At 37.6% G+C, this 72,089-nt stretch overlaps 4 protein-coding genes across 4 annotated transcripts in view; 1 reads left to right on the top strand and 3 right to left on the bottom strand.

The window, feature by feature from the left end:
• Positions 1–827, top strand: part of LOC306864599 (uncharacterized protein) — a 2,922-nt gene extending 2,095 nt beyond the window's left edge. The window contains exon 4 of the mRNA XM_079408711.1: positions 91–827. Coding sequence (XP_079264837.1) covers positions 91–192 — 102 coding nt within the window. The 3' untranslated portion in view covers positions 193–827. The remainder of the gene's footprint in view (positions 1–90) is intronic.
• Positions 828–30,691: 29,864 nt separating this feature from the next.
• Positions 30,692–41,633, bottom strand: LOC306865249 (pyrroline-5-carboxylate reductase 1, mitochondrial-like). The gene is made up of 8 exons (XM_079409750.1): positions 41,522–41,633; positions 41,254–41,326; positions 37,791–37,861; positions 37,502–37,681; positions 32,994–33,215; positions 32,786–32,878; positions 32,528–32,691; positions 30,692–31,122 (listed from the first exon to the last, which is right to left on the bottom strand). Exons 2-8 carry the CDS (start codon positions 41,318–41,320, stop codon positions 30,957–30,959), a joined length of 963 nt encoding a protein of 320 aa, XP_079265876.1. The 5' UTR covers positions 41,321–41,326; positions 41,522–41,633; the 3' UTR covers positions 30,692–30,956.
• Positions 41,634–43,208: 1,575 nt separating this feature from the next.
• LOC306868697 (myeloid-associated differentiation marker-like protein 2) lies at positions 43,209–44,120 on the bottom strand (the record flags this gene model as incomplete). The annotated part of the gene is made up of 1 exon (XM_079414988.1): positions 43,209–44,120. One exon carries the CDS (start codon positions 44,118–44,120, stop codon positions 43,209–43,211), a length of 912 nt encoding a protein of 303 aa, XP_079271114.1.
• A 2,117-nt stretch (positions 44,121–46,237) lies between these two features.
• LOC306862329 (palmitoleoyl-protein carboxylesterase notum1a-like) lies at positions 46,238–57,274 on the bottom strand. The gene is made up of 11 exons (XM_079405081.1): positions 56,687–57,274; positions 53,447–53,499; positions 53,244–53,339; positions 52,998–53,058; positions 52,822–52,880; positions 50,860–50,962; positions 50,587–50,778; positions 50,113–50,210; positions 49,851–49,998; positions 49,695–49,742; positions 46,238–49,346 (listed from the first exon to the last, which is right to left on the bottom strand). Exons 1-11 carry the CDS (start codon positions 57,037–57,039, stop codon positions 49,040–49,042), a joined length of 1,518 nt encoding a protein of 505 aa, XP_079261207.1. The 5' UTR covers positions 57,040–57,274; the 3' UTR covers positions 46,238–49,039.
• Between the last annotated feature and the right edge of the window lie 14,815 nt (positions 57,275–72,089).

Genomic DNA, 72,089 nt, shown 5'->3' with positions numbered 1-72,089 from the left:
TTTCTGTTCAGAGGGAGAGCAAAGAGCTAAATGCATTATTCACATTAGCAAACAAAAAGTAGGTTAAATTCTCTCTGGTATATTTCACAGGTTTGTGATGACGACGATGCTGCACCCATCCAAGAGGCCATCACTTCATTTGTACTCAACATCTTTGTGGTCAGCAAAGCCAGGGATGGAGGTCTCGAGTAGCAAGCTGGAATAGCCATCGAGGGAGCAGAGGTCCTTTTTTGCATTCCCAGTGTAGCACATGCTTGCAGCTTGGGCCTTATTTATGCCTTGGAACTAAGCTACCCAAAGAAACTGAAATGTAGGCTTTCCATAAGATCTTCCTGGAGCTGGAGGACAGGAACCCAAAAATGTTCCCCAAAGTTCATGATCTCAAAATCAGTTTACTGGCCTTACATTGTTGAATGTAGAGGGTTTGAGTTAGGTCCCTCTGGTAAAGTTTTACAGTTCAATTTCTCAGGTTTTTTCAATGCACTTTCTCAAGTTACACTAATCCTATTTCATATAGGGACCATGTTTGTGAGTCTGTTAATGTTTAAGGTGCAGTTGAAGGAAAGATGACAGTTAAGAAGTCAGAAACGTTACTCATGGAAAATATATTGCACAATGTGAGTTTATTTCAATAGAAACCCAAAGAAACTGAAATGTAGGTTTCTTAGAAGATCTCCATTTTCACACGATGATCATACGTGATGTGTAAGTGTGTTGTTTTAAAGTCTTAGAGTATGTTACTGTACAGGACTGAAAAATGCAATTTTATAGAAAATATTCTGTAATGGTCTTTTTTTTTCTGAAGACAATAAAGCCTGTCAACATTCACTTAATGAGCTTTCTTCTAGCACCACCATGAAGCACAATTTTCTATTGTAAACAATGTCTCATCCTGTGAGGTGGATATATTTGATTATACTTTGTTTTATACTGACCTTGTCAGTTTTTACTATCAAATGGCCAAAATGTCAGCTTTATGTAATGTAATAACTAGATTTCCATATTTGATGAGTACATTCTACTAGCATTCAGTACCAGTGTTGAACTTTTACTATAGTAGTAAAACATTACTATTTGCATTTATAATACTCAGTTGCTAATTAGAAAATTTGAGTACATGTAACTTTAAAATACACTAAGAAATTTTGAAAACAGTAGATCCCACTTGAAATTTGTAATATTGAAATGTAAAAATTAAGTTGGATTCAATCAAAAATACACATTTAGAACTCTTAAAGTTACGTAGATCACACGCACACAAAAATGACTAGAGCAATGCTAAAATTAAGTTAACTTTATGTACAAATTTTATTTCAACAAACAGAAAAATTAAGTAGTTTGTACAAAGACTAGTCTTGTTGGATCTACATAATAAAATTATGCAAAAGAATTCATCATATTTTTTAAGTAAATCAAGCAGAGAATTTTTATCAGTGTACTCAAATATAACTATTGGCATGTTTTTTTTTTTGGAATAAAATGAAAACTACAAGAATTTCAAATCACATGAGCCAATATTTTATTCACATTTATTCACAATGGAACACAGATAACATGTTATCTGTGTTCCATTGTGAATAAAATATTGGCTGATGTGATTTGAAATTCTTGTAGTTTTCATTTTATTCAAATTTAAAAAACGTCCCAACATTTCCAGAATTCAGGTTGTACTGAGGTGTCCATAAACACCTGTAAGTGTTGTTGGTCACAACACAGAGATGGCTGCTTTGGTTAAAATAAATAAATAATAACAATAATAGTGATTTTGCAATGAGTTCTTAAAGAAAGAAAGATGGTACAGTAACCAACTTGAGAAGGACTGACTTTCGTAATCACTGTGAAACTTATATTCATAACTTTTCAGGCTTGGTCCAATAACATGGGGTGGCAATCTGATCAGTATTGTGAAATTTACGAAGTTCCAGCAAAAAAAGATATGTTTTGGACTCCAGACATTATTATCAAAGAAAGGTATATATTTTATTTTTCTTAATTTTCTTTTTGCCTCTTTTTTTGTCACTTTCATTTATAAGGATAATACCGCAAGAATGAGAAATTTGTGTAGAAGGGAAAATGAAATCAGTAAATGGAATTTAAACAAATTAAAATAGACTTCAGATGTGATAAGTTAATCAGACACTTAAATCAACAATCAATATCACATTGATGCTATTCTGTCTTGACACACTAATACAAGCAGATATCACACACACGTTTGTTTTACTATACTTGTGAGGAATTTCATAGACTTCTATTGTTTTTATACTGAGCTTACAATATTTTCTAATGCCCTACTACACCAACCCTACCCCTAAACCTTGCCCTCACAGGAGACTTTTTGCATTTTAGGATAAAGTTCATTTAGTATTTTTAATAATTTATTTCCCTTGTGAGGACTGGCCAAATGTCCTCACAAAGTAAAAAAAAAAAAAAAAAATCGGAGGCTTTACTAAGTGTGCGCGCACGCACGCACGTCTAGAGCTCAAATGCAGCAAGCACTGATCACCACAGTGGTGACTTCAAATGTTTGTTCCTCTTTCCTTCAGTGTGTCTCTATTGTTCAGTCATTCCTTTATCTCATTAACTCATCCCCATTGCTTCAGCATTATTTTAAAGAAGTGGTTGACAAGCTATTTTTGAAGGCTTGATTGTGGTTATGAGGTGCAATGTTACGTTAATCCCCCCCCCCTTTAGTCAGTTCAATTGCACAAAAGCACAAGGCAGACAGGGCAACATTGCACATCTCAAAGCATGCAAACCAGAATAGAAAAAAAAAAAAAAAAAAAAAAGAATAGACACAGACACAAATTAAAAATAAAATAAAGAATAACAGGATAAAAAATAAAATAGTTACATTAGGGCAGTTACATAAATTTGAAAAGCTTTAGAATTTTTCTCTGATTTTGTGATCTCATATTAGAAAGGGTTTCAAAGCATGTTCATTTTTAAGATCAGTGTTCCAAAATGTAATATATGATGGTTTCTTTTGAATTACTGTTAACTTGCGAATATAAAACTTTCCTAAGATAATTACAGATTAATGTAAATTTGTTTCAGAAAAAGATGTTTGTTTTTTTAAAACAAATTAAAATAACAAAGTTCTAAATTAAGGGCTTCGTTAAATTTTTTTGTTATGTCTATTTTAAAGTCAATGAAAAATGAAATAGAAAAAGGGCAATAGAAAAAATAAATGTTCAATATCTTCAACAGATATATTGCAAAAGGTACATTTGTCACAAACACATATCTGCTAACAGTTGCATTTGCAGGATAACATCTGTGAATAATTTTGTAAAGTACTTTTACTTTATTAGAAATTAAATTACATATTTATATGGTAACATCCAAATGTTCCAAGATGGCGCCGCTGTGTTCGGACGCCGTTTGGGTCGCTCCACTGAGATTTTGCTTAAACTTACTTTTTTACCTACTTTTACTTTCTCTTTTTACACATTTCACGTCGGCACTGATCACCTACAACATAGAAACACTTTTGGACATTGGAAACCCAAAGTCTCGTTCAGGAACCTCCGGTGCAGAGAGTAGTGACGCGCTGGTCCTCCCACTCAGAGACTATGCTGCAGGCAGCGCTTGATGACGTCGACTGGGACATGTTCCGGGCGAGTTCTTCTGACGTCAGCGAGTTCACGGATGTAGCATTAAGTTTTGTAAACACGCTAACCGAGCAAGCTACAGAAACAATAACGATAAGGACATTCTCCAATCAGAAACCGTGGGTGGACAGAACAATCCGTGCCGCGGTTAACACACGCACTGCCGCTTACAATGAGGCTCTTCTGTCTGGGAATACGAGCGAGTACAAAGCATCGTGCTATGCTCTCCGACGCGCAGTAAGAGCCGCTAAACACAGATACAGAGAGAGAATTGAGTCTCATTTCCAGCTCAACGACTCTCGACGGATGTGGCAGGGACTGAGGACCATCTGTGACTTCGGAAACAAATCCTCCGCGGAGGTGAGAGCAGATCCGTTGCTGGCCGACGAGTTAAACATCTTCTACAGCCGCTTCGATGGCAACGGCGGCGCGTCAGGAAGCAGCAGGCAGAGCAGCGATGATCCTGTAATCACCGTATCGGAGGATGAGGTTCGGAGGGCGTTAAAGAGAGTGAACGTCAGGAAAGCAGCCGGTCCTGATGGGATAACCGGCCGTGTTCTGAGGTCCTGCGCCGATCAGCTCGCTGGTTTGTTCACTTCCATTTTTAATGAGTCCCTTGCTACCTCCGTGGTTCCCACTTCATTCAAAAAATCCATCATTATCCCTGTGCCAAATAACAATAAACCCTCTTGTCTGAATGACTATCGCCCAGTTGCCCTCACATCTATAGCCATGAAGGTTTTTGAGAGACTTGTAAAGAGCCACATCTGCTCCTCCATCCCTGATACTTTGGACCCACTTCAGTTTGCCTATCGCCCAAATAGATCCACGGACGATGCCATTTCTCACGTTCTCCACTCTTCCCTCACACACTTGGACAGCAACAATGGGAATTATGTAAGGCTGCTATTCATTGACTATAGCTCAGCTTTCAACACTATAGTCCCCATCAAGCTGGCATCTAAACTCACAGACCTCGGCCTAAACTCCTCACTCTGTGACTGGATTCAAGACTTCCTCACCGGCAGACCTCAAGTGGTGAAAGTTGGCCAGTTCACCTCAAACTCCATCACTCTGAACATAGGTGCCCCACAGGGCTGTGTCCTGAGTCCCCTGCTCTACTCTCTCTACACGCATGACTGCGTGTCCTCTCACAGCTCCACATCTATTGTCAAATTCGCTGATGACACTGTGGTTCTGGGCCTCATCTCCAACAACGATGAGACCGCATACTTGGATGAGGTAGAGAGACTCACATCATGGTGCCAGGACAACTGTCTCTCTCTGAATGTGGGGAAAACTAAAGAGCTGATCATGGACTTTAGGAAGAGACAGCAGCAGCCCTACTCTCCTCTCAGGATCAGTGGGACCCCTGTGGAGAGGGTGAGTAGCTTCAAGTACCTCTGTGTAAACATCTCCGAGAACCTGACTTGGACTACACACATCCAAACACAGGTTAAGAAAGCCAGGCAAAGACTGTACCATCTGCGACAGCTGAGGAAATTCAGGGTCTCACCAGCAATCCTGAAAACTTTCTATTCAGGGACCATAGAAAGTGTATTGACTCAGTGCATCTCAGTGTGGTATGGAAACAGCTCCAATCAGGACTGCAAAGCACTACAGAGAGTTGTGCGCTTAGCTGAGCGCATCTCAGGGTCTGCTCTCCCCTCTCTGCAGGACATCTACCTCAAACGCTGCAAAAATAGAGCTGTTAAAATCTTCAAGGACTCTAATCACCCTGGTAACCGTCTATTCACTTTGCTTCCATCTGGTAAGCGCTTCCGTAGCCTGATGGCAAAAACTGAGAGACTTAGGAGGAGCTTCTTCCCCCAGGCCATCAGGCTCCTAAACTCTAACTCTGTGTCATAATATCACTTGACTCCATGTAATATCACCATATCAATAAGTTATTCATAATTTTTCTCCATGTAAATATCATATATCAATAAGCTTCATAATTTTTCTCTACCTCATATTGCTGCTATTCAAATACCCTGTACAACTTTTTGCACATTATTTTTTGCACATTCCTCTCATTACTATTTGTCAACAACATACTGACCTGCACATTTATATTTATTTATCTTATCTTATCTTTTATTTTATTTTATGTTTGTACTTCTTCTTAATATTTGTATTCTTTATAATTGCATTGTCCTTGGAGCGGACCTGACCTACATTTCACTGCTGGTTATACTCTGTATAATTGTGTATGTGACAAATAAAACTCTTGAATCTTGAATCTTGAATCTGTGCCAAGATATACAGTGAGGTTTAAGCCATTTTGATTTACATGGAGGATTGGATCCAACATTAAAGGAGTTTCTTATAAAACTGTTATTAAAGCGTTTGTCAAAAAAGGAGAGACAGTTTACAAAAAGTTGGGGATTTTGTAGGCTTGCATTATAAATATTTACATCAGAGAATTTGGTTAAAATTATTATGCCACTGGTGTCACACTTCACCAGAATCACAGAGATTCATGTAACAGTCTTTAAATGGCACTGGAGACATGGCACACACGCAGGGGAGACATTCAAGGACCGACAAACACTAACTGAAAGGACTGAGGCTTTTATAAACAGAATAACTAGGGAACTAAGGAGATACACCTGGGATCAGATTAACAATTAACATGAGGGAGAATGGCAGGGATGAGACAAGAGGGATCCGGAGCAGGAGGAGCCTGGCAGGACCCAGGTCGCAGCCATGACGGTGGCCCACAGTGGAGCCGACTGAGGGAGGAGCCATGGAGGAGGGATGGCTGCCGACTCCAGGGGGCTGACCAGTGGCAGAGGAGCAGGTGGTGGAGGAGCCCGAGGTGGAGACGGAGAGCTAACAAGCCAGGGGGATGCGGAAGATCCGGGGGACAAGGGTGGAGCCGAGGGCTCTGGCGACCGAGGTGGAGACAGAGATCCGGAGTGACTGAGGACCCAGGTGGAGCTGATGGGAGGAAGGAGCCCAAGGGAGCGACGAGGTGCAGCCAGAGGAGAGGAGTCCAGAGGCGATGGCGGGTCAACGCCCGACCAAGATGGAGCCGGAGGGACGAGGGAGCCCGTTGGATCGATGGGTGATGGTGGAGGCGAGGGAGATAGGAGCCGAGGTGGAGCCACTGGGTCAACGGGCCGAGGCGGAGTTTGGGCCTCGGAGGCTGGAGGTGAGGGATACTCCAGCCCTGGCGACGCTGGAGGATGGCAGACCCACGGGGCTCGCACTGTACAGATAGGGGGCAGAGGGCGAGCAGGGGGGGCTGCCAGACGACAGCGGTGGAGGAGGCAGGAGCGGGTGGGAGGGCATTTGAGGAGTGGGCACTGGAGGGCAGTTTCGAGGAGCGGACACTGGAGGATCTGATGCCTTTTTTTATATTTGGTTGAAAATCGTAAAATTAAGAATATTTAACCCACCATGAGATAATTTATTAACAAGGACACTTTTTGTTTTATGAGGTTTGTTTTGAGTTTCTGGTTCTATGAAGCCCCTCCCTCAGACATACGCTCAGATTGGTTAGCTGGCCCATGTGTGTTGTGATTCGCAAACCGCCTAGTGCACGTTGTCCAGAAACATCACACCCCTTACCTTAATGGGTAGTTGCATGTCAGAACAAAGCTTTACAAATCTCTAAAAGTTTTTTAGCTCTATTTTTTTCATATAACTGACTTTCAGTACTCTGTACAAACAGCATTAAATATGTATAGCCCTTTAATTATTCTTTGTCTCTTTAATTATGTCAGTCATAATGATCAGCATTACAGTTTGTTTTTGTTGTTTGTTCAGCATCAAAACAGAGTTTGGAACAAAGGAGTCTCCATATATACAGTTACTCTGGTGGGAACTGTCAGTCTCAGTTGATATTTTAGCTTTGACCACTGCTTGTAAGATGGACCTCTACAGATTTCCCTTCGACACCCAAATCTGCAATGTAACACTTCACTCTGCAGTGCATACAAGTAAGTATTTATATTAATTAAAAAGAAAAAGAAGAAGAAAAAAAAATTGTTTTGTTTCTGTTTTTTCATAGTTGATGAGCTTACCATCGATTCATTCTCTGATAATAAAAACATTACGCATGAATCCAAGGAGTTCTTTCAGGCCCAGGGAGAGTGGGAACTCATCAGTATAGATGCTTCTAAATCTACTGCCACTCTTCTAAATGATTTACAGGATCTGCTGATATACAAGGTACAGAACGCAGTATAGCGTGTGTGCAAGATTAATTCTTAAAAATAAAAGTATAAATAGAGTGCTAAAAGCACAGCCATCTGTCCATTCTTTACCACAGAGAGTGAGCAAAACATGTGCCAGAACTAAACAATTTGATTTTAATCCCTGCACATTATAGAAATGATATATTTTACAGTTTATACCAGAAAACATGTAAACATCCAAAGCTTGATTTAAATTATTATTATGTTACTTTTATTTAAATGTTGACAATTTTCATTTTTACAGTCAACATCAATTTGATCAGTGGTTGGTGCTCAAGAGGATATTAATATGATTCTCTGTCAGAATACATGTTTTATTTTCCCCAACCCAATTTACATGGTTCAGTGCCTAAAATATATTGAGATCGAACATTTCAAATTGCAATAATATTTCACAATACTATTGTATTTTTAATCAAATAAATCCTGCCATGGTGGTCATAAGAGACTTACAGATAAAAATCACAATGTTTCCAAACCTTTGTACTGTATCATAGTATATATCATGTAAAATGCATTGCTTATAAAATGACAAGATATTATATTTAGATATGCATTTTGGAAAGTCAATAATTATGGTATCTACATTATATCCACTGAAAACTATACACTGTGTTCCAAATTATTATGGAATTATTAAGGAACGGGTTTGATATTATGTTTCTCATATCTTTTTTTTTTTAACTGGTGTCGATCTCAAACAGCTTTGTTAAATAGTTTGCCGGGTCTTCTTATGTAAATGGAAAAAGATTGTTTCACATTATCAAGCAAGTCACAGTTCTCATGAAATGTGGGGGGAAAGAAAGATATTTCAGAAGAGGAAAAACATGAAACAGTGCAATGTCTTACAAAAGGCTAATATTTTGTGAAAACTGAATAGAAGTTATCGAACTGTGAAAAGATTTGTGAGTAATTTAGAGTACAGTAGAACTCGATCAGATCAAGGCTTATTAAGCAAGGTTTCTGTCAAACCTCTCCATGCAGGCTGGCAGTTTTGCATAAAGCTGCATTCAGCCACTGAAAGCTTTTAAATTTTTAATTTTCACACATTCTGTGGTAATAAAACGGCAAGTATATCCCTGATTATATTATATTTATTTAAGGTTTAATTAATTCCTCTCATTTTATACTGTATTTTACACAAAACTGTCAACACCCCTGCTCTCAATTTCAATACTGATTTGGTTTCACTGCTCTATCGTTTAGACATTTTCTGTTTGTATATCGCAGATCACCATCAAAAGAAGACCTCTACTGTATGTCATAAACATTATAATACCAGTATTTTTCTTCCTTGTGCTGGATGTGATGTCCTTCTTCATTGATGCAAGTGGAACAGACAAGCTGAGTTTTAAAGTGACTTTACTGCTTTCTATTTCTGTTCTGCTGCTGATTCTTAACGACACGCTGCCCTCTACAGCTAATGAAATCCCACTGATTGGTGAGTCTATAACACTGACATGCTCATTATTGCTTAACTAGTGAAAACTGCTCTGTACTCTAGGTTCATTTAACCTAGAGTACTGTCAGGGAACTGTCGTGTTTGTGTCATGTGTTCCTGCCTCTTGTGCCCATATTTGGTTTGTTTCCTGTCCTTGTTATATGTAATCATCAGTTAATTCTTGTCTAGCCGTGTTCGTCTCGTTATCTATGATTTACCTGTGTATATTAGTCCTGTCTGTTCAGTTAAACTTTGTCTGGTCTACTCGTTAACCCCGGTGTGTGATGTCCTTGTCTGCCTTGTCCTGTCCTGTCCTGTCCTGTCCTGTCCTGTCCTGTCCTGTCCTGTCCTGTCCTGTCCTGTCCTGTCCTGTCCTGTCCTGTCCTGTCCTGTCCTGCCATGTCTTGATGTTCAGTAAAGTATGTTATTTGAGTTTCTATCCTTGTCTGCGTGTTCCTGGTTCCTCCCTCGTGTGTGCACCGTGACAAGTACAGAGAAAAGTTTTTTTTTTACTATGAAATAAAAAAAATCAGTCAGTTGCATTTACAGTGAACATTTATTGACATGCTTTTTAAGTATTATTTAAAGGAGACATTTTCACTTTTTTAGCTTGTCTTGCATTTAGTTAGGTTTCTGCCATGACTGCCAGTTCTGAAAAGCGGAAAAGAAAACATGCAGCCAGTTCTTTATGGGCTGTCTGAGTCTCAAACTGTGTCATCCAGCGAACTGCTTCTCAATTTGCAGACAGTTTCTACATAGATAGCTGGCTATTTGAATAAGATCACCTCTGAGACATATACAGAGTCTATTCACTTGTCTTGTTCAGACAGAGCGGTGGGGTGAGCAGCAGCTCATTATCGTTTAAAGAGGCATGCGGAGAAATGGGTCGCTGTGAAAAGAGCTGTTTTTGACTAGCTTTTTTTCTTTTTATTCATTTAATTATTTTTTTTTACAAGATGATTGATGAATTTGAACCAAAGTAAGTTACAGACATTTCATGAAGACCCCGAATCATACCAACTGGAAATTCAATGTGCCCTTTAAGCAATATTTGGAGAGGGTCACAGAGCCAATGTACACTTTTCAAGGAAATCAACCTACTAATGACTTGCTTAGCTATAGTTTTCTCTATGTTTATGGAAAGAAAGCATTTTAACGTGAAAAAAAAGAACCGTAGAGAAACATATCACATGCCTCCACTTCATAATTTAAACACAAAAAAATGTTATTTCAAAGGTATTTTAGCTCTTGCAGTCATAGTTTGTTCTTTTCACAGGCATTTACTGCAGTGCGATTTTCAGTCTCATTGGTATCAGCATTCTGGAGACCATCCTTGTGACTTTTCTGTTGGCTAAAGGAGCAGAGAAAAGATCAGTGGAAACAACAGCTGCTATTAGTGGTGGAGATGGTAAGAGTCAAGGCAGCATCCAATTCTGACTTTTTTTTTCTTATCTTGTACTTACAGTTCTCAAATTAACCTCTTAACACCCGAGAAAAAAGTTTTAGTAATTTTTTTTTTTTTTCACGTCTTTAAATTGTTTAGAGCATTTAGAATAATGTAAATAAATAAAAAATGACAATTCATTCATACGTTATGCTATGTCCTCGGTTGAGGACATCGGGACTCAATTTCTTTGAAAAATTAAAAAGGCATGGGCAAAAACAATTGATTTTTTAAATCACTAATACATTTTTAGCTTAAGATTTAAAAAATAAATAAATAAAAATGAACCAAACTTTGTATAAAGATGATTCTCAACTATGTTATAACAGAACGATTCTATATACCTTTTTTCTTTATGCAAAATGTGTGTAAAATGGCCATAAACGGGTTTTCTCACTTTATACAATGTATCTATAAACTAAATCTAATTTGCATATTAATGTGTTTTTTGGGGCAACATGTAATGAAAAAGTGTATTAATGGGAGTAATAATTGACCAGATTTTCATAATATATATATTGAAATATAATTTATTTCCCTATTCATTTGTTATGTCTCCCAAAATGCGTAATAAACATGCTTTTAGTCCCGGTGTCCTCATATGAGGACATGTATGAAATCAACGTCCTGTTTCATATCAGAAAGTCATATTTTGATTTGAAACCCCATAACACTTTCCTAAGATGTTGATTTATGACACACAATTAAAAAATTAGATTTAAAAGATAATTACAAAATATTTCCATAAGAGTGTCACTAAATTAATTTCAGACATTTTTGAAGACCAAGGAGAGGGAGTGGTCATGGTGAAACATCCAATCATTTGGTGTCTCTGAAAAGCCCTGAATGTGCTCTGTACAAGACATCCAGACTTAAAACTGTGGCATGTATAGTCTCAGAGAAATTCACTAAAATAGAAGGTCCTCACATGAGGCCGCAGGGTCTTAAGAGGTTAAGGTTTATTAGTGGAATTAAGTTTAATATTTGCCTGTCTTGTCTTTTTGGTACATAGGAAAAGGGAAAGCAAATAAAATTAATCTTTGAGTAAACCACACCAAAGCCACATGCTATCCGTCTTTTCTTCTTTCTATGAAAGTGTCAGCATTGATTCTTCATTGAAGAATTGTATATATGAGATAATGCAGACCCAGTCTTTATTCAGAGCAGACATGTTTTGTATTTCCTCTTATAGATTTCGTAAGAGACCTGCAGGGCCCTTCAGACGCAGGCAGAGTTCAGAATGGGATGCAGAGATCTCTGTGCTGGGCCAGAGTGGCAAGAATCATAGATGTGACCTTCTTGGTTCTTTATATAATCACTGTTATTGTGTTTCTGACCATGCTTGGGAAGAGTTGGGTTTCATTCTGATGTCTTGTGTAAATTAAATGTGACACAATACTAACTGTTATATAGAGTTTGTACATAGTTTATACAGACATTAATAAAAAATAAAAAAAAATCATATAATTAAATGGAAAGATAGCATGTCATGTATATTATTATGGATATTTGATTATTCTTGTATTCCCTTACAAATCTGTTATTCATTTATTATTCTGGCTGGTTTGTGGTGTCTGGCCATAGTCAGAGGATGCAGGGTTAACTAATACCTATAAGTTCATCCGTCAACTGCTTGATCACAACAAAAAATGTATCTTGCTTAGCCACGTTAATACACATTTTAAAGTCAATGTGGGGAATAAAATGTATTATTTTATGAAATAAATCATTACACTCTATTGGGGAGAAGTTGGAATAATACAAGTCACTGTAGAATTTATAGATTTTCTTACTTATTAGATTAGGATCTGTGCATTCAACACCATTAATCATTAGTGAAAGTCGATCGCCGTCTATTTTCTATTCTGCAAACGTAAGAAGTACTTTTTTTCACCCTCTTCTATCCATTTAGCTTAAGAACGTACATACAATGGGGGAAAAAATTATTTGATCCCCTGCTGATTTTGTACGTTTGCCCACTGACAAAGAAATGATCAATCTATAATGTTAATGGTAAATTTATTTGAACAGTGAGAGACAGATTAACAACAAAAAATCAAGAAAAACGCATTTCAAAAAAGTTATAAATTGATTTGCATTTTAATGAGTCAAATAAGTATTTAACCCCTTCGCAAAACATGACTTGGTACTTGGTGGCAAAACCCTTGTTAGCAATCACAGAGGTCAGACGTTCTTGTAGTTGGCCATCAGGTTTGCACACATCTCAGGAGGGATTTTGTCCCACTCCTCTTTGCAGATCCTCTCCAAGTCATTAAGGTTTCGAGGCTGACGTTTGGCAACTCGAATCTTCAGCTTCCTTCACAGAGACTGGCTAGGCCACTCCTTGAGCCACTCCTTTATTGCCTTGGCCGTGTGTTTTGGGTCATTGTCATGCTGGAATACCCATCCACGACCCATTTTCAATGCCCTGGTTGGCTTCAATGCCCTTGCCCTGACGGTACATGGCCCCGTCCATCGTCCCTTTGATGCGGTGCAGTTGTCCTGTCCCCTTAGAAGAAAAACACCCCCAAAGCATAATGTTTCCACCTCCATGTTTGATGGTGGGGGTGGTGTTCTTGGGGTCATAGGCAGCTTTCCTCCTCCTCCAAACACAGAGAGTTGAGTTCAATTTTAGTCTCATCTGACCACAAAACTTTGACACTTATTTTGTGTTTCTTCCATTTGCGAATAATCGCACCAACTGTTGTCACCTTCTCACCAAGCTGCTTGGAGATGGTCTTGTAGCCCATTCCAGCCTTGTGTACATACAGCTCTTTGGTTTTAGCCATGGTGGAGAGTTTGGAATCTGATTGACTGAATGCTTCTGTGAACAGGTGTCTTTTATACAGGTAACAAACTGAGATTAAGAGCACTCCCTTTAAGAGAGTGCTCCTAATATCAGCTCCTTACCTGTATAAAAGACACATGGGAGCCAGAAATCTTGCTGATTGATAGGGGATCAAATACTTATTTGACTCATTAAAATGCAAATCAATTTACAGAATTTTTTAAATGTGTTTTTCTGGATTTTGTTTGTTGTTATTCTGTCTCTCACTGTTCAAATAAACCTACCATTAAAATTATAGACTGATAATTTCTTTGTCAGTGGGCAAACGTACAAAATCGGCAGGGGATCAAGTTTCAAGTTTATTTGTTTAGCGCTTTTTACGATACAAATCGTTGCAAAGCAGCTCTACGGGAAATTAAGTTTCCACAATATATTTATATATTGCAGAAACGTAATATATTTAACTTATGGCAAAATTTGGTAATTCTGTATGTTGTCTGAGCATTGGCATACTCTGAGGTCCTCTGAGGGGTTGGCATTATCTTTTCTCAGGTGTTCGGTCATCTCAGATCATTTAAGGGTTGGATCCAGACTGAAGCTTCTGTGATTCCTAGTTACCACAGGATGTTAACAGAGAAACAGAGAAACAAATAGAGACATAATTAGCATAGCTGCTGTTCCATCTAAGCAAAAATGATTTGTTCAACCCAAGCTAAAAAAATAATAATGTACATTTGATCAGATATAACTGCAGTACAAGATTATAAAATGCATCATGTGAATGCTTGGCTAAAGAGATGTGTCTTTAATCTAGATTTAAACAGAGAGAGTGTGTCTAAACCCCAAACGTTATCAGGGAGGCTATTCCAGAGTTTGGGAGCCAAATGTGAAAAATCTCTACCTCTTTTAGTGGGCTTTGCTATCCTAGGTAATACCAAAAGTTTTGCTACCTTAGGGAGCGGGTTGGATTGTAGCGTGGTAGAAGACAAGTTAGGTATACAGGAGATAAACCATTTAGGGCCTTATAGGCAAGTAATAATATTTTGTAAATGATACAGAACTTAATAGGTAGCCAGTGCAGAGACTGTAAAATTGGGGTAATATGATCATATTTTCTTGACCTGGTAAGAACTCTAGCCGCTGCATTTTGGACTATCTGTAGCTTGTTTATCAACCCGGTCTCATCCCAAGTCGTCACATATTGACGCTTTGGTTTTGGCGTCACTTTTTGACGCTCAAGGTACCTCTTTAGCGTCACTTTTCGGCGTGAAGGGGAGCGTAATTTTTCGGCGTCGATATGCTAACGCGCTATTGGGAATTTTATGGTCATAATAAGGTTGCCATTATTGCATATATGTAGAGGTGTGATTTTTGAATGTAAACAGTCAAAATAGTGACTTACCCAACCCCTGCCCCTAAACCTATCATTTGTGAAGAAAACGCAAGATATAGGAGGCAGATGCAAGTACTGGCATAATTTATTTAAAAATGATTAATATACGCTAAGTGTTTCCTATTTAAAAAAATTACCTTCCCTTCACGTCGAAAAGTGACGCGAAACGGGTACCTTGAGCGTCAAAAAGCGGCGCAAAAACCAAGCGTCAATATGTGACGAGTTGGGATGAGACTGTGTTATGTTTATTGAAGATGCAGGATAACCACCTAGCAGTGCATTACAATAGTCAGGTCTAGAGGTCATGAATGCATGAACTAGCTTTTCTGCATCAAAAACAGGTAGCATGTTTTGAAGCTTGGCAATGTTTCTAATATGCTGTTTTTGTAACATGGGAAATATGTTTTTCAAAGGACAAGTTGCTGTCTAATATAACACCCAGATTTTTTACTTTAGAGGACGTAACAGTGCATCCGTCTAGTTGCAAATTGTAATCCAAGAGATTCTGTGTACTGTTTTTTGGTCCAATAAATAATATCTCTGTTTTATCTGAATTTAATAGGAGGAAATTATTGGTCATCCAATCTTTTACATTTTTTACACAATCTATTTCATCTGCTCTTGTTGAGATATATAGTTGAGTATCATCAGCATAACAATGAAAACTAATCCCGTATTTTCTAATAATATTACCAAGGGGCAACATGTATATTGAAAATAGCAGAGGACCTAAGACAGATCCTTGTGGTACTCCATACTTTACTGGTGATAATTGAGACGACTCCCCATTTAAATGAACAAAGTGGTAGCGATCGGACAGGTAGGATCTAAACCATCTTAAAGACTGCCCTTGAATACCAGTATAGTTTTGTAATCGATCTATGAGTATGTCATGGTCTATAGTGTCAAACGCAGCACTAAGATAAAGTAATACTAGCAATGAGATGCAGCCTTGGTCTGACGCAAGAAGCAAGTAATTTGTAATTTTAACAAGTGCAGTTTCTGTGCTATGGTGAGGCTTCACCATATTCTTCATAGAGATCATATTATTTTTTCCCCACTGTATGCATCTTTACCTTTCTTAATGTAAAGATTGTCCAGTTCTAATTGTAGAGAGACATTTAGCTTTTTTCAGTATAATTCAATACACTCTCACTACAACATTTGTTAATCTCGTAAATAATATTACATTCCTGTTGTCTCCTTACTTCAGCAAGTACTTTACTGTAATTAATAGATAATTCACAAATTTTAAATTTGAGGAACTCCCATCTGGCTTTATTAGAATTAAAGTTACTACTGTTTTTAATTTCCAGAATTAAATCCTCAGCTTTATAACAGAACCTCTCATTATTAAGTAAATCAGAATTAAATTTCCAGTATCCCTTAATCCTTGAAGTGATTTGTGATTTGGTTTGAATAATAGTGAAATAGCACGGTGGTGCTGCCGAAATATCGCAGTCTTTAACAAATAACAGTAAGTTATCTGAAATAAGCCAATAATCAGTTCTTGATTTGCTGGAGGCATTGGGTCTTAACCAAGAGAACTGCCTGAGATTAGGATTGAGATATCTCCAGACATCAATTTAAGACTATTGCAAAAGTGGGAGACCAAAGGATTTGGTCGATAAGTAATGCTTTTGGGTGGATGTCTCATCCGGTACAACATTAAAATCCCCACCTACAACAATATTATCTGTAGGGTAAATTCTTTTTTTAAATCAGAGATTACAGAAGAGACTTCTTGAAGTAAATTTTGATTCAGTTCAGCATTATTGTGGCCATATACATTAATAAAAAATAAATAAAAAATAAATAAATATATATGTTCAATATCTAAAACAACCGCTAACCAATGTTCACTTAGATCAGATCTGGAAAAGATTATTTTTCCTGGACAGTTGTTAAATAAAATTGCAGTATCTCCCCGCCGACTAGACCAAAAAGCAGTATCTGTTACGTTTCTTGAAGAAAAATACAGTGAGAACCATTACTTTTACAAAATAAGAACATTGCTTTTCTTTTAACCTTAATTTGAATGCCCCTAACATTCAATGACATGGTAAAGTTGGTTTTATATTCACACATTCGTTCAATAACGAATTATTTGAGCAATAAAGTAAATTTTTGCAAATTCTATTCAGCGACATGATTGTCAACCTACTACATTTTCCCAAAATCGATCAAAATGGCCAAGTATTGTTTTAATGGCCTATATTTACTTGCAAACGCCCACTGAATGTCCAAGGCAGTGTGGCAAACAAGATAGGGACCATCTAAAAAGTTAGATTTTTTATTCATTGTGTGCAAACAGACAACTACATTTTAGCCAACTACAGATGTACCAGCAAATATCACTCACATTATGTCTTCTAATGAAATAGATGTTCCTTTAGCAACAATAAAAATTACATTGCAATGATTATGTTTAAAAAATGTTTAGGAAATTAAAAAGAATAAACATGTACATGAACATGAACATTAATGAATCAGCATTTATATTTCAGTAGATGTTTTGTTGGATTGCACAAAATAGCAATAATTAAAAGTTGAAATGTGAGTTAGAGGACATGCAATATCTCCTTGATGCTTCTACCCTCACATTGAAGTTTCAATATCTTTTCAGAGGTTTCATAAAGTAACCCCAAACCACTTGAAAGTTATTAAGCACTCTCCAAAGTATAAGCTACACATCATTGTTTAGGGATTGTCACATCTACTGAATTCCGCTGACTTAAATATATGGCAACAAATGGAGCTCAATAGGTTTTCAATGGTCGAAGAGAAAGTTTATTAACATGCTGAAAATTCTTACTTACTGTGTACTGAACATACTACATGTTTATGTTTCTCGTCAAATGAAGTGCGGCGATGAGAAAGCTGTTTACATAAAGGCATGTCCTAGCCCATGATTTGGGAGTTGTCCGCACTTGTGGTGCTGAACATGCACAGTTCCCGCTTTGCGTCATTCTGTTGAAGTAACTTCTAAGTATTTTGATTTCTTTTTAATGAATCAACATCTAGGTTTCAAAAGTGGTTGACTGGAGCTTTCAATAAAAAAAGGATACTTAGACATGATTCAGAGAAAGTGTAACATATCTTGTTTGCTGTGCCTCCACCTTGTAGTTTCGATATCTTTTCAGTTGCTGCACAGATTGTCCTAAACTGATTTTATCATTATCAAACTCCATCTAAAGATCATTGTACACCTCTTAATTTGACAATTGTTATATATGACTTTCATAATTGGTGTCATGCAATTCAATAGATTTTACAAGGGGAATGCAAAGTTTCAGCCTTGTAGCCTTCTGAAAAACATCTGGAAAAAAAAGAAATGAGAACTGATTTCCTGCCACAGCATTAGATGAAATCAAAGCGAATGAAAGAAGACATTAAATCTCTCAAGATCTGATGATTAAATAGATTTCTTTAAATAATCATTCATAACATACATTTTCCTCAGTCAACTCAGACAAAACATAAGAAAACTTTATTATTATTAACTTTATTAAATTAGTAATCCTTTTGATCTTTTATTTTTATTTTAATCACAAAATCTAACCTTTCATTGAACTAAAACAATTGAAAATGAAAATCTCATTATGAAATAAATGGTTTTCTCAAATACGCATTGGACACAATTATTGGCACCCCTAGAAATTCTTAAGAGTAAAATATCTCTGAAGTATATTCCCATTCATATTAACAATTTTGAGCACTCTAGGGTGATTATGAACATGACATTATTCAGCCATGGCTTCCTGTTTCACAGAAATATAAATAGGAGGGAAAACAAAGCCCAAATTCCCTTAATCATCCATCACAATGAGAAAAAACAAAAAATATATTTCTGATGTGCAACAAAAGACAATTGAGCTTCACAAATTAGTGAAGTGGCTTTAAGAAAAGAGCTAGAACAATGAAAATCCCCATTTCCACCATCAGGGCAATAATTAATAAGTTCCAATCAACAGAAAATGTTACGAAACTGCCTGGAAGAGGACGTGTCTATATCGTCCTAATGCACGGTGAGAAGGAGAGTTTGAGTGGCTAAAGACTCTTCAAAGACCACAGCTGGAGAATTGTAGAGAAAGGTTGAGCTTCAGGGTCAGAAAACCTTAGAAAAATTAATTGTCAAACAGCCCCTACATCACCACATGTTGTTTGGGAGGGTTTCAAGAAAAATTCTTCTCACTCATCCAAAAACAATCTCCAGCATATTCAGTTATCAGACACGACTGGAACTTCAAATGGGACTGGCTTCTGTGGTCAGATGAGTCTGAAAAATGAGCTTTTTAGCAGCAAACACTCAAGATGGGTTTGGTGAACACAGGGATAAAAAGTACCCCATGTGTACAATGAAATATACTGCTATATTTTTGATGTTGTGGACATATATTTCTGCTGGAGGTTCTGGACATCTTGTTTAGACACATGGCATCATGGTTTCTATCAAATACCAACAGATAAAAAAATCAATAAGTGACTGACTCTGTTAGAAATCTTATAATGGGGCATGTTTGGATCTTCCAACCAGACAGTAATCCAAACACAAACCTCAAAAACAACACAAAAATGGGTCACTGAGCACAAAACCAAGCTTCTGCTGGCCATTCCAGTCCTCTGACCTGAACCCTGTAGAAAATGAGTGAGGTGAACTGAAGAGAAGAAGCACCGTCATGGAGCTGGGAATCTAAAGGGTCAGGAGTGATTCTGGATGAAGGATGCAGATTAACAATGCAGATTAATTTTCACAGCCTTCTTTGATCATGCTTACCAAGGGTGCCAATAATTCTGACCACATCTGTGTGTCTTTCGGAGAACAATGGAAACAGATGTATTTTCTCAAAAATTCAATTAACCAAAAAGTGATACAACACATAATCTAAATGTGTTAAACAGCATAAAGTCATGCATGTCAAATGTGTAATATCATCTATAAAACTCAACACCAAACAGAATACCATAAACACTGATTGTTTTCCTGAAAACTTTCTCTATCGCCCATTGTTCGGACAAGCACCTCCTGTATACAAATGCAGAAATAAACCTTTGACAGTGCCATCATGAAGTTGCTGCATGACTGGAACAAGGGGAAGGTCAAATATATATTAATTATAAACTTATATTTAAAGAAATTGTCTTTGCAGTTAGTCACAATAGAAGTGAACAATATTTACAAAGCATTATAGTTAAAAATGCAAAATGTTCTTAATAATTATTTGCCTTTTTGTTTTGTTATGTAAGGGAAGAAAAAAGTATTTTCTGAAGTTAACTTTGTTTGTGCTTTGTTGCTTATTTTACACATTTTGTTGTTATTGCTCTTGCGGAGTAGCCAGTGTTTTTTAATGAGTTTTGTTACATATTTCTGAATTAATATATATATTTTGTATTTTATTTTATTTGTTACTATGATTAATTGCTCTGAATACATTTTTATAATTAACTGCTTTTTTATTCTTCATAGTGGCAAAAGTAAGCTTGGTGACAGAGTTTGACATATCAATAAATAATGGCAAATACTTAAAAAAAACATGCATATTATGCTTTTTTTATTCCAGTTTTTATTCCTACGGTTCAAATAGAGAATGGCAAATCATAGAAATGCAAAAGTGATACATTTTATGCCTTTAAACTATAAAGCTATACACTATAGCCTACAGTGTAAATATTTGAAGCACTTAGTAAATCCACTTTGCTACTGGTCAAAGAAAAAAAATCGATCTTTGCATCACAAAAAATGACTTTTTTGTCATTTTAACATGTATTTAATGAGAGAAGCTTCTCGGTAATGTAGTTTAAAACTTTTATTAATAAAAATGAAGCAGTTCACTGTTAAGCAGTAAACAAGGAGAACAATTTATACACTTTGTGATACTTCGCTATTATTACACAAGCACATATTCATCCAAAACTAAGAATCACAATAAAAAAAAAAAAAACAATAGCGAAAATCAGTGTAAAAATGTTCTCCTCACCCCCTTATCTTGCTCCTCACGTGCTGGACATCAGTAATGTGCATGCTCTTGGTTTTAATGCAGTACAAGATCCATGTTGATCATTTCTGGTATATTATAATTTACTCAAGTGTTTGTAGCAATAAAGTCCACAGCAGCATGTTATAACGCAAAAGTCTTCCCTTTATTTCACAAAAAAAATGCATATTTGTCACTAAATGTATACAATAACGTTTTCGTGCTTTGTTGTCCCATATGTCATTCATCTGGTCAACATGTTTGTCTTAGAGTTATCATGGTAACACTTGATTATTGATGGTAAAAGTAAAATAATCATGGTAATTGATTATATGTAATTATTCAGTATACAATAAACTCTTATGGGCCTATCTAAATATATATATATATATTTACCAAGCATTTTAAATAATCAATATTCCCCATACTTTTATTCATTTTACTGAAGAATACAGCATACAGTTGATAAAGTAGCATCAAGACAAATTTGATCATTTGATGAATAAATAATGATTCAAAATTTCTCTTTTTTTTAGTCACAAAAACTCTTCTTTTTTTAGGAAGGTTTGTGAGAGAGCTCTTAAGTTTGATAGAGACCTTTTTAGCTCCCAACAATCTACCTAACGCTGTTCGGGAGGCAGACACACTCTGTCAGTTTAAATCTAGATTAAAGACACATTTAATTAACCTGGCTTACACAAAACACACTAATACACTTCTATTATTCAAATCCATTAAAGGATTGTTAGGCTGCATTAATTAGATCAAACAGAAACCGGTAACACTCCCCATAACGCACAATGTACTCGTTACATCATACGAAGAATGGCATCTACGCTAATATTTGTGTGTTTATTTCTTATTCTGTTTCTCAGTCCGTGTCCTGATCAGATGGTGAATCGGTGCCGGGAGATGATGTCTCCCTGATCGTCGGCGGAGGCCGGGACACCTGGATGAGCCCCGGGGTCATATCCCCAGTGAAGACCTCGACTTAAATGCTATAAAACTAAAAATAAAAAAAAAAGAACTAAAAATATATTAAAATACCTAACTACATAATACTATTATTGTTAGAAATTGCAACAATATAAAATAGAAATAAATACATTTACACGTTTAAAATTTTAATTAAAACAATAAGTAAACAATAAATAAACAATTATCTCCTGGCCAGAGGAGAACTGGCCCCCCAACTGAGCCTGGTTTCTCCCAAGGTTTTTTTTTCCTCCATTCTGTCACAGAGGGAGTTTTACAGTTTTATCAGATACTATTTAAACTAAACTGATCTAGACAATGACATCCCTGAATTCAATAATGAAATGCCTTTAACTGAAAATTGAGTGTTTAATCTTATTTTTATACATTACTGACACTCTATCCTCCAATTTGATACTGTTAAGTGCTTTGACACAATCTGTATTCTTAAAAGCGCTATAAAGGTGACTTGACTTGACCTCTTTGAGGTTGGTGAGTATCCAGGAAGGAGCACACACACAGGTAAGAGGATCCGAAAAGAAGAGACAACAAAGGAGCACAGGCTTGAAGAATTGTGGGAGAAACACATAAGTAAGCAGTCCGAAGCTAAGTTTGAGCCCTGAGTGAGAGGTGTGTATGTGGTGTATGTGGTGAGGCGATTGCAGATCAGGTGTGGGTGATTAGTACCAAAGTCCCTTTCAAGGAAAGTCTGTTCACTCGGCAGCCATATTTACAACACCTCCGGGCAGCTCAAACAAGACCAAGCCCTATCTAAATGAATATGGGAATCCTGAAATCTCAAAAACTGCTCGCTGATCTCACGATTAAATTACATATTTTAAATCCACAACAAAATTTGAAATAAAGTGCCCCCTGAATGTTGTTTCTTATGCTCAAATACTGTTTGCGGGACTATCCCGCCACATTGCACGTTGCAGTTTCTCCCATTCATAATTATAGGACTGAACCGTCTTTGTACCGTCTTTGAACCTGTAGTAATTCTGAAGACCTTGATTAGCTTGTTCAGGTGTGTTTGATCAGGGTTGGAGTTAAACTCTACAGGACCGACATTGCCTACCCCTGCACTAGTGAATGAATACAATGATTTGTAAGCATTTTAATTTACATGATCTAATGAATTGTTAATCATTATGCAATGTTAAAGTTCATTAGTAAACATTTACAAGCACATTATCTCATACATGTGGCTATTTGAATATATATTAACTGTTAAACATTATTTAGGGGTGGTTTCCAGGACAGATATTAAGCATAGTCCTGGACTAAAATGGCCCTTTAAACCAGATTAATAGAAATCTGCTTTCTCTATCATGGTTTAAATAGTCTTAGACTTAGTCTAGACTAGTGAAGAAAAAAAATGAATTTCCGCATAGACTAATCTAGAATATAATGTGCATTTTATAATGATTGTATAACATAACACAACTGTGTAATAAACGAATTGCCTTGAAATTTATGGGGCTATCAAATGTGTGTAAATCAAGTCTTTGCTCATAACAGGCAGGAGGGGCAATATTATTAATCTAAAACTGGAAAGTGGCTGGGTTTAACAAGGCAGATGACTGTTGAATTTACAAGATTCGAACCGCTTTCTGAACCAGTCATACCAAGCGAGGCTTCGGATGACATCAATGACGTCATTTCTCTAAAGCGCCACAAGCCTCGATACGCGCTTCACTGAAAACTGCCGGGATTTCTCAGTATCCCCTCACTGCAGAACAAAGATCCAGGGGGAGGGGTTGGATTCACATTTAGGGGGTGGAGAGTGGTAGGTTTAGGGGTGGAGATGGGTGGGTTTAGGGACTAGTGGGTGGAGACAGGTAGGTTTAGGTATATGTAAGGTGGGAGGAGTCTTCTGGATCTTGTGTTCTGCAGTGAGGACCATCTCGGATTTCTTGACACGCGCTCCGAAGCCTCAGCACAGAACGTAACATCACTAGTATGCACATTGGGACTCAGGCATAGTAATTGTCAAGCGCTCCTGAAGGTATTAGTGCTAATAGCTGGTTTAGGGTTGGAGAATAACTTTGCCAGAAGGCAGATCTCCAGGAACAGGATTGGGCACCCCTGGTTTACGTCTTGTCCTCAGTGCTTCTATAGTGTAGTGTGTTCACTAGTACTGCAAATCTACTGTCCTGTAGAGTTTAGCTTCAACTCACCTACCTGTAAATCTCAGAAGAACTTGATTAGCTTGTTCAAGTGTTATTGATTAGGGTTGGAGCTAAACTCTAAAAGGAAGTGGTTCTCCAGGGCTGTGAATCCCTAATTCATGCTAAAGCTACTTACTTTATAATTCATACTGCATTTGGCTGCTATGAAGTCAACAGAGAAGGTGGGGTTTCTACAGTATAAGGAGTCATTTTCATCGATGGGCTGCAGTTCAGGCAGGGTCCTATCCACTTCATGAATGAGCTGCCCGGACTATACCTGCTGATAAACAACAACACAGGGATGATCAGAGTGTTACAGAGAGAGAGAGAGAAAATTACATTTTTATAATCATAATTGAATTCCAAAGATCATCAGCCCAACTAAAGCAAATGGGAATAAAAAATGTTGACTTCAAAACCTTTAATTAAAGCAACAACAACAACAAACAAACAAAAAAACTGGTAATGCTGTTTTTGGGGTGTTCAGTCAACATTTGCAGTGGAAGTTAATTTAAATGGGAATGAAAAAAGCTGTCAACCAAAACACATTGCAGTATATCCACAAACTGGAGTGCCCCATGATCTCCATCAGAGGGCATGCTTCCCAACATTTTAGCTTAAGGATCTACATTTCCCATAACCATTTGCACGAACTTATTATGGGGTGATTACTCCAACCTGTGGCTCATTTGCTTGTTAAGGTTAAGAATTTAGTTAATTAATTATAATAAATTTGATAGAACTAAGAAAATAAGCCAATTTAGATTAAATTAACCTAAAACTTGACATTGAAAACTAACTATAAGGTAACTATAAGTAACCTAATTTTGTCAAGCTGAAATACTTAAAGCTGCAGTCTGTAACATTTTTGTGTTCATAATTTACAAAATTATATAATTATTATATATAATTTAGGGCTGTCAACGTTAGCGCGTTAACGCATGTGATTAATCAAAATATTTTAATGCGTTAATAATCGTTTGATAAGGTTTGACCCCAACTTTTTGCCATCATCGCAGCGCGGAAGGTAATATTGCCTGCGTCTCAATATGCACACTATCCATCCTAAATTCTACACTCACCTAAAGGATTATTAGGAACACCATACTAATACTGTGTTTGACCCCCTTTCGCCTTCAGAACTGCCTTAATTCTACGTGGCATTGATTCAACAAGGTGCTGAAAGCATTCTTTAGAAATGTTGGCCCATATTGATAGGATAGCATCTTGCAGTTGATGGAGATTTGTGGGATGCACATCCAGGGCACGAAGCTCCCGTTCCACCACATCCCAAAGATGCTCTATTGGGTTGAGATCTGGTGACTGTGGGGGCCATTTTAGTACAGTGAACTCATTGTCACGTTCAAGAAACCAATTTGAAATGATTCGAGCTTTGTGACATGGTGCATTATCCTGCTGGAAGTAGCCATCAGAGGATGGGTACATGGTGGTCATAAAGGGATGGACATGGTCAGAAACAATGCTCAGGTAGGCCGTGGCATTTAAACGATGCCCAGTTGGCACTAAGGGACCTAAAGTGTGCCAAGAAAACACCCCCCACACCATTACACCACCACCAGCAGCCTGCACAGTGGTAACAAGGCATGATGGATCCATGTTCTCATTCTGTTTACGCCAAATTCTGATTCTACCATCTGAATGTCTCAACAGAAATGGAGACTCATCAGACCAGGCAACATTTTTCCAGTCTTCAACCGTCCAATTTTGGTGAGCTCGTGCAAATTGTAACCTCTTTTTCCTATTTGTAGTGGAGATGAGTGGTACCCGGTGGGGTCTTCTGCTGTTGTAGCCCATCCGCCTCAAGGTTGTGCGTGTTGTGGCTTCACAAATGCTTTGCTGCATACCTCGGTTGTAACGAGTGGTTATTTCAGTCAAAGTTGCTCTTCTATCAGCTTGAATCAGTCGGCCCATTCTCCTCTGACCTCTAGCATCAACAAGGCATTTTCGCCCACATGACTGCCGTATACTGGATGTTTTTCTCTTTTCACACCATTCTTTGTAAACCCTAGAAATGGTTGTGCGTGAAAATCCCAGTAACTGAGCAGATTGTGAAATACTCAGACCGGCCCGTCTGGCACCAACAACCATGCCACGCTCAAAATTGCTTAAATCACCTTTCTTTCCCATTCTGACATTCAGTTTGGAGTTCAGGAGATTGTCTTGACCAGGACCACACCCCTAAATGCATTGAAGCAACTGCCATGTGATTGGTTGATTAGATAATTGCATTAATGAGAAATTGAACAGGTGTTCCTAATAATCCTTTAGGTGAGTGTATGTGATATTAGTAATTTTCAATACTATTTAGGGCAGATAGGGTGTATAGTATGCACATTGGGACGCAGATATTGTGTGATTACGAGGCGCCGGTCTAGACGAAAGTGAAGCGAACGTGGAGAGAGAGAACGAGTGTGTCCGAGAGAGAGAGAGAGAGAGAGAGAGAGAGAGAGAGAGAGAGAGAGAGAGAATATTTAAAAACTTGATCTGTGATTAATGGGCTCATATTCCTTAAAAATCTCCTGTTGGAATATTCAAGGACTTAGCAGGTCCTCCATTTTTGTTGTTAAGAGCCAACATTCAGATTTCAAAAGAGAAATTCAGAATTCTGACATTATAATACTACAAGAAACATGGAATGTAAGAGATTTGTCCACTGGCTGCCCAATTGGGTTTAGAGAAATCATTTTACCATCAACCAAACTGAGAGGGGTGACACAGGGCAGAGACTCGGGGGGAATGCTGATATGGTACAGAACAAAACTCATAGACTCAATCAAATCTATAAAAATCAGAAAATCGTACATTTGGCTAAAAATCCAAAAGGATATTGTGTCCACAGACCGTCACATATTCTTGTGTGCCACATACTTACCCCCGGCTGAATCTCCCTATTACAATGAAGAAACCTTTTCTATCCTGCAAGACGAGATCTGCCATTTCCAGACAAAAGGAAATGTTTTAATATGTGGCGGCTTAAACGCCAGAACTGGAAATGAACCCGACTTTGTCAAAACACAAGGAGACAAATATATTACAAACACCTGCCACTCTCTGCCCTCATATAACCTCAGAAAGAATTATGACAACTTCACAAACAGAAGTGGGAAAAGCCTACTACAGCTCTGTCAATCACTGGGCCTGTATATAGTGAACGGTCGCATACGAGGAGACTCTTTTGGTTGTTATGCCTTTAATTCTTTTCTTGGCAACAGTACTGTAGATTATTTCATCACAGACATTGATCAAGTGCATCTCAGAGCATTCACAGTCAGTCCTCAAACACCTCTGTGAGGCCACTGTAAAATTACACTCTATCTAAAACAAACTCAAAACAATGAAATATGCAGACAGCCCTCTCATTTGGGGCAGTCGTGCCCTAATGGATAGAGCGTTGGACTTGTAACCCGAAGGTCGAGGGTTCGAGTCTCAGGTCCGGCAGGAATTGTAGGTGGGGGTGTGAATAACCAACACTCTCTCCACCCTCAATACCACGACTGAGGTGAGCAAGGCACCAAACCCCCCACTGCTCCCCGGGCGCCGCAGCATTGGCTGCCCACTGCTCCGGGTGTATGTTCACTACTGTGTGTACACTTGGATGGGTTAAAGCACAAGCACAAATTCCGAGTATGGGTCACCATACTTGGCCACACACCACTTCCCTTTCCCCTTTCATTTACTAAGACTACATAAATCCTACAAATGGACAAAAAACAGCAAAGAAAACTATCAAAGTGCAATAGAAAGTCAAACTATCAAATTATTATTGGACAAATGTATAATTAAAACATATCCACAAAATAAAGTAGGCATAAATCTGGACATTACAGATATATTGCACCAATCAGCATCCATGTGCAATTTGAAAAGATTATCGAAAGGAAAACCAAAAAACACCAATGAAATGTGGTTTGACGATGAGTGTAAAAGAATTAGAACGACAGTCCGAATCTATCAAATAAACATAATGAAGGACACACTTTGAAAATCTGTACAAAACAATTGAAACAAATCCTGCTCGAAATGAAATAAAAACCAAATTAGAAATCCTGAAATAAAAAATTAAAGACAATCAGAATGCCCTGGATTTCTCAATCACAGTAAATGAGCTAACAGACAAGACTACATATGGCAAGCCGTTTTGACTTTTATTCCTTCTCAGGATATGAATTCTTGATATCAACAATTCATGTTTTTCTAGTTAAACTGTTCATTCTTGATATCAGGAATTAAATTTCTACTAGTAACAATGGCTATTTTTGATATCAGCAATTACATTTCCACTAGTAACAATGTTCATTTTTGATATCAATAATTCAATTTTCACTAGTTAAAATGCTACTTCTTGATATCAATAATTAAATTAAAAACTTTCTATCTAATCAGTACCATGTATAAAAACAATACATGTGCTGTAAAAATAGGGAACAAACGAACAGCATTTTTCTCTCAATGACGAGGAGTTAGACAAGGTTGCCCATTGAGCCCCACTCTGTTTAACATTTATATGAATGAATTAGCCAAAGAATTAAACAATTCGACTGCCCCTGGCCCAACCCTAACTGAATCAGAAATCAAATGTCTCCTCTTGGCAGATGATTTAGTCATTCTGTCAAAAACAAAAGAGGGACTACAACAGCTCCTCAACATCATAGAGACATTCAGTCAAACATGGGCTCTTAGAATGAATCTAACAAAAACAAAAAATTATGATTTTCCAGGTGTAAGGAAAATAAATACACTTTCAGAGCAGGAAACCAGGTCTCCCAACACACCAATGAATACACCTATCTGGGACTAAAAATCAGTTCAACAGGAAACTTCAATCTGGCTGTGAATGCACAGAAAGCAAAGGCACAGAGTCTTCTACATATAATTCAATTCAGTATGAAATTCCAATTCAAACCTGGCTAAAAATCCTAAAAGCAATAATCGAACCAATCGCACTCTAATCGCGTCTAATGAGGAGATGGCGAATCCTTACTGTTTTCCCCGGACACATTCGTGGTAATTACTTTTGCTGGTGCTGCAAGCTTTATTGCGTGTATTTGAACGCAGAACTCTTCAGCAGCACTGATGGCACGGACTCATGTTATTTCCAGCAGCACGGCAATTTTTTTTCACCAATAATTGATGGATGTCTAAAATATAAAGATAAGGAGAAGCCTAAAACGCGTCTGAACTATGACGTGAATATTGGCCCGAAGCCCGGCCCTAGGGACATAAAGTCGGAGCCCGACTTTAAATTAAAGTAAAAAAAATTAAATAAATAAAATTGGGGGCTAAAAGTGTGTTGTAATGCAAGCGTTACTGAACATGTACCAAGTAAAATATTACTGTAAATTGATTAGTAATGCCTTACACTACAAAAAGTAATCCGTTACTGTAATGCATTACTTTTGTAACGCGTAACTCCCAACACTGGTCATGATGATTTGAGAAGGCTAAATTGATCAAGCATAAGCTATGATCAGCCTGCCGGTCTGCCGCTGGCCGCTTGGTCGTTACTTTAAGAAATAAAAAAACTATTAATGAACAAAAAATGCTCCAAACGTTTTTTCTAAATGAACTTAATAAAAAGCCGGAACGAAATATAAACACTTTGCCATTAGGGCAGGGCTCTAGTACATTTAGCCATTTTAGAATGTTAAGTTCTACTTCTGTAGATATTTTGATGAAAGTAACTTTTAAATAACAGTAACAAGTAATCTATAATGTATTACAGTTTGGAAGTAACTTGCACAACACTGTCTGTAATAAATAAAGTGCAACTAATACCATAGTTGCACCATCCTTTCATACAGTATCTTCAGCAAAACTGAAATCTGTGTGGTTTAAAATGTACCACGTTTTAACCCATTACTACGAGTTGTCTGAATTAAAAATGTACTTAATTGAGATTAGATTAGTAAATGGGTAACAATTTAATAATGCAATTGAAAACATAATTCCATTGATACGACAACTGAATACAATAATAATAAAATTAATGCCACGATTTCAATATTCATAAGGATTCATTTGTAAGTCGTTCATACATAAGGTGTAAAGTACTCAAGATTAACATCAGATCGGCAGAAACTGTGGGTTACGTCCGCTTTAAAAAAGATGACATACCTTATTGTTTATAAAGAAATTGAACAGGGTTATCACTATCTGCCATTAGGTTGTGTCACCCATGGCTTCATGCAGGAAATATTCCACAGGTCCATCTGAAATTGGGCATCACATATTAAATAAGTGAGGTACATTTGAATCACCCAATAGTGCACTGTATCTCCAAATTGTTAGCAAGTGTTCACACAGCACATGTACACATCGATAGATCTCCTCAGAAAGTGGAAGATTTACCTTTATGAATAAATGAATGAATGAGAATGCAAATCTAATGCAAGTTGTTAAAAGCCTGGTTTACTATCAGTTAAACAATTTGCTTCAAATAACCTAATGGACAATCTTTTGACTTTTTTTTCTATTTGGAGTACACAGAACTACTGAACAGAGTTTATAAACTGTCCAGATGAAAATAAAATGTAAATATTAAATATAAAAATGTCTTTTTAAAAAGGGAGAGAAAACTTCAACGTTAGAAATCCCACTATAAATGCTTTAACTTCGTTCAAGTCAGCCCAGATACACTTTGCAAAATCAAAAAAAATACAGCATAATCTGTCAAGTTCAGACATCGTTTAATAAAACTACACAGTGTATTGTTTACAGTGTATATCAAGAGAAACTATTGCTTAGAGTTGGTCCAAACCAGCATAAGGCAAAAGCACAATTTACAAAATAAGTGAACAGGTTATAAAAAAAGCTCATTAACCAGTTTGTGAACAATTACATTTTTTTTTTTTTTTGGATTTTAGTGTCTTATCTGCAATTCTTGGAGTGGTTTCATCCCTACTGTAAACCGGATGTGGTGCTGAAGAGGTTCAGTTTTTCTTGTTTTTGGAGGTGCTGCTGTTAAAGAGGTTGAGGCCTGTCCTGACCCCGACCCCTGCTGCCGTCACACCCGGCTGCTGAAGCACCTTGTCCAGAGTCGTCTTCTTTATGGCAGCAGCAGAAATCTTCTCCTGGTCAGCCAAGTGCTGAAGCTCCCTGTCCAAAAGAAAAAAGTAGGCATAAAATGTTTGCAGACAACTATATGCAGGTAAAGATATACAGACCCACTTTATATAATACATGCAGGGTGCGATTCACCGGGGGGGTCTATCTTCCTCATCCCTGCCTCTGCTGAATTATTTGATCTCCGGTGGGGATAAAAAACATCCCGTGAACAGCACCGAAGTCCGATTGGAGCGCTTCAAAACAATTAATAATTTTGCGACACAATGGTTTAACTGATTCGGAGTTTCAAAAAGCTCTGTTGATACTGTAAATGTTCTTTGCTCACTTTCCTATATAATTTATTCATTGTTTGAATAACTGTGGAAATTAAATAATTAAATCAGCCTAAGGTTTTTATTAAATTGTGATCACGTTATATAGCCTACAGTTTCCGTTGTATTAAAAACATTTCATGACATGACACACCTTAACTGGTACTTGCCTAAAAAGACGGGTTTATGATGTGCTTTGTTAACAGATTACACTAGCATTAGGTTACTTTAAAGCTTTATTCTGGAGCTGGGTCAACCTCCGCCTATGGAGAGAATTATTTAGTTTTTTTTTTTTTTTTTAAATCATCCCCCCCTCTGCTTTTTTCACAAATCACACCCTGATTATATGTGTCTTTAATGATTATGTACATTTAAACATTTTTATTTTATTTTAACCATTGTACTTTTTCAAATTAATCCAGAAAATCCATGAGCACAGAAATGTGCTCATCAAGGCTGCATTTATTTGATCAAAAACACAGAAGAAAAACTGTGAAATATTGTTGCAATATAAAATAACGGTTTTCTAATTAATTTTAAAATACAATTTATCCCTGTGATTCAAAGCTGAATTTTCTCTTCAGTGTCACATGATCCTTCCGAAATCATTCTAATATGCTGATATATTATCAATTTTGGACATTTTTTCAGGATTCTTTGATGAATACGAAATTAATTTATTTAAAATATAAATATTTTGTACCAATATAAATGTATAATGTTCAATAAATGTTCAAATGTATGGGGTCAGTAATTCATTTTCTTTCTTTTTTTAAATCAATTATTAGTTTTACTTAGCAAGGTTGTGTTAAATTGATTAAAAAAATGATAGTGAAGACCTATAATGTTAGAAAGATTTATTCTGTAGAGCTGCTGAGACTGTCAACTGTTTTTGTTTTTTTGTTCCTTTAAAAGTCCTTTTGAATTTATTCTGCCCTGTCCTGTTTCAATAGAAAATGCATAAACACCAGAAACAAAACTATGCTTATCAAATAATTTTCAAGGATTATGACTTGATTAATTATGAATTATGAAGAAAGGTAGATAACCACAACTAGCTGAAAATCACTCATTTGAAATTTGTTCGCCTTCTTTCTAGCAGCACTTATTTTTTTTAGCTGTACCTTGTTCTAATGCACGACGCCTCCACAGCGTTGATCAGGAGGCTACGGAAGCCGCCACTTTCCATGACATGCAAAGCGTGGATTGTAGCACCTCCAGGCGAAGCCACGTTGTCTTTTAACTGTCCAGGGTGTTGCTCTGACTCCAGGAGCATTTTTGCTGCCCCCTTGCAAAAAGCATAATTAATCTGATAAATCAATGTGTCTGAGATTTAGAGTATATCAATATCAGAAATGTTTCAGAGACTGCCATGCACTAACAAGCAGGGCCTGAGCTCCCAGTCGCACAGCCAGTCTTCTGGGGAGTCCCATCTTCACCCCTCCATCAGCAAGCGCGTCAACAGCTAGGAACGCCTAAGGTAAAAATATATATAAAGATTTACTAAGTCAGCGGTGGATGTGCAAAGGAAGCCACAAGGAGAACAAAGGTTGGTTTAAACCTCCTTTATAATTCTAGGTTGTCTCTTACATAGGCTGGGCCGCTGCCACTAAGGCCAGTGACGGCATCAATCAGGTCCTCCTCCACCTCTGTGCAGTAGCCCACACTGGCCATTAGTTTCTCCAGGAGCTTCCAGTCCTCCACTTCTGCATGGGTGCCTGTGGCGTACACCGTGGCCCCTTCACGCACCACCACTGGAGTGTTTGTCATACAGCGGATTACTTTAGGTGCCGAGCAGTACTGCAGTAATTTCTGCAAATACATAAGTTATGAACTGATATAGAATTTAACTGACGTGTGATCACAGGTGTGTGCATAGAATCAAGAGTGTAAAATCTGTATTAATACTGGTTTTACTGTTTTGAGTCTTTTGTTTATAAATCAAGTGTTACATAACGTGAAGCTGTTTTTGCACTAATGCAAGACTTAACCTGTTTTGCATCCAAGTTAAAATAAAAAGAAGAAATAATCAAATGAAGTACCTTTCATTTGCACTGTAATGTTCAAAAATGGGCATTACTACAGGAATTCTCAATATAAATATATTTATATAATAGATGGATTTCCATTTTTTTTTTTTAATCTGAGATATTACTTTTTTTCTTACTGCCAACTCTATGAATGATCAAACATGAAATAATAAGTGAATGAATTAATGATATATGAATGATGTGTTTTTGAAAGAAGTCTGAAGAGACCCCCACATGATTGTAAAGCGCTTTGGGTGTACGGTAATACACAATAAAAGCGCTATATAAATGCATCATTCATTCATTAATTATTATGCTCACTAAGGATACATTGATTTGATCATACAGTTAAACAGTAATATTATAAGATATAATTTGCATTTAAATTTGCATATAATTTCAATTTAAATTAGGGCTGTTTTCTAAATTAAATTAATCGTGATTAATCACATCCAAAATAAGTGTTATGTTTACATTGGGGTGACTATGTTGCTTTCGTCAACAAAAATTATGACTAAATATCGTCGTCAAAGAACCTTTATCACGTGACGAAAACAAGACGAGACGAAAATGCTGGTCATGTGACGATGACGATAACTAAATGTATAATGCAATATTGTTGACGAATAAAAACGAGACTAAATGTGGTTTACAAAAAAACTATGCTAAAATTTCTCTTCATCTTCGTTGACTAGAACGAGACGAAACAAAATGTTATAACGTTATTTTGACTCGTTTAGTCACGTTATTATTATTATTTTGCAGTATTTCTGTCAAATCACTGCGCAGACGCAGGCGACGTCACTTCCTCAAGCCCCACTCGCGGCATTATTTAGAAGACGACAACAAAGTTAAGTCTGAGACAGAGAAAGGGACCGATGGCCGGCCTGCCGGGGTTCGTCTTTGGGAGATATGTGTGTACTTCTAACATGTTTGGTTGGTAAAATAAATGTTGTAAATTCAAATCAGAGCGTCTTCTGTGTCTGGAATGGATGTATTCTTGAGTCTATAAGGTAACAATAATATAATAAGATAACCTTGTTTGAAATGGGTTTGGCTAAAATAAAATTTTGGTTTTGTCTATACTACTAGGTACTTATACTATATTGACTGGGTTAAATACAATTGTATTACTAAAAAGAGACTAAAATACAATTTTCATTGACAAAAACTAGACGAAAATAGTCATTAGTTTTCGTCGACTAAAACTAGACTAGACTAAAAAGAGTATGAATGTGACTAAAACTAATAAAAACTAAAATGACAGCTTTACACAAAGACTAGACTAAAAGTAAAATTAAAACAGGCCGCCAAAAACAACACTAGGTGTTACCCCGAATAGTAGAAGATTCGATGCATCGATAGAAGGAGCCTGATTCGACTCACAGTCGAATATTCGTGGGGTGTTATGATCATGCCATTTTGGAAATATGGGGGTGCTCAATGTCTGATTTGACATAGAAACTTACTTATTCCAAACGTTTGAATGGTAGCGTATCTTGGTTTCAACAAAAATATTAAGCAGCACAATTGTTTTCAACATTTATAATAGTAAGATATGTTTCTTGAGCAGCAAATCATCATATTAGAATGATTTCTGAAGGATCATGTGACGCTAAACACTGGAATAACGATGCTGAAAATTCAGCTTTGCATCACAGGAATAAATTACTTCTCAAAACATAATAAAATAGAAAATAATTATTTTAAATTGTAAACATATTCCACAATATTTGTGAAAATGCAGCCTTGGTGAGCAAAAGAGGCTTCTTTCGACCAGCAATGCAAATAAATATGTACTTTACCAAAACAAGAAAAGAAAATGTAAATAATAAATATATTAATAAATGTTAATGTACGTACTTGTTATTTTTTGTTTATATATTTTCATTTATTTATCATTTACATTTCCTTAGATGGTCTTCTCTAAGATGGCGCCACAGATGGCAGCTACTGTGCTTTGCTCTTTTGTGTTTGTGCTGTTTTTGTTTGTTGTTCCTGTTTTTTGTTTCTCAAATACAATCAGTTTTACCAGGGATGACCTGCTGAACATTCGGCAGAACACACCACAAAATCTTTTACCGGATTTTGATTTTGATTCGGTTTTGCTGGACATTGTAGTTGGTGGAGCCGTAGCTCTGGTCAAACGCTTCAGGACGCGCAGACGGGGGAAGCGAGCCGGCGTGCTTGTGAAGCTTCATCAGCGTGGATTTAGAACGGCATTGCCTAGCATCCATCTAGCGAATCTCTGCTCTCTACCCAACAAAACGGATGAACTCCTTCTACTCTCCCGGACAAACAAGGATTTTTCTAACTCTGCTGCTCTGTGGTTCATGGAAAAGGAGATCAGAGTGGCAAAGAGGAATTATTCTAACAAGCTAAGGAACAATTTCTCTTCCAGTGATTCTGCTTCAGTGTGGAAAGGTAGGAAAGAAATCACCAGTTACAAGACACCATCCCCCAGCACTTTGGAGAATCAACAACTAGCAGACGACCTTAACGAGTTCTACTGCAGGTTTGAAAAAACACCCCACACCTGAACACCTCTCCACACAACCATTCACACCTCCAGCAACCCCCCTCTCTCCCACACCTACAATTCAGTTAAGTGAAGTTAAAGTGCACAGGTCTGTGGATGATGCAGTCAACATGGGACTGCACTTCACCCTGCAGCATCTGGACAGACCAGGGACTTATGTGAGGATCCTGTTTGTGGACTTCAGCTCTGCTTTTAACACCATCATCCCGAAAAACCCTTCAGAATAAACTGACACAGCTCTTTGTCCCCACTTCTGTCTGTCAGTGGATCAACAGCTTCCTGACAGACAGACAGCAGTTAGGAAAGCTTGGTAAATTCACAGCCAGCACTCGTACCATCAGCATTGGAGCTCCTCAGGGCTGCGTACTCTTCCCACTGCTCTTCTCCCTGTACACCAACGACTGCACATCTAAAGACCCCTCTGTCAAGCTCCTACAGTTTGCAGATGACACCACACTGATCTGCCTCATCCAGGACGGTGACGAGTCTGCTTACAGACGGGAGGTTAAGGAGCTGGCTGTATGGTGAAGTCTTAACAACCTGGAAGCTTAACACGCTCAAAACTGTGGAGATGATCGTGGACTTCAGGAGAAACCCTCCTGCTCTCCCCCCACTCACCATCACGGACAGCACCGTGACTGCAGTTGAGTCATTCAGATTCCTAGGCACCACCATCTCTCAGGACCTGAAGTGGGACAATCACATTGACTCTATTGTGAAAAAGGCCCAGCAGAGGTTGTACTTCCTTCGCCAGCTGAGGAAGTTCAACCTGCCACAGGAGCTGCTGAAACAGTTCTACTCTGCCATCACTGAATCCATCCTCTGCACTTCAGTAACTGTCTGGTTCAGCTCAGCTACCAAATCTGACCTCAGAAGACTACGGAGGGTAGTCCGGACTGCTGAGCGAATCATTGGTACAACCCTCCCCACTCTCCAAGAACTGTACTTATCCAGAGTGAGCAAAAGGGCTAGCAAAATCACTCTGGACCCTTCATATCCAGCACACTCCCTGTGTGAACTGTTAACCGTCTGGTCGACGCTACAGAGCTCTGAGCACCAGAACGACCAGACACAGGAACAGTTTCTTCCCTCAGGCAATCCATCTCATGAACACTCAACAATAAACGCGGAACACACAACTATTATATATTATTTATCCACCACACTTACTTTTTTTATTTTTTCTCATTTCAAATTTGCACATATCAGACCTGTACATACATAATTGTCTATATCATATATTGTGTTTTTGCTGTTTTGTGCATTACCTATTTGGATATTATTCTTTATGATCTGTGTCCTGTCCTGTTGCTGTCTTTCTGTTGCACCGTGGAGCTTCTGTCACTATAACAAATTCCTTGTATGTGTAAACATACTTGGCCAATAAAGCTCATTCTGATTCTGATTCTTATCTATTTATTATTTTGTTTTGGTGCTATACCCCTAAAAACTGTATGCTTTGCTTAACCAAACCATCAAAGACAGGATCTGTTATATCACTATGTCTCATGGGACAGGTGTATTCTGACCTTCTCTATGGAGCTGATCGTCACTCCTGCTGCACAGGACACAATGAGATGACGGTCTTCAATGTCTGGTCCGATCTCATCCAAAACGAAGGGAATGATATGCGGTTTGACCGCAAGGAACAGAACATCACTCTTGTTCACAGTCTCTTTATTACTGGTGGTGAAGTATGCTCCCATTTTCTGAAGTACAGAGAAAGTACCTCATTAAAGATGTTCAAAAGTGTATTTGAATACTGCTTTCAAACTATTTTGTTGTCTATAATGACTCAGATCCTGGTCAAACACTCACTCTTAGCCCAATGACAGTTGGCAGGTCTGTGTCTGGAGAGCTCGCTGTTATCCTGTGTGTGGCGATCACACCTGAAGGACAGGAGAGTGCAAAGTAAATATAAATAAATAAAGCTCTGTAAACACTTGCAGTTTTACAACACTATAAGTGTGTCCCATCAAGTAATGAAAAAGCTTTTCACACACTTGTGGTCTTTGTGCTCACTTGAACACTTAGGCCAAATACAGGAAATAAGTCATAAAAGTGGTCAAGTGCAAAGACCGCAAATGTGGGTACTTGGACAGGGCAAAAGACAGGAAATCTGTATCTGCCTGTCTGATAAATTTATTAGATTCATTAAATTTGATATGTTTACTTTTTTGTTGATGTGTATTTATTCCTCAGCTTTCTTTTCCTGCTCTCTGTCTCGATTTTTTTCCAAATACATGTTTTAAATATATATTGTATATATATATATTACTGGACCACAAAACCAGTCATAAGTGTCAAGTTTTTTAAATTGAGATTTATACATCTGAATATATCCGAAAGCTGAATAAATAAGCTTTCCATTGATGTATGGTTTGTTAAGATATGACAATATTTGGCCGAGATACAACTATTTGAAAATCTGGAATCTGAGGGTAAAAAATCTAAATATTGAGAAAATTGCCTTAAAAGTTGTTCAAATGAAGCTCTTAGCAATGCATATTATTAATCAAAAATTAAGTTTTGATATATTTACGTTAATACATTTACACAATATATTCATGGAACATGATCGTTAGTTAATATCCTAATGATTTTTGGCATAAAAAAAAATTGATAATTTTGACCCATACAATGTATTTTTGGCTATTGCTACAAATATACCCCAGCGACTTAAGACTGGTTTTGTGGTCCAGGGTCACATATATACACACTGAACAAAATTATAAACGCAACACTTTTGTTTTTGCCCGCATTTTTCATGAGCTGAACTCAAAGATCTCAGACTTTTTCTATGTACACAAAAGGCCAATTTCTCTAAAATATTGTTCACAAATCTGTCTAAATCGGTGTTAGTGAGCACTTCTCCTTTGTCGAGACAATTCATCCACCTCACAGGTGTGGCATATCAAGATGCTGATTAGACAGCATGATTATTGCACAGGTGTGCCTTACGCTGTGCAGTTTTATCACACAGCACAATGACAAAGATGTCGCAAGTTTTGAGGGAGCGTGCAATTGGCATGCTGACTGCAGGAATGTCCACCAGAGCTGTTGCCCATGAACTGAATGTTCATTTCTCTACCATAAGCTGTCTCCAAAGGCATTTCAGAGAATTTGGCAGTATATCCAACCGCAGGCCACGTGTAACCATACCAGCCCAGGACCTCCGCATCCAGCATCTTCACCTCCAAAATCGTCTGAGACCAGTCACCCGGACAGCTGCTGCACTAATCGGTTTGCATAACCAAAGAATTTCTGCACAAACTGTCAGAAACCGTCTCATGGAAGCTCATCTGCATGCTCGTCATCCTCATCGGGGTCTCGACCTGACTGAAGTTCGTCAACGTAGCCGACTTGAGTTGGCAAATGCTCACATTCGATGGTGTCTGGCACTTTGGAGAGGTGTTCTTTTCACGGATGAATCCTGGTTTTCACTGTACAGGGCAGATGGCAGACAGCGTGTATGGCGTCGTGTGGGCGAGTGGTTTGCTGATGTCAACGTTGTGGATCGAGTGGCCCATGGTGGGGTTATGGTATGGACAACGAACACAGGTGCATTTTATTGATGGCATTATGAATGCACAGAGATACCATGACGAGATCCTGAGGCCCATTGTTGTGCCATTCATCCACGATCATCACCTCATGTTGCAGCATGATAATGCACGGCCCCATGTTGCAAGGATCTGTACACAATTCCTGGAAGCTGAAAACATCCCAGCTCTTGCATGGCCATCATACTCACCGGACATGTCATCCATTGAGCATGTTTGGGATACTCTGGATCGGTGTATACGACAGCGTATTCCAGTTCCTGCCAATATCCAGCAACAGAACTTGATCAACTCTATGCAAAGGAGATGTGTTGCACTGCATGAGGAAAATGGTGGTCACACCCGATACTGACTGGTTTTCGGACCCTCCCCCCAGACCCCCCAATACAGTAAAACTGCACATTTTAGAGTGGCCTTTTATTGTGGCCAGCCTAAGGCACACCTGTGCAATAATCATGCTGTCTAATCAGCATGTTGATATGCCACACCTGTGAGGTGGATGGATTATCTCAGCAAAGGAGACGTGCTCACTAACACAGATTTAGACAGATTTGTGAACAATATTTGAGAGAAATAGGCCTTTTGTGTACATAGAAAAAGTCTTAGATCTTTGAGTTCAGCTCATGAAAAATTGGGGCAAAAACAAAAGTGTTGCATTTATAATTTTGTTCAGTGTGTATATATATATATATATATATATATATATATATATATATAATATCATTGGCCGTTAAGGTCATTGGCCATATATAAACATATGCTACTACATACCTCACTTTATAATGCACCTTCTGTTTATACTTCCTTGTAACCTAAGCTGTATGTACAGTAATTTGCACTGAGCTAGTCTCTCCCCCTCTACCTCATAACTTGCACTATATATCATAAAACTTAATGTATATACACATTTTTTATATACTTTGTTATTTGCACTTCTGGTTAGATGCTAACTGCATTTAATTGGCTCTGTACTTGTACTCTGCACAGTGACAATAAAGCTGAATCTAATCTAATATACATGTATATATATAATTTTTTTAATGCCAAAAATATATTTGCTACAACATGTTACAAAATATCTCTACATAAATATATTTTCTATCAATATATTTTGAATGTATAAATGTATTATTTAAAAGCATTTGAAAACCTATTTTGACGTCTATATATTTCAGTCCAAGCAAATGCATTCTCATTTGAAGAAAAACTTGATTTGTTGTCTATAACACCTGTGAACACATAACATATTTGAATAAACTTCAGCAAGGAACATAAATTATAATGCCCGCGAAAAAAACTGCAATATTGCAATATATTAAACATTATTAAATCATTATATATTAAATCTACGAAGGATTTTTGCTAAATCTTTTTTTCCTTAACATTTTACATGCATGATGTTTTATTACATATTTTGGTCTAACGTTTTGAAAAAATGCTTTGACTATTACCCACAACCAAGATAGATGGAGATCACATAAAATATTATTATTATTACTATTATTTACATTTACTGTGTCTATATTACTCTTGATATAATGTGCAAAATTGTACTTATTTCATGTACTTATTTAAGTCATATTTTTACATTTTAAAACTTTGACTAATGTGCATGATATGTATTTTCTACAGCAAAGTCTTGTTTTGTTGATGATTTGGCTCGTTGACCCACTGTAGTGTTTTGGCTCCTCTAGTGGTTGTTGTGTGTAATGTTGTACCTGCTGCTGTGAAGCCCTTCACCAGTGCATGAGCCAGCTGACCTGCTCCGATGAAACCAACGCTCATTTTGACCTGTGAACAACCACACCGATCAGCATTCACCAGCAGGCTAAACACATGAGTTTAAAGGCACTTCATTGATAAGATGAATCTGCTTGCTGTAGGCTATACTTTATTTCCTGATTGCATTGGAAAAGCAGTAACGCAGCAGAGACAACAAGATAAATTCAGAAAAATAAATGTTTAAAAGTTACCTAACAAACGTACCTGAAAGAGTGTCTTTCGAAGAGCTGGTGTACTTATATTTAGTTTATTTCACGATTGTTTATTGTGTTCACGTTGTATGTGGATGTTTAGTTATACTGCCATTGCTGAAGTGGCTTTGACCAATCACGGTAGAGCACTGCTTGAGTTTCAGCCAATCGCTGTGCTTCATGTATGCACCGTGCGTCTTGATTGGCCAGCTCTGCTGTCAGACATGCCTAGTTGCATCACTCTTCATTTGAACACGTGGGCTTGTGACAAGAAATCCGCCTGTCTGATCAATTTACCAGATTCCTTATGATTCATTTACTTTTTATTGATGTGTGTTTATTCCTCGATACTGTGTTCTTGCTCTCTGTCCCACTTATGTTTAACTACTTCACTTTATTAGAGGCTTACCATAGATCTGTTGTTTTCAGTTGAAGCTAAATATAATCTTTAATTACAGACTATTACTACTACAATAAAATGTTGTCAGATTTAGGTAACGTCTATAAATATTCATAATAGAGTTGATTATAAACACGTATCCGCACACCTATACACCGAAATATATATCAAATATTCATACAGAAAAGTTTCTTAATTTGTGTGCCTCCTCATTTTTGTTTGCTGGAATTTTAAAGTTGTGAGAAAGAGAAAGAAACTGGTCAGAATACAGTATAATTACCAACATTTTGATTTATTGAAATGTACTGAAAATAACAAGTAACAATATATTGTTACATGCTATTAAAAAAAATAAAATAAGCATTTAACTATTAATGGAGTCTGAGTAGAATGACCAGGGATTTCAAAAATAAAATAAATTACATTGCATGGTATTTATGGACAATACATAAAAAATAAAATAAAATAAAAAAAAAAGTGATAGGCTATATTGTTTTGTCCTAGTCAGAGGTCACAGATCTCATGTTTGGATAAGCAGCTGACAAAGTCTGACTGTGTTAGAAATTATAATTTCCAAATGCAAGTATTACCATATTAGTAATCTAATAATAATAATAATTCTGTTGTGCCATATAACCTATAACATTATATGCATACTTCAATTATAAAAAATACACTTTAAGTTGTACTCATAGTAAGCCCTATAACTGTTCTAATTCCCAACAAACTTAAAAACATTCTTAAAGGGATGGTTCACCCAAAAATGACATTTCTGTCACCTTTTACTCACCCTCATGTCATCCCCAAACTCTATGACTTTCTGTAGAACCTTTTTTTTTTTTTTTAATCCAATACAATCACCAAAACTCACAGCATTTTCAGTGTGAAAACTAAACTTTGTGTTCCACAGAAGAAAGAAAGACGGTTTAGAATGGCATACGTGTGAGTAAACAATGGCAGAATTTATATTTTTGGGTGAACTATCCCTTTAAGACACACAGTGTCAATGAATTGTAGAGAGGTATTGTCACAAACGTCAATTTTACATTGTTTAAAATTGCTTTGATTTCGCTCTACTAAGCAAAGAAACAACTTTATTAATTAACACTAAGAAAAAATCTATTGGAGTTAGAATTGCAGTTGGAAAGTTTAAATATTTTCATTCTAATCAACAAAAATATTTTAAAGTACTACTACAAGTACACACAACCATATTTTATTGGCATAGCTGTATGTCACAACACTTTTCATGCCTCATTTCCAGTATTCATATGTCCACCAGACTTGAGATGAGCTGGTCTTATGCAGCTGAATGCGAGACAAATCGTATCCTTTGAGAGTAAACCAGATCGGTGAAGTACAGAACCAGATTGACACAAGTGAACACGGCGATCACCAGCTTGCTGTCCCATGGGCACTTTCCTCTAGGGCAGTCTTCTGGTCGCCCCGGGATGCCATACTTCTTATCAAAACTAAAAACCGGCCAGACCACAGCAGCACTCAGATACAGCAGCATAGCCAGGAAGGTGTAGATGACCACAAAGCGGTCGAAAGGGAAGCGCAGCGAAGACGTTCTCCCTGAGACGGTAATAGCCACCACGACCACGGTTACGGCGAAGCACAGGCTGTAGACCACCACGCAGTACTGTGTAGGGATGTGGCGGTTGTATTCACTGTCATTGGCCAGAGCGCCGAAGATGATGCAGGCTATGAAGGCTTGGACCACCTTGAGCAGGCCAGACACGGTGGCCATGTATCCAACCACGTGGCCCGGCTTGGCCCTTGTGATGAACACCTCGGCTCCGTAAGCGAAGCAGCAGACGCTGGAGCAGACAGTGACGGCGATGCGGTAGTTGCGCACCTCGCAGCCCTCAGATGGGCACTCGGATCTGAGAAAGTAGACGGGGTACACTATCGAGGCCGTGACGTACATGAGAGTGGACAACATGGCGAAGGCCACAGTGAAGTTGTCCCAGGAGATGGGCATACACCCGTGTAGCCTCGTCACATCCAGAGTGAAGACCACCAGTGTGACGGCAAAGCAGAAGCACCAGACGAACATGCAGTAGGTCCCGTAGGTGGCGCTGAATCCCGCACTGTGGGCCACCAAGGCCATGGTGGTGCAACCCAGAAGCAGCTGGCACATCCGGGCAGCTCCGACTCCAGACAGTACTGCTGCCTTGTTTAGATAATGGCCTCCTTGGGGGTCCATGGGAAGCTTCGGGTGGATCTCGATGAATCAGATGAGTGTTGCTGCACCTCCACGGACCAATCCACAAACCTCGCCCTTTGCCTGCCTCTTTATTTAGGCAGCCTTAATGACAAATCTCCTTTACTGCATCCCAGCTCTGCTTTATAATTACTGGAGAGTGTGTGGGATCGGATTACAGTAAAAACTCTGGATGTTCTCGCTGTCTGTAAGTGAAGAGGAACTTGAAGACAAAAGACTATCTAGCAAACTATAGTAAAAGCAATAGAATGACCATAAGAGAATTGACTTTTAAATGCAAATCATTGCTGTTATTTACATAAAGTTCCGAATTCCAGTCAATGGCGCTCTACGACACCTTAGAGCTTGGTTCTTTAGTCACCTTGTCCTCGCAGGTCTTGTTCTGTGGTATTTGTCAGTTGATCGTGACCACTGGAAGTTCCACGCAATTCGAAAGTCACCTTCAAGATTCTGCTTTAGCTGAAGTGTCTCTTCATAACAAGCTTAGCAAGATCCAGTAAATATCCCACATGCGATGGAATCAGGTTCCCAACTTTCTTCTTCTTTGAACACAGATTACCTTAGATCTCTTACTCTCTCTAGCACTGTTTCCACTCTCACACACACTGGCGTGTGCTGGGCTTTGAGTTGAAGTGTACTAAGGAAAGCGGTTTTAATGAGTGCGTTCTGCCGAGCTCAGGGCCACGGGCTCCACCAGCTCTATAAATAGAACCCTATATTCCACTGTGGAATGGGGTGGGAATCCAAATGTCCGCGTCAAGCAACAGTGCAGGGAGTCGTGTTTCATATGGTTGCAAACTGCGTGTGTATGTGTGTGAGCTATTTAGGGACAGTTATAAGGTGTAGGCCCTGGCACATCTGTCTGGCTCAAATAAAAAGTGCAATGTAATGGCTCCAGATTAAGGGGCAGATAAAAAATTGCTTGTCAGTTTGTCAAGACATTCTCTTATTTATTTTTTTTCCTTAGTGATAATTTAGATTTTTTTTTTGCATTAATGTTTCCGAATGCCTTTATTTTAAAATTAAGAAGTAGCTTTTCATACTTTCTTAACAGTTTAGATACTACATTTAGGTGCTTCTTCAACAGTCATCAAGTATACACTGTCAGAAAGAAAAAAAACACAACATCAACTGCCTAACGGTTGAGACTAAGGCTGTATATGTGCAATCCAGGTAATAGTATGTACCTTTAAAGTACTAATAGGTGCACAGTTGGTTGTGGTTTTGTGTGTGTGTGTTTTGTTTTGTTTTCAAACCCCTCCTCTGCAAACAGTTGGCTCTAGTCAGTCTTAAAGAAGTATTAGGGAAAGTTACGTTTAAAAGTAATGTATTACAATATTGTGTTACTCCCTTAAAAAGTAACTAATTACATTACTTAATTTTTTATGTATTATGTTACTTTTGCATTCATTTTTAAATATGAACTGGGCTTTTTATTATAAAAAGTTCTATTTTTGGCCAATGTAAAAGTCCTTTCACACTAAAAGAGAAATGAATAAGCCTCAGGCTAAAGGAAATGTAAATTCACATCTGCACTTACTCCCGATTTCTCTCAACATGGGGATAGTAAGTAAATGGGAAAACAAAGTAACTGGCATTACATTACATTGAAAAAGTAACTCATTAAAAAGTCATGCATTACTTCACTAGTTACTTACAAAAAAGTAATCTGATGATGCATTATCCCCAATACTGGTCTAGTATTAGGGATACTAGGGATAGTTCACCCAAAAATGAAAATTCGGTCATCATTTACTCACCCTCAAGTAGTTCCAAACCTGTATGAATGTTTTAGTTATTCTGAACAATGTGGGAAACAGAGCAGTTCTGGGGCACCATTGACTTCCAAAGTATTTTTTTTTCTACTATGGAAGTCAGCAGTGACGTGTCCGCTACCCCTTTCAATCCACATCTCACCCTCCAATCAATTCCTGCCTGATAGAAATAGTCCTGTAATGTTATTTATATAAAATATGATTGATGATATTAAAGTATCATGGTTCCTAATTGAGTTAAACCATGATGTCAGCCATGAGGCTTTGGGAATGTGTCTAAAAAAAAAAAAGAGAGAGAGAAAAGGCGATACTGAATGTTTCTTTGAAATAACTGTAATGTTTTCTCTCATGGAAACATACATGCATTCAACACAAGAAAAAAAAACAGCATTATTTACAATTTACAAAGAATCACTTCTCTGTGAAAATAGCATTATAAATATGATTTACATAACAAAATAAATATGCAACTTAGCAACGTAGATTGAGTTTCTGTTCAAAAATATGTTACAGAAAAAAATAGCAATTAGTAATACCTTCACATCTCTGTTGTTTTCATTTCTTTTGGTTGATTTTTTTTTTTATTATTATTTTTCATGAGACCACTACAAAAAAAGTAATTTCTATTAAATATTTTAACAGTTTAGAGTGTCTTCATTTGACAAAAGTACTCACAAAGGAGTCAGCTGTTAAGAAAACCTATAGATAAAGAGCACAATAGCCTCTCCCAATCGAGTGAGAATTTGCATTGATAAAACTATGATCAACCATGGCCTTACTGTCCTGTCAGTACAATGGTGGTTTATTACATAAAAGGGAATATCACTCAAACAGTGTAATTTTGCTTATCTTACCATTAAGATACTAAGAAAAAGATGTCCCAAGAGATGTTTCTACACAGTGAAATGAGTGAAATCCCTATTTAATACAATGTGAATGAGTTCAACTGAAAGTACACCAAAAAGGCATAGAGACCGACCTGAGTAGCAGGGTCACATTCAGGATAACGTGTGCCTTGAATGCGACTATGAAAAAGAGAATCTGTTGTCTGGAATTAGCATTTCATCCAGGATTTGTGAGCATGTATACATTTGGTACCATAGAGAAATAGTTCACCTAAAGATTCTGACATCATTTCCTCACCCTCATGTAGTTTAAGAATTTATTAAACGTCTAATCTTCTGTTTTTGTATACAAGCACAAGTGGATTTATGCTGCTTCAGAATTCTTCAAAAAGTAGTCCATTTGATTACTTCCCAATACCATGATCCGTGGTATGGATTTTTCATCCACACCATGATACATGTTCTGATTTTAGTGCTAGAGCTCACAACTGTTATTCACACTTGAGTTCAGGTAAAAGGCCTGAAGTCACTGATGGTTGTTTTGTGTCCACTTGATCACAAATGAGATTTTAGAGCTATGGCACGAATGGCTTCAGAAGACTTAAAATGAAGAGCTTATTTGCAAAAACAGATAACTTAATTTAAAAAAAATTCTAAAATCTTGTTTTTTATTATATCATGTTTTTATTGTGTTAGTTAGCTGTTAAAATAACCCAGCTGCAGTTTGATTGAGATTTATTGGAATGCACAATGAAAAAACATGATTTCTGAGATTTGTTAAAAACGGAGTTATCTGTTTTTGCAAATGAACTCTTCATAAATATTCTGTCATGACAACTCTCAGAGGGATTGGCATGGTAATGTACATGACAATGTTAATGTATTTGGTCTTGGCGGAATAGATCTGCTACGCTTCTGCTGCTGCGGCAGAGCTAGTACCGAGACCTGCTACTGCCGATACATCCACAACATGCTGCTGTGAGCATGTGAGAAATGCTGCTGCTGCACATATAACATACATGAAATAACCCCCATATAGCATACATGAATCTCCTCGTAGAAGATCTATACAGGTGGAGCTGGGGAAGGTGAAGGGTTTCTGAAGCATGTTGCAAACTGCTACAGCAAGCTCTAGTCATATATTTGAATGTTTAGCAGCGAGCTCATTGGCTACTGATACAGGAGAGAACCAATCAGCTGTGCCATGTGATAATTATGTCATTAGGTCAGATTGAGTTAGACCTATATGACTGCGCCATCTAGAGTTTCATGCCAGAACTCTGTATTGTATTGATCAGATGGACTAATATGATACTTTTATGGTGCCATTATGTCCTTTTTGGCTTTTGCCAGTATTAAATGGCCATAAACGTTGATGGTATCAAAAACAGAAACTTGGACAGTGTTGAGAAGCTCTCCAGTTGTGTTTTACTGAAGAAATAAATAATTCATGTTTGGAATGGCATGGGAGACAGTAAACGATAACAGAATTTATTATAAGGCTATTCTTTTTCCTTAAAACACTATTATTATGATATTTTATCACAATTTAGCCATACCCCAAGAGTGATGTTGGGTTTAGAGCAGATGATCCAGTGTCTGCCTGTTCTGAAATTCCTGTTTTAAGATTCTTGAGTAGATCTATATATTTTACATGTACTTCATAAACTCTATAATCTGTGTCACAGATTATAAACTCTATAATTGATAATCTCGCTCTGTATTTTCTTCCTCTGAATGGACATATAAAACTCTAAAAAACTGTGGCTAAACATATTGGTAAAAAAATTAAATAAAATAAAAAAACAAAGCAAACAACAATGCTGAAGATCCGTAAAACTGGATTACATTCGTGATACTTTTATAACCAAAAGATAATTTAAGAGCAAAGATGCAGGTGTACCTTGTCCTGATTACATGGTTCTTCAGTACTTTCGCTGGTACTGTGTTGTGTTGGGAACCTTTAAACAGTCAGCAGCCCATGGTTTAACTGAGGTGGATCTGACAAGGGCTCCGTTCCAAATCTCTGTTTTGGGCGTTTCCACCATCTCCAAGCTGCTCAGTGATAATAGTATAGACTGAAGCAAAATGGACACCAGCTGAAACCAAATGAGGGGATCTGGAGATGGAAGGCCCAAGAGAGTTGGTACAGAGCCCCGACTAAAGGCAGGGCTCAGCCTGAGGTCAAAGCTGAGGTGGGTAAAGGGGGTATGGGGTCAGAGGTATCAAACGGACTGATGGGAAGCATGGTCCCAACCGGGAGTGAGTTCTTCCACGGTATTTAGCTGCCGCTGCTGAGCATGCCCAGTAGCTTACTTGGGTCCATGCCCTGCTGATGGGCCATCTTCTGCACATCAAAACCCATGTGCATGAGGAACTGGATAACGTTCATCTCCTGTCCCGTCGACTGATCTCGGATCGTTGGGCATGTTGGGTTGCAGTGAGGCCACGGACAGCTGTCGATCAAGTGCACGGGACAGCCTTTGGGAGGGGATTTATTATTTCGGCTGTTTTCTTGTAGACTACGGTCCCAGCAGTGGAGCGCTCTGGGTAAAGATGTGCCTTTGACTTGAACGTCGATCCAGTAACTACAACAAACACAAGAGGGAAGAGCTAGTCAATGAGCATCCCATGTATGGATTCATCATTAATGGAAATCAACAAAGCCATCATTTACACTAAGTGCAAATAGCAATGGATTCTACGCCATCTACCATCTACGCCACTGAAACCAATACTGAGTCTTTTTTAGTCTTGACTAACCCAATCACACATTGATGGGCAGAGTTAGTGTAAATAGCCTTTGCCAACAAGGCGGGCTATTTGCACTAAGTGTAAATAGACACTTCGTTTAAATAACTATAAAAGTGGTCAAATATAGTATAAATATCCTCCTGAACTAGTAGAGGTTTACAAAATTCAAAGAGATCACTTACTTTCTTGTTATGAATTCATGCGAAAGGCAAGCTGGAGCAAACATGGCACTGGAGGTAAGAAGTAGAGCATTAGAAACAGCAAAAAAAAGGTATTCACATAAAAAAAAGTTATGCTTTCTTCACATTGAGAGTTTCTGAAGGGCATCTCAAACTTACGGGACATCCTTCAGAGTGTTCCTCAGCTCAGTCCCCAGATTCTGAATATAGCGCCATTGGCCCTCTTGGACGGGCTGTCCCGTCAGATGAATGTTGTCTACCGTTAGCTGGGCTTCATCAAACAGCCACTGCACTATGAACACAGGGCCTGTGACAAAGAATTATCACATTGGGTTATCAAAAAGTAACCAAACTTAACAGTGTCTGTAAGAAACTTGTTAAAATGTGGCCGTGGCTGGTGTCTGGTGTATCCTACACTCACGTTTAATGGTAGGATAAACCTTATATCCAAAGAAGCAATTCCATTCTTTTCCTTCATAAGCCTGTCGACATCGCTCAGGTACCACACCGCTCCAGTATCTGTCAAAAAAAAGTTAGATTCATTCCTAAATGACTAATTCAGTCAAGTTCACATGTATATGAAGAAAAAGGTAATCATGGAATACTGTTTGTATTTGAAAGACTGTTCACACCAAGTTGAATATTCAATGCAATAAACATTTTAATTTGAATGAAACAACAAACAAAATGCATGTCGCCAATGTGATGGAGGTTTTCTAACCTATTATCCATCGCACTGTGAAAAAAGCTGATCAACCAATAAGATTCGCACTTTGGGTCACACACCCAGAGCCGCTGCTGTTACATAAAACTACAACTTGGTGGCGCTTATGAACAGAGTATTTTTTAATTTGTCACTTTATTTCTATGGTAATAAGAAATGTAATATTCTTACTTGATTCCTCTCTTGATGACCTCTGTGGGGGCACAGTTGATGGTGTCCACACAGTCAGTGCAGCGGTATTGTTTGTTGTCCAAGAACCAGCCGGAGTCGGACAGACCCCTGACCTGGATGTTTGTGTGACCCAACTCCTCCAGGAGCTCAGATACTGGGTCCACATTGAGCAACACCCCAGTGCCACCCGCACTTTGGACAAGACAAATAAATTTAGCCAACATCAGTCACTCATATCAAACTCAGAAACCATGGTCTGTAATGTGGACTCACCTGCTTCCAGCTAACAGCAATATCTTAGCATTGTCAAGACCCTTGGTGAGCAGGTCTTTTACAACTTCCTTTATGATCAGTGAACCCATGAACGCATAGTCATCTGTACACGATAAACAACAAGTTAATGACAGCTAGTGCTGACTATCTTATAACAGCTATGTGTTGGACTGCTATACAGTTACAGTATCAAGTGGTAATATATTGATACTTTATATAATGATCAAATGTTTTGGGTCATAACGATATTTTAAAGATATTATGACTTTTGTTCAGCAATGATGCAATTGGTCAAAAGTGACAAAAAAGACATTAATAATGTTACAACTGATTTCTGTTTCAAAAACATGCTGAGCATTTGAACTTTCTATTCGCCAAATAATCCTCAAAAACACATCTCGGTTTCCACAAAAATATGAAGCAGCACGGTTTTCAACATTGATATTAAGAAATGTTTCTTGAGCAGCAAATCACCATATTAGAATAATTTCTGAAGAATCATGTGACACTGAAGACTGGAGTAATGTTGAACATTTACATTTGCTGCCACATTAATACATAAAAAAAATTATATATATATATATATATATAATATTACATTTACATATAGTCATTTAGCAGACGCTTTTATCCAAAGCGACTTACAAATTAAAATTTTAAGTTATTTTAAAAAACAAATTATAAAAATATTTCACAATATTGCTGTATTTACTGATAAATAACTGCAGCCTTGGTGAGCAAAAGAGATTTCTTTCAAAAAAAAGTCTAAGACCACTAGTGAAAAATCGTATTCAATTACAGTTATAATTAGATTATTATAGTAATTATATTTTATTTAGTATTCCCATCATATTTAGTACATAATTGTTCATTAAAAATAATATTATCATGAATAGATTTCATTGATTATCATGAATTGAGCTGGCATGAAATCCACAAGTTTGTGCAAAATCAGACTGTCCATGTTATTCAGCATACTTGAGAATGTTTTGAATGGAAACAATGGACAAAAAAATATATTTTGTACAAAGCAGTTACCTATAAATATTGACAAAATTTTCAATGTTCAACATTTATTTATTTATTTATTTATTTATTCAAAATCATAAAACATTCCTCTTTTTCTCTCAGGTTAAAGTGAAATTTCACCTGTGCATGGTAAACTGTGTATACCATAGTGGTGAATGTATCATCTGGGGTTAGTTCACCCCAAAATTAAAATGATGTCATTAATTATTCACCCTCATGTCGACAAATTAAGATATTTTTGATGAAATCAGAGAGCTTTCTGACCCTCCATAGACAGCAACATGGTCTAGAAACGTAGTAAATACATCAGTAAAACTGTCCATGTGACATCAATGGCTCAACTTCAGTTTTGCGACGCTACGAGAATTTTTGTTTTTGCGCAAAGAAAACAAAATAACTATTTACTCAACCATTTTTCTCCCCCAGGTTATGTCGTCCTCCATTTTAAAAAGTATCACAATGCAGTAATACGCATGCTTTCCCCTAAGCATAAACAATGGTTATTACGCAGGTTTTGTTCATGCGCACGCTTTCCCACCGAACGTAAAAAACGTTGATCATGTCAAATTCGTAAATGGCGGAAGACGTAACTCGGGGAAGAATAACGGTTGAGTAAATTGTTATTTTTGTTTTCTTTGCGCAAAAAAAGTATTCTCGTAGCGTCGCAAAACTGAAGTTGAGCCACTGATGTCACATGGACTGTTTTTACCGATGTAAGTTATTTACAACGTTTCTGGACCTGGGAACATTTCAGTTGCGTTGCTGTCTATGGAGGGTCAGATAGCTCTCCGATTTCATCAAAAATATCTTAATTTGTGTTCCGAAGATGAACGAAGGTCTTACGGGTTTGGATCGACATGAGGGTGAGTAATTAATGACATAATTTTCATTCTGGGGTGAACGAACCCTTTAACATCTGGTAAGGAGTCTTACTTTGATCAGTTTTTGGTGTGGCTCCACTCCATACATCACTTGAGCAATATGGGATGAACCTAAAAAGTGATGAACACAAAGACTTCAGGTCCAAAACCGTGCCAACATAACCATTCAGAAAAACAGCCAAAATATTTAATTCTCTTTAAGACAAACATCTATAGTGGGATACTCACACCATGTTGGCATTCCACCAGTGTGGGTTTTCCTCTGGAAGCGAAGACAGTATTCCTGTGCCTAAAGTTAAAATAAAGACATACATTATGAAATTATACAAAATAACAGAAATTAGAATCATCTCTGTATGAAATCTAGTTTATGCATGTTTATCGTGCCAAGAATTTGAACTGGGTGTGAATAAGCCTTTATAGTGTTATTATTAGAAATGAAGTTTCAGTTGAAAGACCGATGGCATTTCTAACCTGTCTTAGTTTGTGGCCATTTGGAGGAGCTCATGAGCCTCCTCATGGTCTCGTATCTGCTGTCACAGTTCTCTTTGTTGAAGCAGTACCAGCCACCTGCAGAAAGAGACGAGTATCTTACATGATCTTCCTGACAGATTCACACAATGCTTCAGTCTGAATTCTACTGAAGTTATTCTGATGATTGAATGCTTCACACTTACCCTCCAGAAATATTAACCACCTTCTGCTTCCTTTGGACTCTTTCAGGTAGTACCTGCAATAAAGCAGATACTTACATTAAACCTGTACACTTACAAATTATATATATCATGTAATCTGTTAACAAAATGCACTTTTTATGATTCTAATCCTAAAAAGATGGTGAGTGAATGTGCATCACATTCAGGTCATAAACATGTGTGTGTGTGTATGCTGTATATAAACTGTACATGCAGATGAGATTATATAATATTATTGAAATAAAGGCCTACTTAATTGTACTTATGACTGTTTGTTAGCACACTTTTAAAAAATGCACTTTGTAATGTCAAGTTTAACTTTAAAGTACATTTAAATTATATTTGAATAATCTTCCATCATGTTTTACATAAATACACTTATTTGATGTGATGATCTATTAAAGTCATTTTGAAATTACACATAAAGCCTTACTTAAGTCGTATAAGTGGGTCAAAAAGCACTCTAAAATTGATGCATTTATTATAAATTATACTAGAATACATTTTCATTGAATTGCAATTACGATGCAATTAAGTGTCTAAAAACATTAAATTCAGTTTACACTTGATTTTTCTATGCAATGCTCACAGTATCCACAAGAGGGCATTCACCTATTGTGTAAACTCAGTCTATCTCAAACTTCAATCATTTTTTTGCTTGTGTGAGTTACAGTTGTGGTTCAGTTTGTTACTTTGAGGGGCATCCGTCTGCCATAATTAAAGACAGCTTTAATATGCATCCAATTTACGCCACTGGAGACCACATTTTTGGCATATGGTGTACATTTCTCACTGTTACCCACCTCACCACTACTTACACGCTAATGGTTTATGCTTCATTACATTACAACTTATAAAGATTGGGCTACAAGTCTGCCAGCCCTCAGAAGCTTAATCTGAACAAGTTATAAATGCAGAAAAGTTAGGGCAAGCCTAAATACTTTTTTGTAGTATACGGGAATGATTTTGAGTTTGAGAGAACCTGGGGAATCTATGAGTGGACTCCATCCATGTGTAACAGCATATCACCCGACACACAGGAGACCTTCTCAAGCGCTCACTGCAGATCTGAGAAAGAACGCAGGCTGCTGCCAAAAAACATTGCAGCTTCAGTGCATTGAAGAGCGTCTACGGTGAGCATGCTCCCAGAGTCAGAGTTTATGCCATCTCTGGTTCCCTGATAGCAAAGCATAACAGAACTCTAGACCACTCAAGCATATTAATTATGATTCGTAATTGGGAACATCAGGATTTTGCAAGACAGAATCTCAGAAACAGATGATCAATTAATGCCATTTTGCTATATAGGCTGCTTCTAGCTTTTAGATTCCCACTTCATCATTTAACTATGTAGATAGAGATTCTTTGTATCTAACATTAATAATGTTAATTACAAATGGAATCAAATTTGAAAACCCATTTCCTTGTGGATATTCCTTAATCCGAAACACTGTGATGTGCGTAAATGTGATATGCATAAAATATGCTTAAGTTGCTTTTGAAGTTGTCAGTTGTTTGATGATCCTTATAGCAGCAGATACAATTTAATTTGTTGCATGATAATATGGAGTTTCGTAAGACAATGATGCTGGAGAATAGTATAGACCCAAAATGATCATGTAAAATAAGGAAATGCAGTACAGGATCCATTGACAGATTTACAAGATCTTACATTATTTATAGATATCATTGTTATTATTAAATTATTTTCCCCTGGCAACATTGGCCTATACACTGTACTGTCGCAAGGAAGGAGTACTTACACACAGCTGGATCAAATTTTCTACTTCTGTACATCTGTCTCCACTTTTACATTTTACAAGAGTCTAACTTTTTAACTTAAGTGCTTAAGATTTAAATGTAAGACAGCAGAGGCTCAGGTATGTCATGTAATGATGTGTCTGGTGCCTAATCAATTATTCATACTGTAAATAATGTACATAACAGTTATTTTGTAGTCATATTGTAGTGTCTAAACCCAATCAATGTCCTGCCACAATATCATAAAACCAATCAACCAGTATCCTGCTCTTATAGGAATTTCACTATATACCCTAGTAATTGACCAATATAGCCAATTAACTCATGTTGTTTTGACCTCAGTATCTTGAGTTGAGTTTCAGTCATCAGGTATGCTAGAAAAGTGACATTCAAAAATACAAATAATGTGAAAAAATCAGTGCAATACTTGGAAGGTGTGGGTGGAGGAATGTAAATGTTTCAGAATTGGTCATTGAAAACCCATAATGATTGACTATTACTCTGGGGACGATGTGCCCTTCATGGTTTTGACATTTTCAGAGACAGCTTTTTCTGCTATAACATCAAATATAATAGATATTCATTCTAAAAGATCAACAGTGGCATGTCTGCAAAAGCCAGTTGGAGATGTCACTGCAATCAGGCATTTCTACTATATATTTGTCATGTCTACCTCAGTTGCCCATCAACTCCAATGCAGATTTTGGATATGTTGTAAATACTGTAAACTCTACCTGTAGACTATATTAGAGCACATATTTCCCTCTTACACTACACAAGCCCCACCCACCTGTCACTGTATTACTATTTCTTCTAGTGATTCCCTCCTTCTCAACCTCCTGACGTGCGCAACTTGCTCTGACATCTTCATCCCACATTTGTATTATTGTTTTAATATTAATATTACACTCATAATGTTTTAATAAATCCTGAATTAACATGAAAGTGTCATGCCATAGTCTTTCTCCATAAAGTGGATGTCAAAACCTATAAAAATTAGATATAGACTGACTTACACTGTACTAGACAACACACTCGCAATTCAACAAATTCAATGCCACACTTGATTTTGAAACACCAAGTAAAACCAGGAAGCAATGACAGAAATTGAGACAACAAAAACTGTTTAGGGGTATTAAAAGTAGTAGCCTATTCATATAACTTGAAATACAATATAGGTATCATAATAATAAAACTTTTCATAAAAATAAAACCCTTCTCTTTTTATTTTTTTTATCATAAAAAAACTTAAGTTGCAATCTTGATAGTTTATGACAGTGATGGCTCAAGGTAACACAGTTTTATTGTACTCTAGTAACAATAATGTATGAGAGTATGGTGTGAATCTGAGCGCGCAGATGATGATGCACTGCTGCATGCGCCTGTGATGCCCAAATATACTCAGCTGGCAGACCACTGGGTTACCTGAGGTTTGTGATTGTAACCGGCTTGCTGTCTTACCCTGCAGGGGTCCCGTCGTTACAGGTGACTGATGTATTCTCCAGGAAATGTAGCTTCATGTCGTAGTCGAGCTTCTGGGCCGAGCAGGGGTAGAGGGACTGAGCCAAGTTCTTCACCTGAGTCATGAAATTGTCCATGTTTTCTTCAACAGCTGTGAAATCCAGTGAGAAGCTCTCGGTGGTCTCGGCGCGGTCCCGGTAATGAGCGGAGGGAAGCGCTCGCCGCGGCTGCGGGTTTCGACCTCCGCGGAATCTCCTCGCGCCGAGCGCGACGGACTGAATCAACCCCAGCATCACAGCCCAGTGAAGGACTTCCAGCACCCGTATGCTCCTCTGCGGCCGCCTGCACTCCATCACGCTTTCCCAAAAATCCTGAGAGGTTGCTGAAAATCTGCCGAACCGGTTACACTGAATTCAAAAGCAAAACAGTTGCACTAAACCAAAGTAACTTGAGTGAGATGAACAGGTGAGCTTTCTCAAAACTTAGGAGTCCGTTAAGGTTGTTGTTTTGTTTTTGTTTTTTTTCTTTCTAATGTTCAATAGACTGGTTCCTCCACTGGCATGACTGTGGTGTGCTCTTCTGTTCAATACCTGTGTATTTAACCGCTCTGGGTTTTAACCCTGCTCTCTTTCCCATGATGAGCCAATCGCGGAGGAGGGCAGTGCAACGGGGCGTGATCCAGGCACTGATTTCTGTCCTCTTCATTTATTGAAAAAAATGCCCAGTTTGGTCCTTTTGATCTACGATATTTTACTTGATGTGGTAGCTTTTATTGGCATTGAAATGCCTGTTTCCTCATCCACGCGAATTTATAGAGTGAGAATAAGACTCTTCTGGTTTTCGTGCATTGGAAAAAAATAAAAAATAAAATATGCAACGAGAATAGCGTGAGAATCAACAAGCGGCATTGGAACCTAAAACGCACACAATATTGCTATACTTTATTATTATTAGGTTAGTAGCCTATGCTATTATCATTTGGTTATTTATTAATTGATGCCTAACTTTAAGTATAACATTTATGCAACTCATTTTATCAAAAATGTCCTCCACTAGGTCCAGTGTAGCTTGCTCATTTGATTTATTTATTTTAATTTCGCCATGTCTTCACTGCGACGAAAACTAACGTATGCAGGTATTTTTGTCAGGATAGAGATTCGGCGACTTTTATCTACAGGAGTCTGTTGACGGGGCCTCTGAAGATCAAAGGGGTCGGGCATCACTCCTCCACCCGAATGAAGCCCCTTCCAGATTTCCCCTCTGCTCTATAGATTTGGAGTCGGAAGACTTACAGGAATGCTCCTTTTTTTGTGCCTAAATTAAATGTTTCCTTGCTAGAGTAATTAAATGCATAATTTTCTTTTTATCACGTTGTCAGTCAAACAAGCAAATTCACTTTTCATCACCAAGGCTCAATAATGCTCTATTCATTAATCTCGCTTATTTTAAATGTATTTTATTCACTCCAGACCTTTAATTCTCTCTCCCTTTACAATGATGTCTTCATTAAAGTGCTTCACGCATCGCATTAATGTAATGGGCCTCGCTGGATTCCTGCGTCGGCCATTGAGCGGCCATTGAGCGGTGAGATAAAAGGATGTCAAGTGGCTGGTGTTAACGCGACACTTAACTTTACACAAGCCTGTTGTTTCAGACCACTGCTCTCACTTTTAGGCATGCAGTGTCGTGGAGACGGGGAACTCGCCCATTGGCGTCGATTGATTCATGTCACTTACCGCGTCCTCCTTTGTTCAGATGCTAAACACTTGAATAGATCAGTCATACTCTATTCAGACCTAGAGACATGGACCATTAAACACTCAAGACTATAGGTAGGTCTGCCCAACGTTGGCTGCAAACATTACTAGGACACTTAAGCTTAACCAAAAAAATAAATATGATTAATAATTGTGTTTATTTTCTTCTAGCAAATAAACTTATAGGTTTTTGTGTGTGTGTGTGTGTGTGTGTGTGGGGGTGGGGGGGGGGGGGGGGGGGGGGTTCTAGCAAAAACAAATCTGTATGAAGGCTATAGAGACAGCAGAGCTGAATAAATGGCAATTGGATTCTATTTGTTAAACATATTTTCTATACCTTAAAATGAATATTACTAGAATAGAACTGATCCAGTTCTGAATGTAACTGACCCTGTCTGTAATTATCAAGTAGCCCTGGACAGCCTGATTCGCTGCTTCAGGTGTGTTTGGTTGAAATCTGCAGATTGGTAGCTCTCCAGGAAAAGGGTTGGAGACCCCTGTTATAGATTAGATTCAATTCTGAAAACAAATTTAGGGCTATAGAGTTTTGAATATGTTTGAGTCAAAAAGGTAAAAGCCACTGGCATACAACTTGTTTGGGCTAGTTTTTTAGTGCTTTGCATCCTTTATAAAGCTTGACAGTTACAGTCTCCATAGACCTTTTTCACATTTCCTTGTTTCTCAGCAGCAGAAATCATCAGATTGGGTAAACTTTGAGAGCGGTGAATGAAAGCGTACAACAAATATATTTTTTTGCATTCCCATTTGCTCAAATAGCAAAAGGAAAAACTCCACAATAGTGTTTTCATGACTTTTGAAAAAAGGAAAAAAAATTATAAATAGGGAGAGACTGATAACGGCAGTCAGAAGAGAGAACAATGTCAAATTTACAGTCTCTCTCATAGAAGCTGCGTTAGAAACACCCTCACATTAGCGTTAACTAGGTTTGTTTTTGTAATTGTAATTTGATGCAAATGTGATATAATACAAAGTATAGTGTTTTAAATGTACATACATCTTTTAAAAAAATCTAAATATAAAAAACATTAAAGGATTTATGACGCTGATGACCATTGAAATGCGTCTTGTGAAAAGGGTCCAGGGATTTAGTCAGGGAAGCGTTATGTTTAATTTTTTGACAGGAATGAAAACATGGCTTTGTGGGACGGAAATATAGCGTGTTCAATGGATTGTACTTTTGTTTAACAACATGCCAGATGTTCAGCTGGCGAAACATCTTTCAAAAAAAAAAAAAAAAACTGTCCAATAAACTGTTTTTAATGTTTTGAAAACTATATGATCTATACAGTACATGCTATTGTAAAGACTTTTAGTCTGTCCCTCAAAGTCTCGTTTTCATCCACATAAAATGCAACATGACAATCTAACCTGACTAAGATCTGTTGAGCGGAAAACTGTTCATAATTTGTGTCTGGAGGGTTTTGAATGACACAGGGTGATGACACAATTTCCATTTTTGGGTGAGTTATCTTTTAAAATCTCAGTTGTTGGGGGGGGGGGGGGGGGTGTACTGTACACATCACATAGCTCTTCTGGTAGAGCTATAGCAATAGCATGAGGTGGCGGGATCTGTCTACATGAGGTCACACCAGCAGGACTGATGGTATTCATTGGGGAACTTCAAACAGATGTTTGTATAGATTAGAGCATGTGGTGGACTCTGTCCCTAATTCAGTCTAGTCACTTTGACCCGTACCTCCTATTTTATTACACGTCATCTTTGGAATTGTAGCCATTAAATCACTCACAGATGGATCTTTACTTCTACTACACCTTCTCAAGGGGGCCTCGTCACACATGGCAGCATGATATTGGGGATAATATTACTATTGTTGGAGTACACTACAAGAGATGCTCTCTGAAGTACACCAAGATATGTGTCTCATGCTGCTCCAAGTGGGTCAATCTGAGAATTAGGGCATTTGAAAATGACCCTTCATGTTCCTCTCTAACCCTTAGGCTCTGTCAGACTCAAAAGGCTGTCTTTTATCTCCAATCAGTTGCATGTGCCCTCAACAGATACTCAGATTTTACTGCTTAACTCTTGCCTGGAAGAGCTGCTCACAAAACCATAATGCTTAGCATTCACGTACATTATAATCAGTCATCACAAAGAGTGTGATACAAGACGAGTGAAGACAGTTTTAAAACAAATGTATGCTCCTGGTCTTATGTGCACTATTCTTTGGTGCCAGTTATTCCAAATTATGATTTCAAGTATATAGCAAAAATAGCAAAAAGGTGGCGAAAAATGAAAGATTAAGTGATGGTTCAATTGCTTTTATCAGCAGGGGCCTCATTGTTTTTATGCTATTTAATGCATTTTAAGTCATTTTAAAGGCTTTTGTTGGCTTAGGTTTTTTTTTATAACCACAAAAAATAATATCTTAATACGTCTTTGTAAATTATTATTTGAAGTAACAAAACCATGGTTAATTTGCAGTTACTATGACTACAAGACCCATTCATTTTCATCTTTTTTTTTTCTTCTTTTCTTGGCGGTAGATTGCTGATGTCTTTTCACCGGCATAGTTGTCCATCAATTATGATCATTTGCATTCAGCCGCAAACATGAGGTGCGAGGGGCACAGGTGCGGATGCGGGAATGGCGCGTCACTTTTTTTTTTTTTTGAGCAACTGGGATGGTGCCCCCCCCCTGGGAGTTGGTGCCCTATGCAAACTGCATACTGTGCATATAGGGAGCAGCGGTACTGGAAAGGCAACAAAAGTGCAAAAAAAGAGTGCAAAAAAAGTGTACCTTTAGGGGTACAATAGTTTGTTACTGAGGCAGTAGCCAGGTTCATACTTAATCTACCAACCTACATTTTAGTAGTAATATGTACCCTATGTAAGGTTACAAATGGCCTGTTTACACCTGGTCACTTCATGCGCTTTCTCTGATTTGGATATCTATCTGATTTGTTAAAACATTCCCATTTACACTTGGCCACATAAATGTGTCTTCACAAAGCAGATATAAATCCGCTCTTCAATTCCCACGCTATATGCAAATTTAATGGATTTCACGGCAATGAAAGCAATAGATATGCGCTGCATTTTATTAATTATCAGCTAATTTCAATATCAGAGACCGCAATAGGAGAGAGTGCGGCATCACCAATGGAAAGATTTATTTTGTTTCATTCACGGCAGTTTGTGTGTTGGCTTGCTGAAGAGATACTCAGCTACTCATCCGCGGTGATGCTTGTTGCATTAGTGCTGTCATATCTGACTATAACATGCCATATAGCCTATTAAAAAGAGCCTATTAAGCTCTCACACGGTTATTATTTAAATATTTTGGAGGAGTAACATTAGCATTTGTGGTTTTAACAACCAGATGCATTTACATTTGTCCAGTTTCATCGTGAATGCAGCCCAGACCACCTCCTGAAGTGGTTTGAGTGATCGGATTTATATCCGTCTCGAATGCATTTTGGAGGGCATTTTCAAAACGCATGAAGTGACCAGGTGTAAACAGCCCCAAAAATGGCTCTTTGAGAGTACTGCCCCAGTTTGTGTCAGGTGAACTCGGACATGAAGAAAACCTAGATTCAAGGACTTAAATACAAAAGGACAAATCAGAGTAACAAGAAACAGGTGAGAACAATCAGGAAGGGAAACAGGAACAGGACAGGGAAGAATCCTCCAGGGGGTTAAGACAATGGAAATCACCAGGGGAAGGTAAGGTGGACCAGGACCAGGACCTTGAGCAGGAGACCACAGAGGTACCGTAGACTTGGAAACCAAGGCAGAGCTGGAAGAACAGGAGACCACCAGGGGATGCCGGCAGAGATAGAAACCACAACACAGCGGTGCAGGAGACCACGTTGGAGCTGGTGGAACAGGCAATTCAGGGAAGACAATGATGGCCCTAAAAGCCATGAAGAAGAGATGGCTTAAGAAACCGTAGGGATGATGCTCCAGGCATGGACGCTCTGACAACAAGGGAAGAACCAGAAGCACAGGGCAAGAACCACTGGACTTGGGACCACCAGGTTGGGGAGTACAGGGAACACCAGACTTGGTTCAGATGTTCTTTTTAACAACAATAACAACACAAGAACTAGGAAGCAGAGAAACACAGAAAACACAACTTAACATGCCGATGCACATACTGAGAAAGACAAGACCTGTGGCTTGTTACACAAAGCTAGTTGAACAAACTTTGAATTAGAGAGTAGGCTTAAAGTTGACAAAACTAAACAAATCCAACTTTATTTAGATCAGGTTCAGAGGGTTCAAAATGCTCACTATAAATATTCTGTGAACTCAGGGTTTGAGTCAGAGTTTCTGTGCACCTGAAAGTGTGACATCTGCAGCACACCGGATATCCTACAAAACATGGAGAGCATCAGCTGGATTCAGTTTTTGTGAAACAGTCCACACCATTCACTTCTCTGCTGAAGATAAAGAGATTGTCATTAAAAATATCATGAATTGAAATGCTTCTGCTGCTGCTACAAAAGTTTGAGAAGACAGCTGAAAGACAATATCTGAATATATTATATGAATAATTCACCCAAAAATGAATATTACACCATGATTTACTCAAACCATCCTATGTGTATATGACAGTCTTCTTTCAGACTGTTTTGCTCTGTACACTGCGCTTCTGTGTTCATCACTTCAGCGTTCATCACCACATTTGCCTACTTCATCCGCTGGAATGCCACTCTTTCATGTACTCATGTACGTCAGTTAGCAGAAGCTAAAGACGACAGTTTATAAAGTTTTCATATGGATATTGTTCTTACAAAAATTCATCGAAGGCCTTTATTAACCGCCCCAGAGCTATGATAGCTTTTTGCACTTTTATTGGACTAATGCTAGTAAATCAGGAACAGGACAACACTGCAAACTAAAAGTCCATATACAAAACAAGAGCACATGGACAGGGACAGGAACAACTTTTTACAATTGTACTCCTAAAGATATCATTTCTGCACATTTTTTTCTGAGAGTGTGTAGTTACAACATCTACCAGTATGGGGTTGTTTAATCAATCAAACCTCCTGCACAAATTGCTCTTATATTTAACCTCTCTAACCACCTGCTACCGTTCTGGTATGTGATGCCCATTTTCACAAACTAATCAATCTCCAATGGGGGAAAAATATCTTAATTTTACATGTTTTCTTAATAAATATCTTGTTTCATGTGGAAACCCAGTCAGATTACTGAAATGAAATGGTTTGCAACTGGTGTTTCATGTTGCCTTTATCACTGCTCAGTTTTTCTAACCCATTTTTTTTAACCATCCTTCCTTTGGCTCCACTCATTTTGTTCAATTCTCATATCTCCTACGCAGCTAGTTAAAAGAGCCCATCCGTAATCATCAAATTCTTCTCGCTGGAACTGTTAGGTCAAGTTACATCAAAGAGATCAAGAAGGATCAAGCTCTTAAAAGGGACAGGCTCCAGCTCCCATCATCAGAAACAGGTGGAAGTCCTCATTCCAAGAACAAAGCAGAGATCACCATCTATAAAACCTTTGTAATTCACTAAGAAGTTTCTTTAACAGATTTCTTTAAAGTGGCACCCAATTTTTAGGGCGGGTTGAGTTCAAATATAACGTCTCAGTACGGTGTCAAGGTTAAGCGTGCATAACTGCATCTCAGGGTGTTATTGGAGTTGCATTTGAATTTGATGGTATTAATCTACAAAGAGCCTGGGTATGATAATCCAGTAAAGCCTGAAGATTCCTAATCAGTAACATGGTATAAGATCCCAGTGAAAAATCCTGCAATCATATTTCAGAGCATCAGATGTTGTAATATATATACATCATAAAAGCAAACATACAACTTTTTTTCAGGTCTTTTTGGCATGTTCCATGCTCCATAAATGTGTTCTGCATGCACTCCACTGAATTAGTAAACAACCTTGACCATAAACATAAGTCATGAGGTGCCATCTAGGAAGTGGACTTCAGTAGAGTAAGAAGAAGCAGGAGACATCTGTCAAACAGGCTCTCCTTTCGTAACCAGAGTGTCTGTATTGGTTGCAGATGATGCCCTGTTTCATGAAGAAAGACTAACTACTTCAAGACTGTGCAGCTTTCCTTTCACGTACCCTGGCATAGAGAGATTATGGGAGGAAAGTTGACAGTTTGTATACTAGTTCAAATGGGAGATGACTAATTTGTTTGTATGGATAATATTGGATAATTTGTTTGTGTGGATGTGGGTATTTAGAAATGGAATCACACTTGGTTGATCTATGTCTAGGGTGGATAAACAGGCAGAGGAACCTTTAAAGTGGCAGATCAAATCCTGTTTTGATTTAACCATTTGTCTGTTTGCATTAGTGATTTTTTGCAAAAGCCCCCTTTTTGTGACATATCTAAGTAAAACCACATCAATTGTGCTCCTGTGCTGTTAGCGAAAGCAGTTCTGCACTCTTCTGTATTTTCCAGTGAAAAGTGTTTTGCTTGGCCTGCACGGGGTTCTCTGCGTGTCTGTCTATGAAGTGATGTGGGCTCCTTTGAAATGACTCAGCTGAGCCCCGACAGAAGTGCCACACTCTTGACCTCTCAAGAAAATAAGATGAGGGTGGAAAGTAAATGTTAGCTTCAGGTGTATTGATTGGCATTGCCGTGCATCTGCCATGCTCATCTGACGCTGACCAGTCTTCAGAAGGACTGAATCTGAATTGTAAAATTTACACTTCCTTGCATTTAATGTATTTTATTTATTGTTAAGTGATAAATGAAAACAAAGTGTTAATAGATATTATTCAATACTAGTGGAAGATACTATTTGCATAATAAGCTTCACGTGTCACAGTCAAAGTGTGCTGCTAAATACATGTTAGGCTATTTCTACTTTTCGAATATTAGGTATGTCCCAAATCGCACACTTATGCATTATTATATGACGTTTTGTGAAATGAGCACAAAACGTTTTTGGAACGGTCTGCGAATCTTTGAGCGCATTGACTGTGTGCGTCTACAACTGCAAGTTATACACTTGTATATCTTTGAATATTCATTGATTATTATTATGGTGAACGCAAGATGGCTGGCACATCAACGTATCTGGAGCGGTCGAATAGGGAATCATATCTATAGTCTGCTCGTCACTCCACGGAAGAGAGGGGCGGAGTCAGCAGAGCTCACTAGAATTTAAAGAAACATGGACTACATCAGCGTACTGAAGACAGAGCTGATTTTGACAGGGTAAAGGAGGTGTTTTTTACACTACTTTTGAGAATTTTTAACTACAGAATGTTACAGATCTTTCATTACGACCCTAAAGAATCATATCAACTTGTGTAAAATGGGCATCCGATGACCCCTTTATATAACCAGAAAAAAAAACTGTGGAATGTTGGACACTTCATGCACTCAACAGCTACAGTTTTAATAACATACTGTAGTGAAGGGGAAGTGGCTATCAAACTCCATTTATGAATGACTAAATAAGCTTATGTAATTCATGCACTGCATGGTTGAGTATGATAGTATATAAGTTTTATAAATAAAAAAAAATAAAAAATTCCCTGAGCTAATAAGAAAAGGAAGAAAAGTCGAATTTAAACTCAAGTCAGTTGCGTCAAATGTGAAATCGAGTGTCTTTACATTCTTACTGCACAGTTGTTTGACTGGATTGGTGGGTGGAGTTAGTGTAAACAGCCTTTAACTACAAGACACTTAGTGTAAATAGACACATTAGTATTTTCCCCCTGAAAAGTCATATTTCTGTCTCCATGTGAAATTTCTCAATGCTACAAAATCTGCAGCAATTGTATATCTTCATAACTCCTGTGCCAATGAGATGTCATAGTCATAACTGCTGCTGGCACAAATCAGGCCTTTCTAAGAGCCTGGCACCTGCTTTGATGTTGTGCTATGATGTAGCTCAGTTTGCGCCAAACCGTGCCAGTTCCAACCAGCTCCCTGATGATGTGTCTTTCATCAGCATGACATCATTCCAGAGCCTGATTACTTTCCATCCATGTTTCCAGCTCTGGGAATGTACTTTTAGGTTCCTGGAATAAGCATCTCTGTTTTTGTCTTTGATAGAACATGCATATCTGAGCGCTTAGTTGATATTACTCTTTGTTCATCAGCGTTCTCATCTTGGCATGGCATCGCTCGGCTTGTTCATCATCCTCTGAGGTATTTCAGAAAATCATCTGTTTGGAGTCTTAGTCTTATGTCCTTTCTCCTGATCTCGTTATTCATGTATGAAAGAAAAAACACCAACAAAAACATTTGAATATGTTTTTCATAGCAATGAAATTAAATGAAAAGCAAAAAGAGACTTCTTCCTAAGTTTCTTGCTTTACAGATCTTTCTCATGCCATTTATCTCAAATGTGTCTCCTATATTTTCAGGATAGAATATATTTTTTAAAGGCGATATCAACAATGTTTCCAATTGTAATCATTCATTCATTTGCAAAATTATGCTTTCTTGATTATTTAAATGTATTGAATTTATTTTAGCTGAACAAATCGGTTTTGTTTTGCACTTTCTTGATTCTGAAGCTTGTTTATTGTTTGATAATGAGAGCACCAATTCTTGTTTTATGAATTGGACCAATATAGTTTTGTCACCATGCACAGCTAGTTTTCATTGTAGACAAGGTTTGAACTGTTTAATAAATTAGGATTATTTACATGGATTATTGCATTTTTGAAACCACTTTATTTATATAAAATATGACCCTGCTTTATGAATATATACAGTTCATGCAATGAAATAGGTTTATGAAATAAGCTGATTTATATGAAAAACAGTGAATCACTTCTGTTTGTCAGAAACATAATCTAAACATGCTTTGGTGCAGGAGGCATTTGAGCCATTTTCCCACAGGCTATGTGCACATCAGGCAGGTATAAAAGAAGTCAAACTGTAACCAGACATGAAAGCACAGCCTTCTCTCGGCCCTACATCCAAAACCAGATGAAGGATCTTCCTGGCCCTGAAATCATTACACCTTCAAAGGTAATTAACACGTGGCTTTTGTTTTGTCCCGATGAGCCCCAGATTGTGAAGATACAGCTGTTCTCAGAAGCGAACGACAGAGACCAAGAACAAGGTGTGCTTAGACCGGCTTTCATGTCAGCAGCAGGAGCTTGACCTTTGCCCCGTCCCTGACCTCAAATCTATACTGTCAACGCATTTCTATGAGTGGAAAGCAAAAAGGAACATGTGGAGTGGGGCCACGCCTGATGGACTGCTAAAATGTTGAATGAGAGAAGCCACCTGGTGAAATCCACCTTTAGAGATGATATTTCACCATACAGAGGAAAAAAAGCAACTATGCCAACACTGTGAGTGAAAAAATGTTTTTTTATTGAATCATCTTAATTGAGGCACATCTGTGAGGAAAGATCATAGTCTAAAAGACCAAATTTTGGTTTCATTTAGTTAAACTGAATGAAAGTACAAGGGTACAAGTTTAATATTTAGTAATATTATAAAAACTGAAGTGAATTGAAGCTGCTTTGAATCAATCTGTGTTGTTTAAAACACTGTGACGACTTGAAGTGAACATCAGGTTATATTCAGGTCATTTGTATGTAACTTTATGCCTTCATCTGTTAATTATTCATTTGTTAAATTTTTGATGTAATTAATATAATCTCGTAAACGTTCCAGCTGTATTTGGATTATATATTTTATTTGATCATTTTTTCAATTTATTTCATTATTTATTTATTTGACAAAACAGACACGCTGTAAAAAAAAAAAGAAAAAAAGTTGAGCCAACTTAAAGTTTTAAGGCTGTTTTAAGTTTATACAACAAAAGATGAGAATCTCCTACAAAAATAAGTTGAGAGAACGCAAAAATCTGCTGAAGCTGTTTGCGTTAAAATTTTAAGTTGGCTCAATTTTTTTTACAGTGCAGCATTAAGTATGTACTAGTAGTTGTGTTTCTATTTTATAACCAAAAACATATATTATAATTTTTGAATCTAGCATGAGCATATTTAGTCTATAATTTGAAGTGATGTAGTGAGAGTGAACATCTGTAGTATTTCCTCTAGTCTTCTCCAGTTCTGTCAGAGAGAGAGCCCAGCCAGGACAGTCCTGTAACACTGAATATTCTGCACACTACATTATACACTTAATATGAAATATACATAACCCACTGTGACATTTAGATATCTTAAAGGGGTTCTATTATGCTTTTTCACTTTTTGAATTTTAGTCAGTGTGTAGTGTGTATGTTTGGGCATAAAACGATCTACAAAGTTACAAATCTCAAAGTCCACTCCAAAGAGAGATATTTTGTTTTTTTTTAAAAAATCCCTTTTCAAGAACTACAGCGAACAGCTCGTTTGGACTACAAAGTTGCTTTCCTGTATTTATGACATCACAAATTGTAAATCCCGCCTACAGAAATTTGAATGGTTGGGGGCTGAGGAGCACTGCACGTTTCAAAATCAAAACCCAGTGCGGGTGTTTTTATATCACTGTATTTCTGATGGAAACCAACTATTTTCAGAAAATTTTGGATGTCATTTTCATTTAATGTTGCATGTAATGTCTGATAAAGCAGCAGAGCTCTGTTTTGTGTACAGCGTTACCGGGGAAACCTCGAGGTCTTCCGCTCCAACAGCGCCTCCTGCTGGAAGATAATTAATTTGCATATATATTCGGTCACAAATAGTGTAATAAGTCTGTGGGACTATGGTATAAATAAATTCAACTGTATAACAGTTTCAGTGCAATTCATGTTATAATGTTAGAATTAAAGAACAATAAACATAACACATATTACCATTGCACTTATCTGCACAAACTAAAGGATCAACATGAAAGAAGTACATCACAGAAGTTAGCTCACTTGAAGACATACAGGTCAATATTATGAACTCAAATTAGATCAATCATTTATGAATACATTTGATTACAAACATTGGTTTATCAAACTTACAAAATTATTACAACAGCTTGGATGGCCAGTCAATGCTTTTTCATCCTAAATGCCCTTAAAAAGGACAAATATTCCCTATCATACTTCAGACCGACTGCTCAACTGGGGAACTCAAACTTCAGTGTGTTTTAAACATAACGTTTGCTTGTTCACTTTATTTGAACTTTTATTTGAAACTATTCCTTTAAGATGCATCATTCTTAAACCTTATTTATGAGCAAAGAAACACTTGTTTATTATTACTTCCTTACACCGAGCACTTTTAATTCAAGTCGTTAGTCCACATAGCCATGTGTGGCTTTCAGAACTATACACTTAATGATAAATCATGGTAAATGGTACATCACTGACCAATTGTGAGGTAAAACTGTGGATTGGTCTGGCCTGTATGGATATAAAAGCTACTATAACTCAAAATACAATGAATAGCTCAAAGCAGTTAAATTAATTTTAAAAACATATTGTTTTTTTTAAAGAAATCAGAAAATATAAAAATAAAATCTAATTTAAAATATTAATAAAATATATATTGTCTAAGTGATATTAAAATAACACTGCTCTAAATTAAACAGGTCCTTGATGTGTGACAGTATAAAGCAGTGTATTATCAGCATATTTGATATATAAACAGTAGACAGATATTTCTAGAATAAAATGCAAAAAAGTATATTTTATTAAAAAAGTAGAAAGTCTTATATAAATAATCTACAATTAGCAACAGGTTCAATGGGATGTCTAAATTCATTTAATTGGAGAGAGAGAGAGAGAGAGGGGGGGGGAAAAAGAGTTTGTTTCTTTCAACAGACATTTCCATTGTAAAAATATGACTTGTGATATTGTAGATGGAGCAATTATCAAAGTGGATCCTCTTGCAAGTGCAGCCAGCAAACTGACCAATACAACTGATGGAACGGTGTGCTCGAAAGCAAGCTTAGTGACAACACACACACACACGGATTGAACTCTCAAGCAGGCGTTTGGTTCTCGGGGTCAGTGGCCTGTCTCAGAAGAGTGTTTGATGGTGGCGTTTTATTGTTCCATAAGGTCAAGTTCTTCAAAGCTTTCCATCAGCTCTCTACGGGGAGCAGGAGCTGCAGCTGTCAGCACACACTCTGCTCTTGTTTTTATATGAGAAGAGAAACAGGTCAAAGCCTCCCTAAAAAAAAACAACAAAAGAAAAACGGTTTTATCGGGCTTAGGCACAAAGTGAAAGATGTAATATTGTTTTTCTCTATACTATATTCTGTTTGAACTGAGACGGACATGAGTTGGAAGCTTGTGCAGTCCCCTATAATTAAGTTTTACCTTTTCTCTGCTTGAGAACCAGAGTCCTAGAATGCCGCGTGAGGATCCAGAAAATACTCAATGCAAGTATGAAAACTCAAGTGCAAAAGCCTAGCCAACACACTGCAAGCATGCAGTCTCAATGGGATAGTTCACCCAAACATGAAAACTCTGTCATCATTTACTCACCCTCAAGTTGTTCCAAACCTGTATGAGTTTCTTTCTTCTGCTGAACACAAAATAAATATTCTGAAGAATGTTGGTAACCACACAGTTGACGGTAGCCATTGACTTCCATAGCTTTTTTTATTTTTATTTTGGTCAAACAAACCATTACCTACGACTATTACCTCAATAAACTCCTAATTTGCTGCTTATTATTAGTATGGTGGGTGTTAAATTGGGTCGGATTAGGAATGTAGAATATAGCCATGTAGAATATGTGATTTATAAGTACTAATAAATAGCCAATATGTTAATAATAGGCATGCTAATAAGCAACTAGTTAATAGTGAGCACTGGTGCCTATACTATAGTGTTACCTTTTTTCTTACTATATATGTCTAGAACTATAGAGGTCAAACCCATATGGATACAGGCCTTTAAACCATTTGTGTTGTTATTCAGGCTGCAAGTGGTTAATATTTTAACTATACCAAGCATTTCTCTGCATTGAGCTATGAATTGAGCTCTGACATATTGCATACTGCAACAAATAAGGATGCCTACATACAAGCTTTACACTAAATATAAGAAACATTATTGGTGATGTAATGATTAAGACAATGCTGTATGAGGTGAGCTGCTGAGCAAGTTTACTATGCCAGAAAAGCCACATGTATGGAGCAGGTTGTATGATGCAAATGTCAAAATGTATTATTTTACAAATCATGCAGTATGGTAAAAGTGTGTTGAGTATAATCCGGTCCTGTAATCATAATTTGTATTAAAAGTTCAAAAGATGTTTGAGTTTTACTGCCACTAGAGTTCATTTCAGCTGGAAACTGCAGTGAGTACAGGAACATTTTTGCAGAAATGTAGCCAGAGTCATGTATTTCCAATGAATCTGCATTGCAACATCCTCATAATGTCAAATAAAATAGCATAAGCGCAAAGAAACCAGCTGATCATGTTTGTGATCTTCACAGGAAATGGCCACAGATCAGGGGAACCAGTAAGAGTCTCTAAACAAGCTGAAGCCAAAACCCATCCCAACCTCATCCCAACATCCACTTCTAGATGGCAAGGTCCTGTGAAAGCCGTAAGACTGTAGGTCAACTGTAATTCTCAAGTATGCTGATGGACTTTAAAGAGAAAACATACTATATGTCCGGCACACTTTGTGTAGCTCCCATGCAGACAATCTTGCACACACCCACACCCTTGCTCAAACATAACATCAATGCAAACTTTTTCCTTACTGCCAGCAAACTGAAGAAGGCCTTTTTAA

Source organism: Barbus barbus (assembly GCF_936440315.1).
Source record: "Barbus barbus genome assembly, chromosome: 4".
Lineage (NCBI taxonomy): Eukaryota > Metazoa > Chordata > Actinopteri > Cypriniformes > Cyprinidae > Barbus > Barbus barbus.
The sequence above is the reverse complement of the archived record's forward strand: the minus strand, read 5'-3'. Positions and strand labels throughout refer to the sequence as shown.

Bases quoted from the DNA above. Each gene is read 5' to 3' on its own strand.
- LOC306865249 (XM_079409750.1), bottom strand. From the start codon at position 41,320: ATGAGCGTTGGTTTCATCGGAGCAGGTCAGCTGGCTCATGCACTGGTG. The intron at 33,216-37,501 runs GTCAGAATACAC...ATGTATTTGCAG, and splicing joins CGATCAGCTCCATAGAGAAG to AAATTACTGCAGTACTGCTC. The intron at 32,879-32,993 runs GTAAGAGACAAC...TTTTTACCTTAG, and splicing joins GTGGCAGCGGCCCAGCCTAT to GCGTTCCTAGCTGTTGACGC.
- LOC306862329 (XM_079405081.1), bottom strand. From the start codon at position 57,039: ATGGAGTGCAGGCGGCCGCAGAGGAGCATACGGGTGCTGGAAGTCCTT. The intron at 53,340-53,446 runs GTAAGTGTGAAG...CTCTTTCTGCAG, and splicing joins GTGGTTAATATTTCTGGAGG to GTGGCTGGTACTGCTTCAAC. The intron at 50,963-52,821 runs GTAAGACTCCTT...TATCGTGTACAG, and splicing joins CACACCAAAAACTGATCAAA to ATGACTATGCGTTCATGGGT.